We start from the raw sequence: 60,948 nt of genomic DNA, 5'->3' as shown, positions 1-60,948 counted from the left end.
GGTCAAGTTGTCACTGGGCACAACCTGCCACAGATTTGACCTATGACCTCGAGATGTAAGCTCGGGGTTATTTAAGTCACACAGAAATTATGTAGTTTTTGTCTGAGCTCTGTATCCTTGCTGAATGGTGCTGCACATTATGTGTAGTTTCTGACAGACTGCTGAATCCACCAGAGTGGCGGCCTTGGCACTGAGCCCTACCAGCATGCTCAGCAAAAGTCCTGCACCAGTATTAATCCCCTGATAGAGGTGCCCACTATTGTCATAAGGAAAGGAAAAGAGCAGGGATTTGCTCACTGTAATAAACTGTTAATCTGAGTTGCAAATGTGAATGCATGGTTGGGGAGCACTGCAATCTGATCAGATGTCTGTGTAAAAATACAACCTATTGTATTGATGGATTATCTTAAAATTGCATAAATGAAAGATCCCAGTAATGCGGTATGACGTGACCCCCCCTCCCCCTCATGACGACACAACATTGTTAGAGTGCAAATGAAATCTCACTACTAGACAGAATTTCATTATATTTTATGATTTATTAATCTTTTCTATAACAATTTTTGGTGATATTTTAAGTTAAATAGATGTTATTTTCAAAGAAACTTATTATAAATATATTATAATGTGCATTCATGATGCCATGCAGTTACCACAATACACAATATTACAGTATTTATTTATATTTTAACGCTGATTATGGCAGCAGCTGTTCAACAATCATTGTGCATCGTCTTAAGCCCTCGAAATCAAATTTACCAACCAGAGCACAGAGTGTTGAGTAAGCGATGAGAGAATGAACATCTCTCACAGAGATGTTCGCTCCAGAGCCGATTTACAACTTTACACACAGCGGCAACAGGTCAACAGAGCACGCTGTGTGCGTGGAAATATTGATAAAACCCCATCAAAGTAGTTTGATAATAGTGTATATCATAAAGGAGAAAAGAACACCTCTGGACAGAATGTGTCAAAAATCTTAACGGTCTTTGAAGCTGCGAAATCACAGAGGCTTGGATGACATAACTGCCCACATTGCAAACGGACTTGGCCCACATGTGGCCTCAAGGTGGCACTGCTGGCCTCCTGTTGGCAATGCCATGTACCCTTTCAGCCAGAGCTGAGCCATGTCTTTTACTGTCTATGGTGGCAATGACGGCACGGCGGGGATCCGATCAGTCAGGTGATATGTGGCCCAAATCAGGCTAAGATCTGGCGGCATATTATGTGACCCATGATAAACAAGATAAATACAACATTGCATTATAATGGTTAAATGATCACATAGATTTTAATGAAATTAAGTATTGTTAAAATGTAGTCTTTGAAATGGCAAGTCAAAACAGAATGAAACATTATCATTTAAAAATGATCAATTAATATAATTTTATAAAATGTTATATTATTATTCTTGGTACAAATAATCTTAGAATCCTTACATGAAAAGAAAGAGAAAGGGAGAGAGTATTTAACCGTTATCATGTAATATTTATTTGGTTTACTACACACCGATCTATAATAGAGAGTGGGGGCACATAATTTTTATTAGTATGATGTCATGCACAAGCATTAAATAAAATGTTCATGAAAGTATTTTATTTTTTATTTAAATCCTATATCCATGTGACACATATCCAAATTCAAACCGCATTCATTGGCGATATGTATCTCCTTCCTCTGTAGCTGTAATAACTATTTAAAAATGTGCCTAAGTTTGAAGTTTTACAACACATTAAGCTGGATGCCAACCGCCGTTAAAAAAGAAGAAGAAGAAGTTTTACAACAAGTTTTACGGCAGCGATTTCAAACGCTCTCGCCGGTTTTGTCAGAGATTGCGACATGCCGTGTTTCCGGTGATGCGTATTTTGAATGAGAAACGCGCGCCTTGAGGGAGTGGATCGACATAGTATTTTCAGCGTTTAACAACTTAAATTATGCCCTGCTCCTCGCACTACTATTATATTCTGCCAGAGTGGACTGCAACTGCAATGCATCGTCGTTTGGATTACTGTGGTAGGTTACTGCTCTTTGACACATCTGTAATACATTCTTATGATTAAGTTACATGTGCCTATCTGTTACGTTTCTCTGTATACTTTTTACACTCACTCGTTATTGGTTGATATGTACTTTATAAAAATAAATAGAAAAACCAATGCCATACGTTTTTTTATTGCACAGTTACGTGATGTGTGGGTTTTAAGTCTGATTTTCTATTCAGTTTCTATTCAGTTTAATGAACTTTATTGGCATAGTTTGTGTCTACATCAAAGCATGTCACAAAATGAATAATTGCAATATACAAGGTTATAATATGAAATATTATAATTCCCAGACAGCAATATTGTGTTGGCCCAGGATCTGGACCGACACTGCTTGCTATCTGGGTTGGGTCCGGGCTATATAAGGCTCAGGTGTGGCTCAGATTTGGGGATTCTGGTTTACTTAAGGCTGAGAATTGGTACCAATAATAAAACCTGTTTTGGCCCAGTTCAGGGCCAGCTAAGGCTGATTAACTGGTTGAGATTCGGGCCAGTTGTGGCCCGAGTCTTTAATCCAGTTCTGGGCCACTCCAGGTCTGTCATCCTTTGCAGTACCTGGGCCGAGGGAAAAGTGATTGTGTGGCCCGGATCTGGGCCATAAGACATTTGCTATGTGGGTGGAGAGCATAGACAAGATTGCTCAGTGTGAAGGTGTGTTAACTTTGAGTTAATTGGTTAGTGGAGTGATAGAAAAGTTGACAGTCAGAAATCCTGGAAATCTGGCAGACTTCGCTTGATGTTGTACTTCATGAATCCACACATTTGTTGCCTTTAAATATAATTCCTTATATAATAATTCCTAATTCCTTAGACTAATTAAAAAATGTATTCTCATTTTGTACAGAGGCCAAAACCAGCCGGTTGTGAATGTGATGATGGGCCAAACCTTCATCACAGCTCAGAATCATGGGTATGGCACAGACAGGGAACCCCTTCTTCCAGGCTGGAGTCCTCTCTTTATCAATGCAAATGATGGAAACAATGAAGTCTGGATTTCATATTTCATAAGTTAACTGCGCTTATGTCATTCTAAACCTGTATGACTTTCTCTTTTTACATGGAATAGAGGTAAAAATTTAAATCTTTGGATTGGCTTGTCTATATAATGAGAGTAACCAGGTAAACTCGCACTAAAAAACAAAACAAACAAAACATATGATGGCATATTTCATTATTGCGAATTAACTCTTAGGCTGTTTAGAAAAGATTTATATTTGTTAAAATCTTTGTTTTGTTTTTAGTGGAATCTGGGTTAAAGTCTAACATTGTTTTCTCTCTTCTCTTTCAGGGCATTATGCATCGTACCAAGCCAGTGTTCACAGCACAGTTCCACCCCGAGGCCAAGGGAGGACCCACAGACACAGAGGTCCTGCAGCACTGTCAAAGGATTGTGAAGAGTCTGATCTTTTTATTTTTCATGGCTGAATGTTCTCTCTTGATCATGTTGTGTTGAACCCTCTGTAGAGATTCATACTAGGGGTGGTTAATCTGTCTGATTTCCCGATTCGATTCGATTACGATTATTGAAGTCCCGATTCGATTACAGTCGATTTTCGATTATTAACGATTCTCGATTAACGATTATTGATTTTCCATTTCACAACAGTAAGTAGTAAACAAACTGTGTAAATCATTACTAATAAATGGTAGAAACAAACCGAATGCATGTAGCGGTTGGGATTTTCAGTTTACTACATGCAGCAGGCACTCTGATTCCATGTATGGGGCACATATTATACATATGACACACAAAAACAAGTAGACAAGACCTGTTTAGTTCAAAATCTATGCCCCGTGTCACATCGCCTCTGCTTCTGCTATGAGCAGCGCGGCCAGATCTGCCTCGCGCACGCGCCGAGTGTGCACATCTCGGACTACTGTCAGGGTCATTGCGACTCCCCACCTTGTCTCCTCACATACCCAGAGGCATTGGACAAAGTTTCCACTACAATACTGTCACCGCGATTGCGGAGAGGTGCGGTCAGAAGACAAATATACAGGTCTAGCGCGGAAAAAATCTCCCGCTTTGTCCCCGCAACACTAACACGCCTGCTAATTTCGCAATGAACGCTCCGACCCCTGCAAACATTGTTCACACCTCTGACATTTGGCAAAGGACCGTTTACATTGGGCAAAGGATTCACCGTTTGTGCTTGGTGTACTTTCACTTTCAATATCACCGTCATCTTCTGGATACAGATATTCCCCTTCAGAATCAGTGTCCGCGAATAGAAGTCCCAACACTTCATTGCGGGTTTATTGAAGCTTTATTGATGCCATTAGATAATAATAAAAATAATAATGATAATAATAATAATCTAATGCCAATACTCGCTGACGTTGACAACATTGGTCAAATAAAATGGCTCACTCTCACACTAGCTCCGCTTTTTTTTCGCACTGATTCAATGCGCTCTCGAAGATTTTGTTAAGGAGCATTACGTTTTTTTGAGTCAGAGATTAAGTATTACATGTCTGATATCTGGTGCAGGGGAGGTCGCGTGAAATTTGACACCCTATTTGACAAAATCGGCCGTTTTATTCAGTGCCACATCTTGTCGAGTGAACTCGACCATGGCGCCAAGAGGGTTAGAGCTCCTGCCATGAAAACCAAAATAAATCCACACGCTTGCTTTGAGCCCAGATGGAGCTGGGTGGTTCGGTTGGTTGCTCGCTCCTGGTTTTTCCATTTTACACACCTGTTCTGGCTGCTTGCTAACTGGAACTGGGCGCGTTCGTGACGTTCAACTCCCGGTATAATTTTTTTTACAAAATAAAATAATGTAAAAAAAATAAAAAAAATATCGATTTTTGAAAATGTAATAATCGATTCATACTCGTCCATAACATACTCGCGATTAATCAATAATCGATTTTTTTCACCACCCCTAATTCATACATGGCTGCCCTAAACAGAAGGCCGCTGATTATTTAATTAAAAACCAGCCAGCGTACTTGAGCACTTTCTTCAATTATCTTTTATAGTTCCTGTTTGATGCTTTCATCTCTCTGATAAGGAAGAGAAAGGAGGGGAGCATCGCATCTGTGATGCCAAAGAAACCTGTTGTTCCTCAGAGAATCCAGATGGGGGAGACAAACTACATAAGTTGGAAGCCATCTGTTGAGTACAGTTACAGATAGATACTTGTTTGCTGTCTTTTTTTTACCCAGGTGTCTAAAGCGCTGGTGCTGGGATCTGGAGGCATGTCTATCGTCAGGCGGGAGAGTTTGACTACTGCGGATCCCAAGCTGTCAAAGCTATGAAGGTGAGAAGTTTTGTTAAACTTTGCTGGTTGTGCCTCTTTTAAATGCATTAGTTTTATATACATATATATATATATATATATATATATATATATATATATATATATATATATATATATATAGCCATCAGCAGCAAATTGACTCTTTTTGAGCACATCTTGCTGATGAAACAAGCTTAAGCCAGCATATTCACAATGGTCTATTGTAAGCTAGTTTATCCTAGTTTGTTGCTGATGTTATATCCTTAGATGCATTGTTCACCAGCAAAAAAAAATGCTTTTGTGGTGAAGCTGATTAACTAAAGTCTTGCTGGTAAAGCTAGTTAAAGGGTTAGTTCACCCATATAGCAAATTTATGTAATTAATAACTTACCCTCATCTTGTTTCAAACCCGTAAAACCTCAGTTTATCTTCGGAACACAGTTTAAGATATTTTAGATTTAGTCCGAGAGCTCTCGTTTAAAACGATTCAGTTCAATTTGGTGAACTGAATGATTCGTTCGCGAACCGGATATCCAGCTGCTTTGATTTGAACTCTCTCTCACAACAGACACGGAAGAGAAGACGATGCTGAATAAAGTCGTTGTTTTTGTTATTTTTGGACCAAAATGTATTTTCGATGCTTAAAAAAATTCTAAACGACCCTCTGATGTCACATGGACTACTTAATGATGTTTTTCTTACCTTTCTGGACATGGACAGTATACCGTACACACAGCTTCAATGGAGGGACTGAGAGCTCTCGGACTAAATCTAAAATATCTTAAACTGTGTTCCAAAGATAAACGGAGGTTTTACGGGTTTGAAACAACATAAGGGTAAGTTATTAATTACATAAATTTGCTATCTGGGTGAACTAACCCTTTAAGCGAGTTGTGACACTAGCACATAAGCATCCAAAATACAAAAGCGGGGAGCTCTTAAGGGCTGTTAGTAACATGCACACAATGCCATATTTTGATTAAAGTCAATTTAAAAATAAAATAAGTTTTTTGGTCTTTTTTTCAGTGATATTTTATTAGTATTTTTATAATACTATAGCTACTATAGTAATATTTACATCTTTTCTTTATTTTTATTTTTCACACACTGTTGTGTACATAATCCCGCAAAAGACTCAATAACATACTGTATGTATGTTTACATGCTCAAACACTACAAATCATCTTGCACGGTTACCCAGTCAGCTGCTTGACTTTCCCTTTGCACGTATAAAGTATTTATGTGAAGCATTTGTACAGTTAGTACTCTCCAGTTAATGTATAGGTAATTATTTATATATAGTATATTTACAGTCCATTGTTATACAGTATGTCTGCTATTTATGTAGCACAGGTCCTGTGAGGCACGACACCTGGTTTCACTGTATGTCCCCACATTTTGCAGAATGATAATAAAGCTTGAATTGACTATATTTTTCAGTTTTCATTTGAAGTTTTAGTAATTTTTTGTGCTTTTGTCATTTTTATTAGATTTAGCTTTAATTTTTATAACTACGTTATCGTGCTGCGTTAATGCGAGACTCTTATCGGGCGAAAAAAAAAAAATATCGCCGTTAATCTATTCTCAAAGTTGGGTTGGGAGCTGGGTCTATACTAAGCAAGCTATGATGACTTTCACCTTGATATTTTATATAACCGACTGGCTGAGGCCAGCCTAAATTGATGCTCAGGACAGTTGACGGGCCACTGCTGCGCATCGTCACGAAAGCTTATCTTTTTCACATGTTTTTAAGCCTTACCGCATGTCGATTTAAACATTAAAGCATCCAAAAACAAGACGCGGAAAAGCTGAACAGAGTAGCGCGTGCCGTGTTAGGTGCGCACGAGAGAGAGAGAGCTGTGTATCACGGACAGCGACACTGAACCGAGCTCTCTTCTTCGAAGTTATCCTCAAAGTCCCTCCTGCTCCTGAACGAACAAATACAAATCGCAGTTTGAACAAACAAAAAGATGTGAAAGAGCCCAATTTAGCACCGCGGTGTTCTGGTGTTCAGGGCTTACGCAGAGAAAGGCGTCTCAAAACACTTGAACATCAAATTTGATTATTTTTGCTCTTGTGCCGACAAATACATACCAAATATGTCAAAATATTCACCTTGGAAATTATGCTCGAAAAAACTGTCAGTTATTTCTTAGGTGAAAGTAAACAGTTGAGGAAAAAAATGGGATGTGTATTATATTGGATGCGTTCATCCTCTCTTAAATGGACGCGCCTAATTTAGCTACTGGCTGCTGTAATGTTAATCCAAGAAAATGAAAATGAAAATCATAATTTTTGATATATATAGCAAAACTGTAATAATGTGAGAAATGTTGAAGGTGTCTGAATAAATGTAGGTTTGATTGTATATTTCATTTTTACATTGAAGACTATCCAGTGCTATTTTACATTTAATTATTTGGTTTCTGTACCTTGACACCTACAAACTTGAAAAAAACTTAAACAGTGGTGCGAAACAGGTGTCAGATTGTTTGCCACGTGCAATGTGGAATTAGTTTACAGCTTTTTCAAGCACTTTGTGATGCATTCTGGAAACAGGAGATGAGCCCCTTTTCTAATGCACCACCTAGCTTGATAAACCCCTTCTCAAAGACTTACTGTTTGTCAATTTTATTTGGGTAACATATATTCTGAATGCCTCCGGCAGAATTCGAATGAGCCATTTTAATCTAGATTAATTTCAAGATCACAGTGAGATTAATCTAGATTAAAAAAATTAATCTATGCCCACCTCTAATATATATATATATATATATATATATATATATGTGTATGTATGTATGTATGTATGTATATATATATATATATGTTGTGTTTCTGGAAAACGTAAAAATGGTGCTGATTGACCCCAACATTGCCTCGGTACAGACTAACGAAGTTGGAACCAAGCAGGCAGTCTCTGTGTACTTCCTGCCCATCACTCCTGAGTTTGTGATGGAGGTGATCAAAGTAGAGCGACCCAATGACATCCTGCTCACCATGGGACGATAGACGGCTCTCAACTGTGCTGAGCAGCATTCAACATCAAACTTTACCAAAGTCACCAACACTGAAAGGCTTGATTGATGATGGTGGAGCTTTGGAAGTATGGAGTGCAAGTTTTGGGCACACCTGTGGAGTCTATTATGGCCACTGAGGACCGGCAGCTCTTTTCAGATAAACTAATGGAGATCAACGAAAAGATTTCTCCCAGTATCACTGTTAGAACGGTGAGTTGAACATTTGCAAATTCTGGCACTGCTCAAAGATTCCAAAACTTCATTGTAGATGCTACGTTTGGACACTTTATAATAGATATTTGTTAGTTATTATTTACTGATGATCATCTTTGTCTGGAAGGTGGCAGATGCCTTGAAGGATTGGCATCAGATTGGCTACCCTTGGTCATGTTGAGATCAGCTTATGCCCTGGGTGGCCTTGGATCAGGCCTGTGTGCTAATGGAGAGAAGCTAAAGGACACTGCTCGCAAGGTAAGCACTGTAAAACATGACATAACATGATGTTGATTCATCTCATTAATTCTGACGCTCTGAATTTAAAACACTGAATTTTTCTGTACAGATAGATTTTTATTAAAGGTTGTTTAATGTTTGAAATATATGTACCCGAATTTTAGAGACTCAATAGCTTTTTTTCACTGGGTATGAAGTTGTGTTCAGAAAGTTATGGTATGTGGTCATAGCACAGTCTTTGATCTCTAGAAGATCAAAGACAATTTGATTCCTCTTGATATGTCTGCTTTTGAGATGGTTTGGCCTGATGAAAGTGGGTTAAGTCTGTTCACTCTCGCTCTGTTGTGCTACAGGCTCTGGCCATGAGCAGCCAGATCCTGGTGGAAAAGACCCTTCTGGGCTGGAAGGAAATGGAGTATGAGGTGGTTAGAGATGTTGCTGATAACTGTGGCACTGTCTGCAATATGGAGAACTTAGACCCTCTAGGCATCCAATCCATAGAGGTACTACTGTCTATGCAGAACACAATCTTGTTTGTATTGTTATGCTCATTATTTTGTTACATTTTGTTATTCATAAAATAAAGGGTTAAGGTTTAAATAATATTTAATTATAAAAAAATCATATATGTGTATTATTATTTTTTTAATTGCTTTTTAAACTATATAATGTAAAATTTGAAATGCATATAATTATAGGATATTACAAAGTTTAGGCTGTCAAAAGGATTTCAATTTCCATCCAGACAACTCCAGTGATATTCAAAATAAAAAATAAATTTAAATGAAATAATTTAGAAAATATTGAACAGGGCTTGCATGTAGTAAACAGGGTGTAAGGAAAGCATTTTATTACTTTTTACTTCAATGGTTGCAATAATTGACCTGTTTTAATGTATGTAGTCATTCATTCAAAACTGTTGAATTGTTAACTGTTATATTTTTAAGAACATGGTACATGTGTGCTAAAATAGATTTTCAAAGGATTTCTGCTTTTCATTGTCTTTGAAGTCATTTGTCATTAATCCTTGCATACATACATTCATACATGCATGCAAATACTCAACCTACAGTATAAAGCCATGTGAATTTAAATGCCACAGTACATCACGAGGACATGCATTGTAACTTTCTGGTTATCTCAAAGGTGACCCCATCGTGGATGCACCCAGCCAGACTCTTTCTAATGAGGAGTACCACATGCTAAGAGAGACCCATATTAAAGTAGTGCGTCATCTGGGCATTATGGGAGAGTGTAACATCCAGTATGCCCTGCATCCGTCCTCTCTGGAGTACTGTATTATTGAGGTGAATGCCCGTCTCTACAGAAGCTCAGCACTGGCGTCCAAAGCCACAGGGTAAGATCTGCACTACCTTGCAGTGTTATTTAATAATATGTTAGTATTTTGTAAGTATACAGTCATCCAGGCATTATTGTTTTGTCTTTAGGGACCACACTGCATTGCATTTGAGTTCATTTAATGCTGCAAGATACAGATTTAAGAGTGTAATTATTTTGGCTTGGTTCGAGTTTTACCTGCAAAACAGACATTTCTCTGTGATCAGCTGAAACTATCAGTTTCACACAACTATTGGGTTTGGATTTTTTCTTCTTCACCAAAATATTGAGAACTGACTGCAGCCAAAGTTCTGTGTATGTTGACAGCCAGACTCTTAAATAAAAAAATAAATAAAATAAAAACACCCACCCACTACTCTGTCTGTTCAGTGTGAAATGAATCCATATCCTTTGAAAGCAAAGACAAACAAACTGTGTGGAACAAACGGAACAGATTTTGTTGTCTTAAAAAAGATCAGTGTGAAGAGGTAAAAAAAAAAAAAAAAAAAGAAATAGTTGTAATACTTTGTGGGACAAATATTTTTTTTTTTCCCTTTCTAAAAATCATTGCAGAGTTTTTTTTTTTTTTTTTGGAAAGCGTAGTTATTTAAACTGTGCTAAGGGCAGGTTTAGTAGTCATTTCTAAATTGCAAGAGAAAAGGTACTAAATTAATATTTTTTTCATTTTTAAGTTTATTCATTTTTCACTTTTTCAAATGTTTATTAAATAATTTTGGAGAAATACAAAAGTCACAAATGAGATAACTGTTGACATGCAGTATGAGAATATAGGCTATAGATATCATTACTTAGTTTGGTTTTGGAGATCTTTGACATTTTTGGTATCTTGACAATTTGGAACATGGTCGATTCACTTTTGAGCTCTTTCTGAAACTCCAGGAGAGACACGTATGAGATGAAATCATAAAAAGTCACAACTTGCTCTCCCTGAAATTTAATTGCTGTCGAGGAGCAACAGTTGAGATATTCAAAACATTGTTCACCTCTAATGAATATAAACTAATTGTTCTATTATTGTTGAAAACGTTATTCACCATAACCTGGCTACTTTCGGACACTTCCTCATTAGGTATCCGCTAGCATTTGTAGCTGCTAAAGTAGCACTGGTCATCCCACTGCCAGACATAAAGAATGCAGTGTCGGAGCAGATCAAGGCCTGTTTGGATTACATTGTAACCAAAATACCTCGCTGGGATCTGGACAGCTTTCGTGGGATGTCCCGGGAGATCAGCAGTGCCATGAAAAGCGCTGGAGAGGTGCGAGTTGCCATGGTGACAGTGCACTGGTGCTTTCTAACACAGTTTAAAACTAATCCAGGACCAAATTATGATTTTGATTCTTCATTGCCAATTCTACAGTATTTTAGTGTGTATCACAGTAAATTCAGTTCTCTTGATTTACAGAAATAGACAGACGTCTCCATCCTCTTATTTTTTCCCTCTTATTTCCTCACAGGTCATGGCAGTTGGCCGAACCTTCGAGGGGAGCATCCAGAAGGCTTTGTAGATCTGCCACCCCTCAGTGGACGGCTTTGTTCCATGTCTGCCTCTGAAAAGAGCCTGGGCAGAGCAGCAAGACCTTCAACGAGAGCTCTCTCTGCCTATAAGTACTCGTCTCTTCTCCCTCGTCAAGGTGTGTGACCCAGAGCATTAAGAGAAGTGCATTAGAGTCTAGATGATAGTTTCTGATTGTGTTCAAGTCAATGTAACAGCCATGTTTAATTCAGGCTCATGATTTATGAATCAGTCCTAAACCTTTGTGTTCAGTTTAGATTCACAACCATTCAGAAGTTTGGGGTCAGTAAGACTTTTTTTTTTTTTTAAGTAGAAAAATGAAATTTAAATGAAGAAATTGATACTTTCATCCTTAATTCAGCAACAATGCACTAAATTGATAAAAATTGCTGTAAATATATTTGTTACAAAAGATTTCTATGTGAAATAAATGCTGTTCTCATAAACTTAATATTGAAGAATCCTGAAAAAAAAATGTATCATGGTCTCCATAAAAATATTAGGCGGCTTAAATGTTTTCAATATTGGTACTAAGAATAAATATTTCTTGAGCACCTAATAAGGACATTATATACTGAATATATATGAAGAGTTAAGTCATGTGACACTGAAAAATGGATGTTGAAAATTCAGCATTACAGGAATAACTTACATTTTTAAATATGTTGAAATAGAAAACTCTTAATTTAAATTGTAGTGATGTTTAAAAAAAAAAAAGCATAATAATGCAGCCTTGGTGCATTAGCTGTGCATTAGTAGAGTAGTGTACAGTCAGCCAGCCAGCCATTTTGCAAAACAAACTCCTTCAGGGTGATACAAGACCCCTCCATATCTCCTGGGCATTCATTAAAGTTTAAAATGACCTGTCTGCCTAAAGAGAAAACAGCCTACTTTTCATCAGAAAAATGTGTCATGCTGTTAATGCTGGCAGATTTATTAAGGAATAATAGGGAAAATCCTATCAAGACATCAGTAACTCTCAAGGTTAGTCTCTCTTGTAGTACTAGAGTTTGATGTCAGTCTCCAGGCACATCATTTCATTCAGCGCAGGTTATGCCTCCTATTAAGCAGACAGGCTATTAAGTGTGCTGTGTCCTGATTGGCCAGGAGCCCCCCCCCACCCAACAGCACTACAGCAGTAGCCAGTTACAGCTCATTGGCCTCTGCTCTGTATTCAAGGGACACCACAGACTAACAGCCAACAATCAAGAGACATTATTTCTCATTTAACAATGACCCAACAATTTCTTGTAGACCACAATCATTTATTAGAAAAGCCTGTTTATGTTCATGCCATTTATAGTATCGTCTGCTGATTTGAGGCCTTATGAAGGCCCTGCACAGTGGTGTGACCATTGATCAGATCCATGACCTCACTGCCATAGACAGATGGTTTCTGCACAATGGAGCAGCTCCTGGGTCAGCATAACAGGTGAGAGAGGTTAACAATTACATTCGGACACTCATAACTGATATTAACAGACAAAAATAAGGACTCAAAATTTAAGACTGAAGCTTCAGGTTTTCAGTTATTGGAACTCTGATATTTCACCACTAGACTACTTTCAGGTGAGCGCTGACCTTTTTAAGTATAATATGAAGTCTCACATTTGGTGCGTGGGATAGTGAGGACTGGTTGTCTCTGTCCACTGCGACTGACACTCTGCGGTCTCGCACTCCTGCTGCCCCATGCTGGTTTTAATGCTCTTTACCTTATTAATAAACAAAGGCCAGATTTAAACCAGGACCATTACATATACTGAGGGCTTGCTGTATACATAAAAAAAAAAATAATTAAAGAATTTTTAGAGCTCCTATTTTTTTTACATTAATACAGATCAGATGTTTTAAGTTTTGATTTCATTTTTCTGTTTTAGCAAGCTTTGTTCACATTTCTCTTTTATCTTTGTTTAAATTTTGTATTGATTTTAAAATAAGTATTAAGCATCTTTAGCCAGGATTTTTCTTTTTTAGATTTTCTTTCGTTCCATGTACACCGAAGCTTGAACTCTCTGATGATCAAAGGTCCACAGTTTGCTATTTATCTTAAAAACATTTTTCCTCTAATGATTTTGCATGTATTTATAAAAGAAAAAAAGTAACAAAAATCTGCTAACTTTTTGGGTCAGAAAATGTGTGTCTTGATGAGTTTCTTAATGCGGTTTCCACTCTCAGTGCCACAGTGCAGAGAGATCTACTTCTGAAGGCCAAGATGGATGGTTTCTCAGACTGACAGGATGGCCAGGTTCTGGACATCTCAGAGGGAGAAGCTCGGACACTCAGGCTCAACCAGAACATCAGACCTTTGGTTAAACAGGTTTGAACCCACTGGCAGAAATATCTGTTTATGATTGAGATACAGTGGTTATGACATTTGCTTTGTGATAAATGGTTTTGTGCTTGCTGCTGAATACCCTGCAGCCACCAGCTATTTGTATTGTACTTATCACGGTCAGGTAAACCAAATGTATTGTTATTTTGCCATTGTTCTCCGTCTAGACTTTTTCAGAGTAGCACAATTATACAAGACAATTTTAGTACACAAGAAAAACTGAAGGAAAGTTTTGTCAGCATGATTGTTAACATTTACAATATTGACAAACCACATACATTAGAGTACCTAAAAGCACAATACAGAAAATAAAAAAGGGGGATTTAATAAATAAATATGTAAGTTGAAAAGGGAAAAATAAAATTGTATTCCTAAATTCTAAAACGGAATGGAAGAAAGTGAGATAAAATAAAATTCATTGTGGGATTTGGAGTTTGTGGCATACATAATAAAACAAGCTAAAATAAAAAACATCTATAAATTAAGTATAAATACATTTAAATAATATAAAATAAAACAAAACAAAACAATTCATTGGGGAGATTGGAGATTGTTGCTGATGTGTTTGTTTTGTCCTTCTCAACAGGAGCGTGACTTGGATTTTAAGGATCATGCTATCATGAATGTGGTCTGTATCACTTTGGTGAGCTCAAATCTTTTTTACCATAATCATCATCCTATGATTTTCATTTCACACCAACCCATTCATGTAATATCTTCATTAGTTTTAATGAGCAATTAGTGCAAGAGTGGGTCAGGGCAGCGTTTCGCTCTACTTTCCCACAGGCAGTGTGGAGTTTGACTGGTGCGCCGTGTCAAGGCTCTGTGCCTTCAGACAGATGGGCAAGCGTACAGTGGTGGTGAACCATAATCCAGAGACGGTCAGTACGGACTTTGATGAGTGTGACCGTTTGTACTTTGAGGAGTTAACTCAGGAGCGCATCCTGGACATCACACAGCAGGAGGTGTAAGGTCAAAATTCAGCTTATGCACCTGGCACCTTTAAGAAACTGAAAGGTATTATTCATATTTTACAAGGTCATTATGATATGGTCCCATTTTTGAAAATTCCATGAAAAAATTTACTGGCATTTTATACAAAATATCTTCTAGTGGATTTTGATCTAGCCGCCCTATACTTATGTTTTTGTGGAAAGTTTTATGGGAATGAGCAGTCACTGCTGAGCTCCTTTGCCTCAATTTCTGTTTCCATGGTAACAAGCTTCTGTGATTGGTCATTCTTCAGTATAATGTGTAGAGCAAATTCCAAACAGGAATTTGGCACACAAAAAAAGTAAATTATGGTAAAATCACACTGCTACAGAATCATATACCATCACTTAACAACCTCTGAGTGAAAAGATTAACATTTTATTGCTAGAATGTTCTCTATAGAGATAATAAATGGGGATTTTATGCAGCTCCAGTCCTAGAAACCATTATCTCAAGAGACTAACCAGGATATGCCTCTGAGCTTCTGAGCAGTGAGTGGTGAGCTCATTTCTATTGCCTTTATAGAGATGGAGCCACTAAAGTCTTCACTGATGATGCAAAACCTGACCTCTCTAACAGCCATTGACTTCTCCATTCAGAAACATTATAAGCTAGTTAAAGTGGTGATTAAAGTATGGGCTGATCAGGTGTTTGTTGTTTTGCTCAGAGGTTGTAATGAATTCCCAGGTGCTGTGCAGCAGTTTATTACAATCATGTTAGTGTGCTCAGATCCACATGGAGTTCCCACAGAGCTGGTGTATGAACGGTGAAAAGGGCATACATGTAGTTGCTATAGGAATGTTATGAATGGGATCAGAAGGTATATGAGAGCATAAAATAATGCCATGTCATGTCCCAGGGTCAGCTCCTGGGACCACAGCTCAACTCTGAAACAGAAAGAGAGAGAAATAAAGACAGCACCAGTGGATGAAAGTCTAGATTGAGCAATGAACTCTATAAAGAGTGGATTCATGCAATGAATGAGAACTGATTATAGTCATTTCTGTCAAAATAGCACTCTGATGAAAACATTATTTGCTTGAAACAAACTTTTTGTCATGAAGGATGATGAGGATGAAGTATGCTTTAATTCATAAGTAGTAGAATTTTTTTTAGTCTTCGGTCATGGACAGATATAATCAATCATATGTTAAATTGTAGAGTTGAAACTGTAATTATAAAAAGCTTTGTAGATGTATGTTTACTGAAAGGAATAATTAGGTTTTGAAGGAATATTTCATGAATGCCTATTTCCAGTAATTTTGTCAAAAAATGTAGTCACTTAGTTTAAAAAACAGAACAGGAAGTGCATTTACAACACACATAATGAAAGAAAAATGTGAAGATTTTTTGATAAAGTGCATCAATTAGGCAGTAAAGAAAGTTTATCTAAATAGACGTTTTGACTGTTTTTGATGGATGAACACCTATATGTTGTAAAGACTAAGGTGGGTCTTTTTTGCACCATGTAAATAATAACTAACTATGGTTCAAATGTTTGTTGTCAGTAAGGTGTTTTTGTAAACAAATAGTTTAATTCAGTCAGGATGCATTACATTTCCAAAAAGTGACCGTAAAGACATTTACACTGTTAGAAAAAAAAAAAAAACAGTTTGGAATATATACTGTATGTTTGAACTTTTGAACTCTTATCAAAGAATCCTGAAAAAAAGTGAAGCAGCACAACTGTTGCCAATTGCGATAATAATAAGAAATATTTCTTAATCACCAAATCGGCAAATTATATTTATAAAACATTTTGTTACACTAAAGACTGGACTAATACCTGCTGAAAATGTAGCTTTGCTTTAAACAAAAATAATATTAACCTTTTTAAGTTACCCATATTTTGGAAAGGCAGACATCAATGACACAATAGAAGTAATTCTGGATAGACAAATAGCCAACACTTGAAAGTTTACGGTTTAAGAATTACTCTGACTGTTATTGTTATGGAGGTATATTAGCTCAAACATCAAAAAAAAAAAAAAAAAATACAAATATTAATTAAAAAATGGCTTTGTGAATGATCTATTGACATAATGAGGCTGAAGGGACAAGTCTGCTCATGCTTCATTTCAAATCTGAGGATGTTATCTTAAAATATGAATTATATATAACATTTTCTAAGACCGTGTTCTGTATTTTTAAAGAATGTTAATACATTTTTTTATTAATTAGAATATATTAGATATAATAGTTATTTTAAATTGTAGTAATATTATTACAATATTGTTGTTTTTACTGTATTTTTGATCAAATAAATGCAACTTTGGAGTGTGCACAGTACACAGGCCATAAATACTGTATATTTTATGCAGTTTCTCAAAAGAGACCTTAAAACATTTATTTGAATTTTATTTTATTTTTTGCTGCTTCTCCTCGCTATTTGCTGCTCTGTTATTCACTTCATGATCACTTTACATGCCAGTCAGATGTTTTCTTCCATCATGTGTGGGCTGTTTTTGACCAGAATATATTGCAGTGTGGATCAGGATTCATTGTGATAGTCAGAAGTGTTTCATGCAAGACTAAGACTACAGAGAGTTTCCTTCCCTCTACAGGACTGCACCGACTGTATAGTATCTGTGGGTGGGCAGATCCCCAATAACCTGGCCATGACTCTGCATCTGAACGAAGTGAAGATTCTGGGAACCAGTCCTGTTCAAATAGATTGTGCAGAAGAGAGAGATCTGTATTCTCTTCCATACTAGATGATCTGGGTATAGGCCAGGCCACATGGATGGCTCTCAGCTCGCTGGTAAGGCCAGTTTCACTTCAAACACACTTCATCTGTGGTTTATTTCAGGAGAGATGAAAGGGGTGTTGCTACTGGCTCTTAATTTTAAATGCTTTTAATTGAACCACTTAATAATTATTTTGTACGCCGTTATCTTGATGAAGCACATCATGTTCAGGGATAAAAGGGAAAGGATTTGCTGGAGTTTGTTGACTTAGGTCATTTGAGTAATACAGATTTGATTTATATTTTTCAGTAATCGTAAGAACCACCCACTTTACTTATGCATTTTCTTGTTAAATTAATAATTTATTGCTGCCGTCATCCTAGGCTTTTAAGAAATCACCCACTCGTGCAGCTAGCAGACGTTCTCCTAATATAGTTGCATTTCCAGACTTTTCACTTTTACAAATGCTGCATTCACCCCAAATACTCCAGAGGTGTCGGAGTGCTTTCATACACCATACATTAGAAGTGCTGAAACATGTTGACTGGAAGCATGCTCGCTCGTCCGTTAGCTACATCCAGCCTTCTTGCCTCGGGCCTTGGAAGTGAAGAGCTGAAGTTGGTGTGATGAAAAGGGGAGAGAGGGTATTAGCCCCACGGCGCTGCCCACTCACCTCTGCTAGTCTCAGTCTCAATGCTGAGGGTACATCCAGCATTTTAATGGTCTCCCTGTTGTTAAAACAAGCCAGAAAGGCAGTAGAGATCAGCAGAATCTTCAGGGATTCTGTAGTTCACTCAGTGTGCTGTTTCTGGCTAGAAGGGCAGTGCTTAGGAAAGGTGAGGAGAGAGGATATAGTTGCTTCCTTATATCACACAGCATTTCCTGCTTGGTTAAAGGGATAGTTTACCAAAAAATTTAAATTGAATCAGCGTTTGGTCATCGTTGTCATTCCAAACCTGTATAATTTTTCTTCTAATGCAAAAGGAGACATTTTGCAGAATATATGCATGCTTCTTATCCATATTTACAAAAAATAAAAATAAATTGCCAATCTAAAAGGGACAATAAGTAACTTTTTAGGTATTTTATTATCTAAAATCAATATTTTTATTCATAAATATGCCCTCAATGGTGTACAAATACCTATGCCAATGTTTAAACTAATCCTTGTAAATGAAGAATTTATTATCTTTATATACATGGGACGGGTAGGTCGACGGAGGCTTCCATGTAGTTCCGCCATCTTGCAAAACTATAATAGCAGAGAGGGACAAAAAGTACTAAGCCAACGCGTTTCCACAGCGCGTTTTCGGTCAGAGCCAGAAATGCAGGTGCAGAGCAGTGAGAGGCGCTTGAAACTGCACCGGCAAGTTTAAAAGTCTGGATTGCATTCTTATTATGGACCATACATATGCTGCGCCACAGGAGAAGAAAACATCGTCGCCAAAACAGTCAAAAATAGAACGTAAAAGGAAACGTGACCGTAGATTACAGAAAACAAGAGTTAATGTCGGGGAAGCTTTTTCTAGGTGGAAAGAGCTAATGCTTGATAAAGATTTCAAAAGAGACGCTGAAGTGGCCAGTTTTCTTCTCGACAGGTAAGTCAGTGTTACAGTCTATATTATAATATTTTTTTTATATCTAACAATGCATATAATTCAGAAAATATAACGAATAAATTAGACATAACTACTAATTACAATATTTCATGTTTTCCACAGTCAGTAATTCATACTGTAACATTCGTTTGTTAGTTGTCATGTTGCAGTTTGTTTGAAATAACACACCTGTTCACCTGAAGGAAAACTCGACGAAGTGCTATTAGAAGACATCCTGAGTAGTTATTATTCTATACCTTCTGTCATGATGATTTATGACTTTGACCTTTGACCTTTTGACAGGTTGAACTTCCGGTAACCTTATGATGGATGGGCGGAACTTTCCGACTTCAAGGGTTAGCCTATGACCTTTGCAAGCATCGATCATGCGGTTTTGACAGAAAGTTTTACCCTATTGACCTAGTTAGTTCTAAATCAGGGTTTTGACGGCTAGTTTAAACGGAAGATGAAAGACTCCTCAAGCATCGATCATGCGGTTGTGACAGAAAGTTTTACCCTATTGACCTGTTAGTTCAAAATTAAAACGGTATATGAAAGACTCCTCACGCATCGATCATGTGCTTTTGACAGAAAGTTTTACCCTATTGACCATTAGTTTGAAGTGTGTGTCAGTTAGTTTGTTTGAAGTTTGTGTCAGTTAGCTTGTTTGAAGTTTATCACAGTTATAAGGTTATGTGTGTGTGTGTGTGTGTGTGTGTGTGGTTATAAGGCTTCTCCCCCCTCCCATTACATTTATGAGCGGTGTATAAATGGGGTCGGTGTGTTCTACATTTTATATATAAAACATCATATAATTTATTTAATCTCAAACAATTAAAGGTTGAAAACGCATTTTAATTATTTCACATTTATATAATATACATAATCTAAAAACAATTTAACTAAGGTTGAAAAAACATTCCGTTCTTTTAAAAAAAGGTTATAAATTAAACCGTATAAAAAAATATACTGAAACCGACTGTTTCAGATAAAACAAGATCTTTTTTTCTTTTTTTTTTTTTTTTATAGAGCAGGAAAGAGATGTTTTCACACACCTTTGATCCTGACCCTCTGTGTCCCCACTGTCTGCGTTTGCACGCCACAGTGCACACTCGTCGGAATTTACTACAAAATCATAATATCTTCAAAGCCATTTTTTTATTAAAACTAACGTATCTCACGCGGGAGTACCATGTTTTTGACAGTTTTCTGACCGGTGCATCTATGAATTACGGTGGGCGAGCGGCTAGCATCTCTTGTACCCCTCTCTCTCTCCCTCTCTCTCCCTCTAATGCCTGTGTACACACATTCGTCTCCAAGTCTTATTTTCTTCTTTTAATGAATATAAACACATTATACATTCACAAACAATATAAAACAAAACATTTACATTAGTTTTGTTCATCACTAAAAATATACATTTTACCAGGATCGGGGAAAAAATATATAATTGAACAGAATGAAGAATATGGTCTATTGAGGAACCCGGACGTGTCATTGACACAATTCAGTTAAATTAATTTCACATTATTTGTTGCAAGACATTTTCTGTATTATATTTAAAACCTTTTATATTCATCTTTATATCATATCTTTTTCAAAAAGCTGTTTAATTATTTATTTTAACCGTACACCTACAGTACCAGCATACAATAAAATGCTGCATGCACGTACACTTTTAAGCGATCTGAATTATGACTAGCCTATAAATTTCATCATAAGCCACACGTACCTTGTTATATCACTATAATATCCACGGCGCTATACAAATTTGTATTCTGATAAACCATATAAACAAGCGGACATACGCGTGGACATATCAAGTTAAAAAAGAGACTTATCTCTATTTTAAACAATATTAAATTATATATGACGGCATGTTACTAAACCGGAACATACATTTTAAACAAGTATTCATCGTTTTTATAAAACACATCGCAGTAACAGACATGTTACTAAACCAAAACAAATCATTTATCATTCATTTTTTAATCATGTATTCAATCAATACTTATACAACATATACAAACACATTTTAAACATATTTTAAACAAAAACTAATCATAAACGCAGCCTTCTCAAAATTACAGACATGTACAATCATGCTGATCACATATTATGGATATTCAGACTTTTAGCCATTAATACGTTTTAGACTAATGAAAAACACCAACGTCTGAGGGGTGTCAAAATATCTCCAGTCCCCAAAGCCCACTCAGACTCCAGGGGTTAAAGAATATGAAAATAAATAATTATATAATGACATCGGGCTACTAAAGCAATTCATTAAACAAAAAAAGGTATTCAACATTTAAGTTAATCAAACTTATAAAACACACCATACTCTTCTTTTTAAAAAAAGATAACTTATTTTAAATGTGATAGCATAGTATATACAATAAACATTTCTGATGATACATATAAAAAATTATCCCTTACAGTTTTAGACCGGTGAGAGATGTCCAAACATGAATGAAATATCCCCAAAATAAAATAATACGACTTAAAAAATAAAATAAAAAATGATTAAATCATAAACAGAATCTCACAGGTCCTCGTAGTGAAATGTATGTGAGACCCGAGGGGCTGCTTCACACACACCCCGCGCAGGCGAGGGTGGAGTTCCAGACCGCATGATCTAAGTCAATGGTGTACATTATTTCAAAGCTAACATTAATGTAATGTTTTTTAATAATCAGTACCCCCAGTACATCTGATGTCCGTTGATTCTTAATTCAACAAAATGATGATATATATTACCTAAAATATTTTATATTTTTATATAATATTATATAATAAAAAATTATTTATATCATATTATATCATATATCATATATATGATTATATTATATAAGATGCGTCATGCATTAATCACTTTAGATTCTTTAAAGTTCTTATTTTTAGCACCATCTTCAAAGTTTTCATACCATCTCTCTCTCTCTCTCTCCCTCACACCCACACACACACACCCACACACACACACACACACACACACACTCTCCCCCCTCTCTCTCTCTCTATCTCTCTCTCACACACACACACACACACACACACACTCTCTTTCCCTCTCCCTCTCTCTCTCTCTCTCTCTCTCTCTCTCTCTCTCACACACACACACACACACACACACACACACACAATGAAACATGAAACCAAAGTCTTTCTGTATGTTTTTTTTTAAAATAAAACTTAAAATATTGTTTTTGCTTTAAATCTATGCTGAGGAGCTCATTTGTTTGTCACAGTATAGACTGTGAAGTTTAGATGAAGTTGTTTTATCTTTTAGAAGAAAGACCCTCGATCGTATTCAACCATTAAAGATGGTTCAGGAAAGACCCACGCGTCCTAGAGATGTAATTTATGTGCGTTGCTACGGTCGTAAACCTTTCACATATCCACGGTACTTTCAGACACAGAGCAGGAAAGACATTTGCAGGCCCTCTGCTTAGCCGTCCCAAAATACCTCCATTTAAAAGCAAAAATATTAAAATGACCGCCTGTACATCTAACAGGCTGTAGTTCTATTTTATATGTTTTGTATTAAAAGTACTATCCATATTATATTCCTTATTTAAAACAATATATTTAACCGACAGTATCCCCCCAACGTGTGTTTTCCATCAGTTGTTTGCCCTTCAGCCTTATTACGTAGTGCTTTTCATTTAGCCTACTGTAAGATCCCTTTACAATAGTGTAATGAAAGTTAACTTTTCATAAAGTTTATAGTTGTATTTTACTATATCCCCATCCTTCTATCCTGTAGATTGTATGCGTACTGTAAAATAACAAAAATACATCTTGCTTAAAGTCACTAAATAATTACACCCACAATTTGAAATGTGTTTAAACACGTTGTGTGTCACTAAAGCAAGGCACACCGTCTATCGTCTTATTTTTTTTTTTTATAACCCGATGACCGGCATCGTCTCTTCATATAATTTATGCACCCGAGTGCTTTTCTCTCACGAGTAGAAAACTCTTTCTCTTTGGATATGTTTGGCAGAAACATAATTTCTACATCAGAAATTTTTTTAAATGTACAACTGAACTTTTCTCATTCGACAGAAATACTATTTTCAAATTATTTACCCGGCCTATAACACTCGGTGTAAATGTTCTTACCTAGAACAGAAAACATACGCTTTGACTGTTTTGTAGGCATCGTGTAATGTTAAATGGTTTACTAAAAAACACTAATCACCAGCAGCTGTGATTTTTCAAAAGGAAAGAAATGTACGAGCTAAGGATGTTTCAACTATTATCATCATTTCCCTTTGACCCGGATAAAGCAGTAATTAATTTTCTATGCGAGTGAAACAATATACAGTTCTCATACTATTTGTGTAAATAGCTGTGCTAAAACGTTTATGACTATTTTAGCGCAGGCCAGCAGATCATGTCAAGAGTGTTTCACATGTAAGAATCCAGATGTTTTGTAAATTACATTTTTCTTACACCTCGAGATTTAGCCGTATCAAGATTTTGGATGGCCTTTCGTGTATTCGAGCGACCAAATCACTAAGAAAGAGAGTATAGTGAGAAAACTAACGTTTACAACTCATATAGAATTCAGAATACAATTGTTAAAGTATTTTTATTTTTTTGTTAAATGTTGATTTGTAAATGATATTTTTATTACTCCGTTAGATTTAGTCATCGTGTTCGGATAGCCGATGACACAATTCACATTTTTATTTTTAAGACTCCTGTAAGTCCATGCTAACTCTCGCGTGGGAAAGAGAGCGGGGTGAGCGCATTCTATTCATTTAAGAAAAATTATTAAACATTTCCCCCGAACATTTTTATTATTTTGACAAAACACGTCACGACGACATTAAAGAATGTTATCAGTTCCTACGGCCATCTTCTTCGATTCAAATAAAGCAACATCTCTAGTGTACGTGTGTATGTGCTAAACATCTTTGCTTCTCCACTTCTCCATATTTGTTAGATGGGCTACCGTTGTAATACAAACACATTTGAGAACTACGACGTTCTCACTTTTGTAACGGTTATAGAAAAATGCCGTACACACTTTTGCATTTCATAATTCAGTGATTTTAGCTGTAATGGTCACATAAGACAAAAATTGTCAATGTGTGACTCGTAAACATGTATCATTTTATTTATTTATTTATTTTTACCAGAGATAGTCGACCGATCTGTTGACACGTTGTTTTACAGTTTTCTGATGAAGAGTTTTCTCTGACTGCGGTCAAACATACACTGGCTGTTCATAGGAATTTTACAGCATAACAATATCGCCCCCTACATCTAGAGCTCTTGTTCATATAGCCGATGACCGTATTCGAATTGTTTCAGCATTTGCCGCTTGACATTAAAGAGTAGGCCTATGCGTACTCCCCTCTGGTCGTAAGCATTATCATCTACCGTGCGCTGAGATTTTTCTGCTTTGTCCACTGTTGACGGATTTGCTAGAGGGACTATGTTGCCTTGTTGTAACGTGATTACGTTTAAGATCCATAAGATTGCACTACATTCAGCTGAAAAGGTTATACTCTTTTATACAGGAAATGTGTATCAGAATAACAATTACCTAATAGTGAAATCCACTCTTCTAAACTATTGTGAAAACTTTTAATGTTGATCTGGCCCAACAGCCGTGTATCTTTTTCATTGTTTTTTAGATAAAGACTATTCTCAGAGTTTGGCCAACAGACAAAACGTGAACAAAATAGAGTACAAGATGATTAAACGATTGTCAAGAGAGTGTTTAAACTGAGATTGTGATGCACTTTAGAGCTTTTTTCTGGTCTACCTGTGTCACAAAGACACATAATAGCCACTACCTCGACTTTTAAAATGAGCCTTACCATCTTCTGTTATGACTCTTATACTTAATACAAACCCATCTACTACACTAAAGTTAGACATTAAAAGTCATGGATGTCATGGATGTGGTATTTTCATCGTATGCATCTCTTAACAGTACTTCAATAAATAAACCGCTGTTGATAAGTCGTTCATTTTAAGTGAGAGGCGGGATGATTTTGACCGTTTTAGTCATTCATCGTGCTTAAGGTCTGATCCGGGAAACCGCGCTACGACTGGAACGCAGTTTCTGACAGCTATCAATTCACTTCATTTTTTTTTTTACCACCACAAATATTTTGTTTAGCATACATATTAGTTTTAGTCAGTTACATAGGTGTCACGCATGAAGTTTATAGTTATTTTAAATAATTATGATAGAGTTACAGGTTTAGGTTAGTGGGGTGCCTGTAAGCGGTGACAACTTCGAGTATCGGAGACGACGGTGTTACTCAAACAGCCCATATCTTTATCTTTTAACAAAAACTGTCGTATTACGCGTTACTAAGGCAAAATCTGTAACAGCGTTCATTAATATGTTGAAATGAAAATAAACATACAAAACTTTATAATGACCGTGAGTCCAATATAGCCTAACACCGCATTGACAAATGTTTGTTCTAACGCTTTCGCCCAAAATTTGCGAGATTTCTTAACGGACGCTAGAGCGAACTGTAAACCACACACTTCCTCATCGCATTACGCTAAGAAACTGCACATGGTTAAAGCTATTACACCATAAACTGTCTAAAGTTGTTAATGTACAAGCACAGTAAACTATTTCTACAAAAAATATCATTGCACTACTGTTTTTGCATATAATACATCGTTCAACAATACTTTTGCACACTCATTCGACTGTATTTATTACCGCCGTTCTCACGTTCCTGCTGTTCATAATGTATATATAATCCTTCATTGCTCGGTTCATCATGTACATACGATCCCTACATTGCATTCATATTTATATTCTGTATATACTCTGATCAATATCGTATATAGCAACTACACTTTATATTCTGTATAGCTTTACTTACTCTGCACTTTTATGTATATAAAACACTATATTCTTGCACTTCTGGTGAGATGCTAACTGCATTTTATTAGCTCTGTACTTGTACTCTGCATAATGACAATAAAGTTGAATCTAATCTAATCTAAACAAGTACAATCGTACGCTTCCAGGACTTTGCAAATTCTTTCTGTTTAAATTAGTTTAAACTGACTTTCGCATTCTTATCTTATTTTCACCAACTAAGCGTTATTCCTAGGCCTCGCGGATTGTTTTCTAGTTTTGCCGTCAACCTCTTTGTTCATACGTCGCGATATCTCTGTGAATTTGCTTGATTTCATAAAATATCTTTTACGTTATATCATTATACTATCCTAGTTTATATCAGATACAAGTGTGTTTCTTCATATTTCTCGAAAGTCAAACCCCTAACCAGGGCCCTTCACCCTCCTCCGCTTTTTGAGCGCAACACCCACAAACTATTTTTTGGTAGAATGTACAGAAGATCCACCGCTACTTCCTCGTGACTACGGCTAGTCTTTATCCCCTGTGAGCGCTGACCTCATAAACTCTGCAGTTATCGCAGGTTTTCTTATGATCCGCGAACAAGGGTTCAATCAAAATATTATCTACATGGACTGACAGAATCGGCTTCAACGATCAAATTTGTCTGAAACTGACGCACTCTCAAATTTTCAAATAATAAGGCTTCGACGGATCTGAACCATTTAAAAAAAAAAAAAAAAAAACACTGGATCGTTGTGGATTTAAAAAAAAACACTGGATCGTAGTGGATTTTAAAGCGCTCGGTTTACGTCTTGGAACAAATTCTGAAAAGGATGTCCGCCACTACCAGCGCTGCTGCGGATGGTCGAGTGGAGTGCGGCTGTGCCGAAGGAAAGATGTGTCCTGTAAAAGCCAACATAGACTCTATGTTTAAACAATGTTACAGAGAGCGAATGATTGATCTGATGCGTAAAATCATAGACGATGCGTCTGATCCGAATCTTGATTGTACGACGGATTCCAAGCGCGTAACAAATCTCAAGAAAGAAATGGACGTTGTAAGAAGACTGAAAAATAATCCGTGGCCCGATTTGACGAGCTTGTATACGACCAGCAAGACGCCGATTTGTGTAACGACCAGAAAAATTCTGTATGTGACGGCCGAATGTAGCGGCGAGATGTACATTAACGAGACTCTCTGTCTGTGTACGTGCATAACGGATTTGTGTGTGATGTTAGTCGCTAAACATTATGGTTTCGCCATACCTGAAATTATTGAAACCGTCGTTGATTTCATAGTAGAACAAAACTTGAGGGCCTGCCGTGATTTTCTTTTCTGGCTAGATAACTTGTGATGTCATGTCATCCCTATTGTTTGTAATAACAATTTAATCACTTTCTTCATTACTTCATTGTAAATTCAACACTGTTTTGTTGAAATAAAAGTTTGAATCCTCTCATCGGATATTCTTTCTCAGAGTTCATTTTTTGGATTTTAATGATTTAGCACATTACAATGAGTATACAGTCGCGGATACTCTAACGGGGGTAGATGTAAGAGAAATATGAAGAAACACACTTGTATCTGATATAAACTAGGATAGTATAATGATATAACGTAAAAGATATTTTATGAAATCAAGCAAATTCACAGAGATATCGCGACGTATGAACAAAGAGGTTGACGGCAAAACTAGAAAACAATCCGCGAGGCCTAGGAATAACGCTTAGTTGGTGAAAATAAGATAAGAATGCGAAAGTCAGTTTAAACTAATTTAAACAGAAAGAATTTGCAAAGTCCTGGAAGCGTACGATTGTACTTGTTTAGATTAGATTAGATTCAACTTTATTGTCATTATGCAGAGTACAAGTACAGAGCTAATAAAATGCAGTTAGCATCTCACCAGAAGTGCAAGAATATAGTGTTTTATATACATAAAAGTGCAGAGTAAGTAAAGCTATACAGAATATAAAGTGTAGTTGCTATATACGATATTGATCAGAGTATATACAGAATATAAATATGAATGCAATGTAGGGATCGTATGTACATGATGAACCGAGCAATGAAGGATTATATATACATTATGAACAGCAGGAACGTGAGAACGGCGGTAATAAATACAGTCGAATGAGTGTGCAAAAGTATTGTTGAACGATGTATTATATGCAAAAACAGTAGTGCAATGATATTTTTTGTAGAAATAGTTTACTGTGCTTGTACATTAACAACTTTAGACAGTTTATGGTGTAATAGCTTTAACCATGTGCAGTTTCTTAGCGTAATGCGATGAGGAAGTGTGTGGTTTACAGTTCGCTCTAGCGTCCGTTAAGAAATCTCGCAAATTTTGGGCGAAAGCGTTAGAACAAACATTTGTCAATGCGGTGTTAGGCTATATTGGACTCACGGTCATTATAAAGTTTTGTATGTTTATTTTCATTTCAACATATTAATGAACGCTGTTACAGATTTTGCCTTAGTAACGCGTAATACGACAGTTTTTGTTAAAAGATAAAGATATGGGCTGTTTGAGTAACACCGTCGTCTCCGATACTCGAAGTTGTCACCGCTTACAGGCACCCCACTAACCTAAACCTGTAACTCTATCATAATTATTTAAAATAACTATAAACTTCATGCGTGACACCTATGTAACTGACTAAAACTAATATGTATGCTAAACAAAATATTTGTGGTGGTAAAAAAAAAAATGAAGTGAATTGATAGCTGTCAGAAACTGCGTTCCAGTCGTAGCGCGGTTTCCCGGATCAGACCTTAAGCACGATGAATGACTAAAACGGTCAAAATCATCCCGCCTCTCACTTAAAATGAACGACTTATCAACAGCGGTTTATTTATTGAAGTACTGTTAAGAGATGCATACGATGAAAATACCACATCCATGACATCCATGACTTTTAATGTCTAACTTTAGTGTAGTAGATGGGTTTGTATTAAGTATAAGAGTCATAACAGAAGATGGTAAGGCTCATTTTAAAAGTCGAGGTAGTGGCTATTATGTGTCTTTGTGACACAGGTAGACCAGAAAAAAGCTCTAAAGTGCATCACAATCTCAGTTTAAACACTCTCTTGACAATCGTTTAATCATCTTGTACTCTATTTTGTTCACGTTTTGTCTGTTGGCCAAACTCTGAGAATAGTCTTTATCTAAAAAACAATGAAAAAGATACACGGCTGTTGGGCCAGATCAACATTAAAAGTTTTCACAATAGTTTAGAAGAGTGGATTTCACTATTAGGTAATTGTTATTCTGATACACATTTCCTGTATAAAAGAGTATAACCTTTTCAGCTGAATGTAGTGCAATCTTATGGATCTTAAACGTAATCACGTTACAACAAGGCAACATAGTCCCTCTAGCAAATCCGTCAACAGTGGACAAAGCAGAAAAATCTCAGCGCACGGTAGATGATAATGCTTACGACCAGAGGGGAGTACGCATAGGCCTACTCTTTAATGTCAAGCGGCAAATGCTGAAACAATTCGAATACGGTCATCGGCTATATGAACAAGAGCTCTAGATGTAGGGGGCGATATTGTTATGCTGTAAAATTCCTATGAACAGCCAGTGTATGTTTGACCGCAGTCAGAGAAAACTCTTCATCAGAAAACTGTAAAACAACGTGTCAACAGATCGGTCGACTATCTCTGGTAAAAATAAATAAATAAATAAAATGATACATGTTTACGAGTCACACATTGACAATTTTTGTCTTATGTGACCATTACAGCTAAAATCACTGAATTATGAAATGCAAAAGTGTGTACGGCATTTTTCTATAACCGTTACAAAAGTGAGAACGTCGTAGTTCTCAAATGTGTTTGTATTACAACGGTAGCCCATCTAACAAATATGGAGAAGTGGAGAAGCAAAGATGTTTAGCACATACACACGTACACTAGAGATGTTGCTTTATTTGAATCGAAGAAGATGGCCGTAGGAACTGATAACATTCTTTAATGTCGTCGTGACGTGTTTTGTCAAAATAATAAAAATGTTCGGGGGAAATGTTTAATAATTTTTCTTAAATGAATAGAATGCGCTCACCCCGCTCTCTTTCCCACGCGAGAGTTAGCATGGACTTACAGGAGTCTTAAAAATAAAAATGTGAATTGTGTCATCGGCTATCCGAACACGATGACTAAATCTAACGGAGTAATAAAAATATCATTTACAAATCAACATTTAACAAAAAAATAAAAATACTTTAACAATTGTATTCTGAATTCTATATGAGTTGTAAACGTTAGTTTTCTCACTATACTCTCTTTCTTAGTGATTTGGTCGCTCGAATACACGAAAGGCCATCCAAAATCTTGATACGGCTAAATCTCGAGGTGTAAGAAAAATGTAATTTACAAAACATCTGGATTCTTACATGTGAAACACTCTTGACATGATCTGCTGGCCTGCGCTAAAATAGTCATAAACGTTTTAGCACAGCTATTTACACAAATAGTATGAGAACTGTATATTGTTTCACTCGCATAGAAAATTAATTACTGCTTTATCCGGGTCAAAGGGAAATGATGATAATAGTTGAAACATCCTTAGCTCGTACATTTCTTTCCTTTTGAAAAATCACAGCTGCTGGTGATTAGTGTTTTTTAGTAAACCATTTAACATTACACGATGCCTACAAAACAGTCAAAGCGTATGTTTTCTGTTCTAGGTAAGAACATTTACACCGAGTGTTATAGGCCGGGTAAATAATTTGAAAATAGTATTTCTGTCGAATGAGAAAAGTTCAGTTGTACATTTAAAAAAATTTCTGATGTAGAAATTATGTTTCTGCCAAACATATCCAAAGAGAAAGAGTTTTCTACTCGTGAGAGAAAAGCACTCGGGTGCATAAATTATATGAAGAGACGATGCCGGTCATCGGGTTATAAAAAAAAAAATAAGACGATAGACGGTGTGCCTTGCTTTAGTGACACACAACGTGTTTAAACACATTTCAAATTGTGGGTGTAATTATTTAGTGACTTTAAGCAAGATGTATTTTTGTTATTTTACAGTACGCATACAATCTACAGGATAGAAGGATGGGGATATAGTAAAATACAACTATAAACTTTATGAAAAGTTAACTTTCATTACACTATTGTAAAGGGATCTTACAGTAGGCTAAATGAAAAGCACTACGTAATAAGGCTGAAGGGCAAACAACTGATGGAAAACACACGTTGGGGGGATACTGTCGGTTAAATATATTGTTTTAAATAAGGAATATAATATGGATAGTACTTTTAATACAAAACATATAAAATAGAACTACAGCCTGTTAGATGTACAGGCGGTCATTTTAATATTTTTGCTTTTAAATGGAGGTATTTTGGGACGGCTAAGCAGAGGGCCTGCAAATGTCTTTCCTGCTCTGTGTCTGAAAGTACCGTGGATATGTGAAAGGTTTACGACCGTAGCAACGCACATAAATTACATCTCTAGGACGCGTGGGTCTTTCCTGAACCATCTTTAATGGTTGAATACGATCGAGGGTCTTTCTTCTAAAAGATAAAACAACTTCATCTAAACTTCACAGTCTATACTGTGACAAACAAATGAGCTCCTCAGCATAGATTTAAAGCAAAAACAATATTTTAAGTTTTATTTTAAAAAAAAACATACAGAAAGACTTTGGTTTCATGTTTCATTGTGTGTGTGTGTGTGTGTGTGTGTGTGTGTGAGAGAGAGAGAGAGAGAGAGAGAGAGAGAGAGAGGGAGAGGGAAAGAGAGTGTGTGTGTGTGTGTGTGTGTGTGTGAGAGAGAGATAGAGAGAGAGAGAGGGGGGAGAGTGTGTGTGTGTGTGTGTGTGTGTGTGTGTGGGTGTGTGTGTGTGGGTGTGAGGGAGAGAGAGAGAGAGAGATGGTATGAAAACTTTGAAGATGGTGCTAAAAATAAGAACTTTAAAGAATCTAAAGTGATTAATGCATGACGCATCTTATATAATATAATCATATATATGATATATGATATAATATGATATAAATAATTTTTTATTATATAATATTATATAAAAATATAAAATATTTTAGGTAATATATATCATCATTTTGTTGAATTAAGAATCAACGGACATCAGATGTACTGGGGGTACTGATTATTAAAAAACATTACATTAATGTTAGCTTTGAAATAATGTACACCATTGACTTAGATCATGCGGTCTGGAACTCCACCCTCGCCTGCGCGGGGTGTGTGTGAAGCAGCCCCTCGGGTCTCACATACATTTCACTACGAGGACCTGTGAGATTCTGTTTATGATTTAATCATTTTTTATTTTATTTTTTAAGTCGTATTATTTTATTTTGGGGATATTTCATTCATGTTTGGACATCTCTCACCGGTCTAAAACTGTAAGGGATAATTTTTTATATGTATCATCAGAAATGTTTATTGTATATACTATGCTATCACATTTAAAATAAGTTATCTTTTTTTAAAAAGAAGAGTATGGTGTGTTTTATAAGTTTGATTAACTTAAATGTTGAATACCTTTTTTTGTTTAATGAATTGCTTTAGTAGCCCGATGTCATTATATAATTATTTATTTTCATATTCTTTAACCCCTGGAGTCTGAGTGGGCTTTGGGGACTGGAGATATTTTGACACCCCTCAGACGTTGGTGTTTTTCATTAGTCTAAAACGTATTAATGGCTAAAAGTCTGAATATCCATAATATGTGATCAGCATGATTGTACATGTCTGTAATTTTGAGAAGGCTGCGTTTATGATTAGTTTTTGTTTAAAATATGTTTAAAATGTGTTTGTATATGTTGTATAAGTATTGATTGAATACATGATTAAAAAATGAATGATAAATGATTTGTTTTGGTTTAGTAACATGTCTGTTACTGCGATGTGTTTTATAAAAACGATGAATACTTGTTTAAAATGTATGTTCCGGTTTAGTAACATGCCGTCATATATAATTTAATATTGTTTAAAATAGAGATAAGTCTCTTTTTTAACTTGATATGTCCACGCGTATGTCCGCTTGTTTATATGGTTTATCAGAATACAAATTTGTATAGCGCCGTGGATATTATAGTGATATAACAAGGTACGTGTGGCTTATGATGAAATTTATAGGCTAGTCATAATTCAGATCGCTTAAAAGTGTACGTGCATGCAGCATTTTATTGTATGCTGGTACTGTAGGTGTACGGTTAAAATAAATAATTAAACAGCTTTTTGAAAAAGATATGATATAAAGATGAATATAAAAGGTTTTAAATATAATACAGAAAATGTCTTGCAACAAATAATGTGAAATTAATTTAACTGAATTGTGTCAATGACACGTCCGGGTTCCTCAATAGACCATATTCTTCATTCTGTTCAATTATATATTTTTTCCCCGATCCTGGTAAAATGTATATTTTTAGTGATGAACAAAACTAATGTAAATGTTTTGTTTTATATTGTTTGTGAATGTATAATGTGTTTATATTCATTAAAAGAAGAAAATAAGACTTGGAGACGAATGTGTGTACACAGGCATTAGAGGGAGAGAGAGGGAGAGAGAGAGGGGTACAAGAGATGCTAGCCGCTCGCCCACCGTAATTCATAGATGCACCGGTCAGAAAACTGTCAAAAACATGGTACTCCCGCGTGAGATACGTTAGTTTTAATAAAAAAATGGCTTTGAAGATATTATGATTTTGTAGTAAATTCCGACGAGTGTGCACTGTGGCGTGCAAACGCAGACAGTGGGGACACAGAGGGTCAGGATCAAAGGTGTGTGAAAACATCTCTTTCCTGCTCTATAAAAAAAAAAAAAAAAGAAAAAAAGATCTTGTTTTATCTGAAACAGTCGGTTTCAGTATATTTTTTTATACGGTTTAATTTATAACCTTTTTTTAAAAGAACGGAATGTTTTTTCAACCTTAGTTAAATTGTTTTTAGATTATGTATATTATATAAATGTGAAATAATTAAAATGCGTTTTCAACCTTTAATTGTTTGAGATTAAATAAATTATATGATGTTTTATATATAAAATGTAGAACACACCGACCCCATTTATACACCGCTCATAAATGTAATGGGAGGGGGGAGAAGCCTTATAACCACACACACACACACACACACACACACACACATAACCTTATAACTGTGATAAACTTCAAACAAGCTAACTGACACAAACTTCAAACAAACTAACTGACACACACTTCAAACTAATGGTCAATAGGGTAAAACTTTCTGTCAAAAGCACATGATCGATGCGTGAGGAGTCTTTCATATACCGTTTTAATTTTGAACTAACAGGTCAATAGGGTAAAACTTTCTGTCACAACCGCATGATCGATGCTTGAGGAGTCTTTCATCTTCCGTTTAAACTAGCCGTCAAAACCCTGATTTAGAACTAACTAGGTCAATAGGGTAAAACTTTCTGTCAAAACCGCATGATCGATGCTTGCAAAGGTCATAGGCTAACCCTTGAAGTCGGAAAGTTCCGCCCATCCATCATAAGGTTACCGGAAGTTCAACCTGTCAAAAGGTCAAAGGTCAAAGTCATAAATCATCATGACAGAAGGTATAGAATAATAACTACTATCCTGTTAAAGCTTTTTGGTACATATCGCCTACCGTAGATGCAACGCGCATTTGAAAAAGCGAGGCGCTGGAGAGCAAAATTAGTTTGAATGCAAAATACAATTTCACCACTAGATGGGAGTAATTCCTACTCAGTGTCCCTTAAACACTAAATGCACTGAATTCCAAATTTTTTAAAACTTAACAATAGAGTACTGGAGAAGTAAGTTCTAAAAACCAGAAAGGCTTTACCTGTTTTTTGCAAGTTTGGTCCCATTGTCCCAAAGTCAATGGGTTTTCCTTCAACTGAATTTTATTAGAGAATTAGTATTAAAAAAAAAAAGGATGAGCTTAGCACAATAAAATATTTTAGAATTCTATTAATGGTATTAACGGAACTTTTAGAATTCTCTGAAAGTTACTTGGTTTTTGGAATGGGTTTTGGTTAAATACTTGAAATAAGGTCTCTGGATTACACAAGCTCAAAATATTTTCATATTGAGTCGGACTTGCAATCGAAGGGTTGTGAGTTTGTGTCTCGGGCCGGCAGGAATTGTGGGTGGGGGAAGTGCATGTACAGTTCTCTCTCCACCTTCAATACCACGACTTAGGTGCCCTTGAGCAAGGCATCGAACCCCCAACTGCTCCCCGGGCGCCGCAGCATAAATGGCTTCCCACTGCTCCGGGTGTGTGTTCACAGTGTGTGTGTGTGTTCATTGCTCTGTCTGTGTGCACTTCGGATGCGTTAAATGCAGAGCACGAATTCTGAGTATGGGTCACCATACTTGGCTGAATGTCACGTCACTTTTATTATACAACAAAAATGCATCAGTAATACTTTTTTTAGTAAGCTTTTATGTGCTTTTAAAAAGTTACTAACCAGTGGTTATCTGGGGCTACAGAGGTTGTCCATCACGCTGAACAGGAAACCCTATCTCCTCCTTGTGTTTCTACTCACCTTGTTGCAAACTATTCTAATTCCAATTTTTTTAACTAGTAGATTAGATTAGAAGGAAACTAGATTAGGAGGGTGATGCTCCTGGGTTGATTTACAAAAACATGCCTCCTTGCAGCACTCCTTAGCTTTATGTGAGGTACAGACAAAATGTAAGTCTTTTTTTTGTTTTGTTTTTTAACCCCTCATCTGTAGCTCTCAAATTGAATCAGAATATTTTGTATGAATCAGAAGAGAGCTTTTATGGTTGCGTTTTAGCTGTAGTAAGGCAGTATTGTATCCAATATGATTTTGAATTCCACTTGCTAATAACGGTTTGCTCCAATAGACAGTTGGTCAGTCTTAATTTTTTTTCCTGACAAAGTAGCCAGTTTACAATGCATTAAAAATAAGGTGAATAGATGTGGTCAGCAGTAATTGCCTGGCCCTTTTTGCCCACAGTCTGGTATATAAATGGAGAAAACACCAATAGCCTGACCTCATCTGAAACACAGACTAGGTGATGTCATGCAGCTGATTGCAAAGAGATATCTAACTCTTGTCTTTTTCAGGAAGATGCTGTTTCTTTTGCCAGTAATGTGGGCTACCCTTGCTTCCCGAGGCCATCCTATGTTCTGAGGTGAGTTAAAGTCAGTGAAGTCAGGACACAAACACAGTATAGGAGATCAGTTTTGGAACTGACTTCCCATGTGATTGTGTCTCTTTGGCAGAGGCTTTTGTGTAATGAAAGGGCCAAAAATGTAATCACATTTATCTAACAATCTTTCCCTCCAGTGATTGAAAACTACTGCAGTCAGATCAGTGAGTTAGTGAACAAATCGATTTGATTGGTGAATGAATTATTCAAACGGTGTATTTCAAAAGAATCAGCTCAAAAGAGGGATTTACTGATCCAGTTCTCAAGTTCAGCTTAACAAATCAGTTAACAGCTCCACAGGGCATTATCTTCCATGAATTAATGACTTGAATTAATAATAATAATAACAACAACAACAGTAAGAATAATAATAATGATAAATAAAATTTTCCTCACATAAATATGGTTCCTTTTTGCTACCATGAATTGTCATTGTATGGAAAAGACCTAAGTGAATATTCTCCAAAATTCCTTAGATGACCAAAAAAAAAACATAAAAATTAATAATAATATCACAGCATACTTGTTTGGAACAACAACATAAATGTTTTCTTTTTTATTCAACTAATAGCTTTCCCATGTTCATAAGTACTGTAGACTGCCCTGAACCAAATGAAAGTTGACATCAGTCAGTGTAAAGCGGATTTGACAGGAGGAGCAGAGAAATGTCACTCCAAACTTCTCAGTGAAGGCCTGTAGAAATCCTGGGTAGGATGCAATTTCACCCACATTATAAGAATCTCAGATTGGCAGGACTCGAACAGCTAATTTGTACATAATCAGACAGCAGGCATCTATTTTGAGTGCTAAGATGAGAAAATTAGGTTACTTTTAAACCAGGCGCCGGTCCGCTGTGCATCAAGAGGTCACACAGAAATAGCTGAAAATACTGCTTTTAACCATTACCCATTACACATCTCAATCATAAAAGCACTTTTATCCGTGGAGCACTTTTCTATTTGTTCTCATTTGGTGTTGCCTCAAAGGTTACTCTCTGTTTTGAGAGAAGATTAGAGTTTTTTCCTTTGGAACTGCAGCAGTCAAAATACAGAGACTCATATTGTGCTAAGTGTGAAACTAATAGTTATCAGTGGAACCAGATTGAAAACATATGAAACTAAAGCTAAAAGAAAGTAAAGTGGTATACTTTTATTTTAACATTTATAAATCAACATCCACATATAATAGCCTCTTGTAGAGACAGATTTGTTTTTAGTTTTCAAGAAAACCCAACTGCCAAAACCAAGACTTTTTAACTTCTTTCTTTCGTTTGAATATTAACTGCCCTGTGTGACCATTTAGCTGCTCAACTGAGAGCCGTGTTTTGAGTCTTGCTTTGTGTTTCTGAGGGTGTTTGGTGCCAGCTGTGGTTTGGCATCATTATATTGACTAAATCTATGCCTGAGGCTCAGACTCTCAGGGACTGCAGCCCAGACACAGAACCTGACAGAAACACTGCCAGTTCATCTGGACCGTGGAAGGGTTCATAGTGAAGAGACGCTTAGGGCTGTCTTGGTATATTTCCCACTCGTCTCTCTGTGTTCACTGTATTTTGATGTGTTAGTGAAACATATTGCTGACTGTCAATTAAAGTGTAAAGGTAAGCAGTGGTGTTTTATTATGGGATACAACCAGAGTTCAAAATTAACTTTTTGCCATACCTGCCAATAGTGAATGGGTGCTTTATCATTCTAGTATATATATATATATATATATATATATATATATATATATATATTAGGGGTGTAACGATACCCGTATTCGTATTGAACCGTTCGGTACGACGCTTTCGGTTCGGTACGCGGTACGCATTATGTATACCGAACGGTTCGTTGGAGTAATTAATTATATTTGAAAAAAAAAAAAAAAGAGAGAGAGAGAAATATAATGATATGCGTTCAACAAGGTAGCCCAATAACCCAAACAACGTAACAGGCAACGCCCCTGACACTCCCGAAGAAGAAAAAAAACACCATCTTATATGTTTATCTTAGGCTACTCAGCAGGCGCTCGCTCACTCAGTACGCGCTGAAGGCTCGTTGCAAAATAGCCAATGCGTTTAACAGACTAGAAATGAGAAGATCCTCCAATAACCAACAGGTCTGGTGTTTGGGTGCACTTTGGATTCCCTTTATAAGCTATAATGGTGATGGCAAGAGAGTGGTGGATAAAAAAACAACGGTATGTCGCATCTGCAACATGACAGGGTACACCAGCGGGAATAAAAAAAAAAAAAAAAAAAAACACCAGCGGGAATATCTGGGATATATGCGTCAGTACTATCTGGGAAAAGACGAAAAAAAGGAGAAACATGCACGCAGCAAACTATCCCTGCAGCATTTAGAAACTATAGCTTACAGGGAATCCAACCCAAACACCAGACCTGTTGGTTATTTTAGGATCTTATATTTCTGGTCTGTTAAAGGCATTCGACATTTTGCAACGAGCCTTCAGCGCGTGCTGAGTGAGCGAGCGCCTTAGGGGCCGTTCACATATCGTGCCTAAAAACGCATGGAAAACGCTAAGCGCGTCTTTCTCCTCCTTTCCAAAGCGCTTGGGCAGAAGCGCTCATGAGGCGTCTGTCTTTGCTAAGCAACAATGACGTGCTCTCTCCATGAGACGCGGAAATTTCAGCGAAGGATAAATGGATTTGCAGCTCTAAAAATCGCTTGCAGTAGCTCTGCTACTAAATTTATTTCAAAATTGCAATCCATATACAACTATGATCAGCTGATCCTTCATCTTGGCTGAGCTCTCAACGTTGTTACGGGAAAGGATGAAGCTGATTGGTTAGTTCTTGTCACATGACCCGCGGTGCGCTTGCGGCATTCTGAAAAGTTGAGATGTTTTTACATTTTGCTGTATCTAAAACGTATCGAACCGAACCGAACCGAACCGTGACATCAGTGTATCGTATCGAACCGAACCGTGAATTTTGTGAACCGTTACACCCCTAATATATATATATATATATATATATATATATATATATATATATATATATATATATATATATATATATATATAAATATATAAATAAATAAATAAATAAATACACTGCCCTCCATAAGTATTGGAACAGTAAAGAAAATTGTTCTGTTTGCTGTGGAGTCAAGAAATCTGTAAATATGATTAAAAGGTGAATATGAGACAAAACTACAGAATGTCACATTTTATTTTGGGGTGATTTAACAAAGATGTTTTACCAGCTAAGAAGATCAGCACTTTTAGAGTCTCATCTTCTTACCTTATGTGAACATAAGTATTGGAACAGTTGCCTCACAGGTCTTACTAAGCATTTAGCTGTTAATTCTTCATATATTAAAACCAAGAAATGTGTCTAATCAGTAATATCCATTGATTCTGCATTCTAAGTCTTGCATTCGACAATGACACACACAAACCAGGATGAAGATGAGGAAGCCGACTCTGAAAGAAAAGCAGGCAATTTGGATGCTAAAAGAAAAGAGGAAGTCAATTAGAACTATAGGAAAAACAAAGAGCATGGAGAAATCAAGAGTTTGGAAACTAACGGTGACATCAGCAACCAACGATGACCTGATCGCCTGAGAAAAACAACATTAGCTGATGACAGATAAATCATAAAAGCTGTGAAAATGAACCCTAAAATACATATCTATAAAATCACTAACAACCTCCAGAAAGCTCTGTCAATCTACGGTCTACAGGAGAATTTGAAACAGAATTACAGAAGCTAGAAAGCAGGATGCAAACCTCTGATCAGCACCAAAAATAAAAAAGGCAAGATTCTTCACAAATGTGAACCAGTAGAGTTTTGGAACTGAGTTGATGGATCGATGAGACAAAGATAAACCTTTATCTAAGTGATTGGAAAGCAAAAGTGTGGAGAAAAAAGGGAACTGCAAATGATCTTAAGGATGCAACCTCATCTGTAAAGCTTGGTGGAGCAGGTGTCATGGCATGGGTATGCATGTCTGTGTCTAGAACAAGAGATCTTCGTTTTAATGATAACTTAATGTATGATGGAAGTAGCAGAATGAATTTGGAAGGGTACAACATCATCTTGGCTACCAATATTCAAGAAAATGCCACCAAACTTATTAGAAAGCACCTAATAATGGATCAGGACAATGACCCAAAACACTTTGCCAGTTCAATCAAGGACTTTATCAGGGCAACGAAATGTGAAGTCTTAGATTGCCCAAATCAGTCTCCAGATTTAAATCTGAACATTAATTTCACCAGCTGAAGAAGAGACTAAAGACAGAAACTCCCCAAAACCATTGGAAATGGATGCATTAAAGGCTGGAGAAAAGCATTTCAAAGCATAAGACCAAGAGTCTGGTGATGTCTCTGGGTTGCAGACTCACTGCCCTGATTGCATGCAAGGGATCTGCAACTAAATATTAGCTTTTAATCTTTTATATCTGCCTTAAATTCAACTGTTCCAAAACGCTCACATCAAATAGTGGGATGAAATCTAAAAGTGCTATCCTTTGTATTTGCTAAAACATGTATGTGTGGAAAGACCTAATAATACAAATTTACATTCTGTAGTTTTGTAGCATATATATATATATATATATCTTTTAATCATATTTGCAAATTTCTTGACTCCGCAGCAGAGAAAGCAATTTTGTCTTTACTGTTCCAATACTTATGGATACACACACACACACACACACACACACACAGTCACTTTGTTAGGTACAACTGTTCAAATCAGCCAATCACATGGCAGCAACTCAATGCATTTAGGCATCTAGATGTGGTGAAGACAACTTGCTGAAGTTCAAACCGAGCATCAGAATGGGGAAGAAAAGGGATTTAAGTGACTTTGAACGTGGAATGGTTGTTGGTGCCAGACGGGCTGTATTTCCAAAACTGCTGATCTACTGGATTTTCACGCACAAACACCTCTAGGGTTTACAGACAATAGTCCAAAAAAGAAAATATCCAGTGAGCAGCAGTTGTGTGAATGAAAATGCCTTGTTGATGTCAGAGGTCAGAGGAGAATGGACAGACTGGTTAGAGATGATAGAAAGGCAACAGTAACTCACATAACCACTCATTACAACCAAGGTATGCAGAATACAATCTCTGAATGCACAACATGTTGAACCCTGAAGCAGATGGGCTACAGCAGCAGAAGACCACACCGAGTGCCACTCCTGTCAGCTAAGAACAGGAAAAGGAGACTACAATTCACACTGGCTCACAAAAATTGGACAACAAAAAATGGAAAATAAGGTGATATCATGCTAGTTGAGTTGATAAGTATATGAAAAAAAAAGGCTGTGAAACATGTTTGGGGATGGGATTTAATCAAAATACAGTAAATACAGTAATATTGTGAAATTTGACAGTTTAATATTTAGTTTTCAATGTTATTGTATTTTAAAATAAGCTAATTTAAAATGGTTGGTCTGCTTAATATTTATTTTTAGAAAGACCTGAAGAACAGCATTTATTTGAAATAGATATTTTGTAACAATATAAGTCTTACTGTCACTTTGGATTAATTTAATGCATCCTTGCTGAATAAAGGTATTGATTTCATAACAAACAAACAAACAAACAAAAAGTTAGCCCCAAACTTTTAAACTGTTTATGTATATATGGATGATCACTTGATCAGGTGTGATTTCGGTACCTTTCTACAACTGCATCTGGCTACGCCACAAATGTTAGCTCCAGGGATGATGCCATTAAATGACAAAAAAAATTCTGTCTTTTTTTTTTTTTCTCAATATGAAACATATTCAGTGTCGATTGCCTCGAGGAGCAGCTGACCCAAATATATTTCTCTAGTTTGCTTTTTCTCTCCCTATTCTTTTACATAACTCTACATATCTTCCATTTTGATAGGTTTAACTCTACAACCCTCGACTAATGCTTTCGTCTCCTGATGGGCTCATTTAAATGTCAGAGTGATGAATGATGATAATCTTTCTGTTTCCAGTGGTTCAGCCATGAATGTTGTGTATGGAGAAGATAAGATGAAACATTTCCTGGAGGAAGCCACACAGGTGTCACAGGTGAGGTCTGCACATTTAACCATTTGGCCTGGTTAACATAAATAACTTAATGTGAAGCGTGTTGGTTTTGCCATATTAATCATGCAACAGCTCCGTCATGAATAATGTAACATGCAGCCTTTTTTACCCATTATCACAAATGAATGATGTTCTTGAAATTACATCTAAACCTACCCTTTAGGAAAATATGCCCTAAAGAGCTTTTTTATTTTTTAAAGGCAGACAAAGCACATTTCCAGCAGCTCCAGTACCTCAGAGCCAGTATTGATTTTCATCTCCTGTTCTTGCTAAACCCTAAAAGTTGTTTAATTTAAGAGTGCAATAGTTTTCCTGAATCCAGCAAAACCGCTACAATCAATGTTTTTTTTCTACTTCAAACCAAATCAAGATGAATTTCTGAACAACAACTGTTAACTGTTGTAAAGCATAGCAGGTTCTACCACTTCTCTTAAAGTGCCTCATCAATGGTTGAATGCATTTTAGCATTGCTGCTAATTCATTCAATGTTATAATCCATTTTGCCAAAAGTGAAAGATTGTCAATTTGTAAATTTGTGAGCCAAAAGTAAAATTTGTTAACTTTGACTTTGGCATATAGACAGCCTCCAAGCTAAAAGATGTGGACTAACAACCACAGAACTCCATTGATCTTTTACTTCACAGTCTTATAAAGGTGCAGATTAATGATACGTTTGTATATATACAGTATATAAAGAGTTGTGAACCCTTTTATGGCTCTGGTAAAATAAAAAGGCTGGATTGAGCTGAACACAACAATGTTCTTGAGCACTCAATTAGCCTTATTTAATCTTTCATCATGTTGAGATATATTCACAATTTATTCTCTCTCTCTCTCTCTCTCTGTTTCTCTCTCTCTCTCTCACACACACACATATATATATACTGCACAAAATTATAAATGTAACATTTGTTTTTGCCCCCATTTTTCATGAGCTGAGCTAAAAGATCTAAGACTTTTTCGATTTACACAGAAGGCCTATTTCTCAAATATTGTTCACAAATCTGTCTAAATCTGTGTCAGTGAGCACTTCTCTTCATCCACCTCACAGGTGTGGCATATCAGGATGCTAATTAGACAGCATGATTATTGCATAGCTGTGCTTTAGGCTGGCCGTAATAAAAGGCCACTCTAAAATGTGCAGTTTTACTGTATTGGGTGGGTCCAAAAACCAGTCAGTATCTGGTGTGACCACCATTTGCTTCACGCAGTGCAACACATCTCCTTCACATAGAGCTGATCAGGTTGTTGATTGTGGCCTGTGGAATGTTGGTCCACTCCACTTCAATGGCTGTGCAGAGTTTCTGGATATTGGCAGAAACTTGAACAGGCTGTCGTATACGCCGATCCAGAGCATCCTAAACATGCTCAATGGGTGACATGTCCGGTGAGTATGCTGGCTATGCAAGAACTGGGATGTTTTCAGCTTCCACGATCTTGAAGGTGAAGATGCAGGATGTGGAGGTCCTGGGCTGGTGTGGTTACACTTGGTCTGCGGTTGTAAGGCCAGTTGGATGTACTGCCAAATTCTCTTCAAACACCTTTGAAGATGGCTTATGGTAGAGAAATGAACATTCAATTCATGGACAACAGCTCTGGTGGACATTCCTGCAGTCAGCATGCCAATTGCATGCTCCCTCAAAACTTGCGACATCTGTGGCATTGTGCTGTGTGATAAAACTGCACATTTTAGACTGGCCTTTTTTTGCGACCAGCCTAAGGCTGTGCAATTATCATTCTGTCTAATCAGCATCCTGATATGCCACACCTGTGAGGTGGATGATGAAGCACTCACTAACACAGATTTAGACAGATTTGTGAACAATATTTGACAGAAATAGGCCTTTTGTGTACCTAGAAAAAGCCTCAGATCTTTGAGTATACCTCATGAAAAATGGGGGCTAAAAACGAAAGTGTTGCGTTTATAATTTTGTTCAGACAAATTTTTTTTCACATTTTCTTTTTATATATATTTGGCAGTATATAATATATATTACTGTTTTCTATTTAAATATAAAATAAAATTGTAATTTAGTTCTATGTTATAGTCACCAAAGCTTTACCAACCACCACACAGGTTAACTAACTGAAGAAAGGATGAAATAATCAGCATCTGCTCAGTGCCCCATTTAATGAAAATCCTAAAGCTTCATTTCCCCACCTAAATTATTATTCTCAAAGTGTCTGTCAGGTTGTCTCATAAAGCCAGATAAATGACTAATAATGGTTGTTATAAGATAGCAAGGAATAGAGACAGGTCTTTCAGACAGGTGCTGGATGGAAGGGTTTAGTTGTGCTTTTATTCACTTACTGTAAGTTAAAGAATGACCCTGAGCTGCATGAGGCTCATGTTGTGGCTTTAAGAGAAAGTTTACAATTCTGGGAAGCACTTCATGAACACTCAGTCCTTGTTAATGTACAGCTATAGCCTTGAAAGACCCTTTGAATCAGCTTTTTTAAAATACAGTGTTTTTGATGCCCTTTGCAGTATTCTTAAAATATCTTTTTCTTTTTCTTTTTTTAGCAATAGTGCTATTTACAGCATTTTTATGGGGAACAGGATCATCCTGTGGTTATCACCAAATTCGTACAAGGTGCCAGAGAAGTGGAGGTGGATGCAGTGGCCAGGATGGGTAAGGTGAGAGATGGTGGAATAATTTTCCAGTAGAAATGGGTAAGAATTTGTAAAATTACTTATCAGGCATTAAATAGAAATCTGAACACACAATCCTTGTTGCTGTGGTTTGTGTAGAAGATACAACTGGTTGTGTAAGACATTTGAGAACATTGTTATCCCACACACCCACATATAACAAAACAAGAAAAAAAAAGCTCTTAAGTATATTCCTTTTCTTTTTGTTGCTTTATCATATAACTACAGCTAAAATAAACTATAGCTAAACAGCTGTTATAAGCACTGGTTGTGGTTACAGGTGCTGGCTCATGCTATCACAGAGCATGTGGAGGATGCAGGAGTGCACTCAGGAGACGCCACACTCATTCTACCCACCCAGACCATCAGCCAGGGAGCTCTGGAGAAGGTCCCGGGCTCATTTCCATTCAACAAAGCTTGCTGTGTGAAGCTGGTTTGCACAGACAGACATTTTCTTTTCTTTTTTACATTGAGTTTTAATGTCAGGTGTTTTCTTTAAAATATTTAGCCTTTTCCCTCTTTGACTGGCGATTCTGTCCTCGTGAAGAACATAATGCTGAAGCATCCATTACTAAAGTTTGTGTTGTTACTATTACGTCCAATTTGTGGCAGCTTTAGTCTGAACAGGAATAATCAAATCTAGCTACAAATAACTTGCAGTTGATTAAAAAAAAAAAAAAATACTGGTGTCACTTTTAATATAAAGTTTCTTTCCCTTTAGAATGGTGTTATCTTGATTGTCTTTTTCATGAACCACAGATGTGACGTTTCATTCTCCTTCCAGCTGAATCAAAGCCAGCTGTCAAAAATATTTTGCGTGTTTGTGAAATGCTCAACCTTAAACACATATGACAAGAACAGTCTCCCAGAGGGCCAGCAGTCCGTCAAAGTCTTCTCTTTTCAGCTGCCTCAGTTTATCAGAATTAATATTACGTTTTCTGCACTTCCTAAAATGTTGTACATTAGATTGGTGTATATTTGAGACGACATGCATAACCCAGACTGTGATTGATGTTTTCAGCCTGTGCATATGTAAAGACTTTGAGTTATTCTTGTAGTTTATATACACATATATATACACACATTTTTTTTTTTTTTTTTTTTTTTTAGGTGAAGACCTAAAAGAAAATTGCAAAGGCGTTTGAGAGTTCAGGGCCATTTTACACTCAATTTTTAGTGAAAGGCAATGATGTAATGGTAAGTTAATGGTTCTTCATGAAAAGTTTGTCTGTGACATCAAAAGATATGAATTTAAACATTACTTTTCATGACCAGTGAACCGACAACATTTAGAAGCATTTTTGATCCGGAATCATAATTTTAGAACTATTTGCAATTTTTCTTCTTTATTTACTCTGTAAATTATGCTTTCCATCAAACAACATTTGGTCAGAGTAAGAAAGAAATGAATCCTGCTAAGCTGTTGAGTTTTTATTCAGCTTTATTTTTGTAATTTATAAAATATGTCTGCTGGTTACTCAAGACCATGTGTTTCTGTCTCAGGTGATTGAGTGTAACCTGCGTGCCTCTCGATCTTTCCCTTTCGTCTCTAAATCTTTTGGGGTGGACTTCATTGATGTGGCCACCAGGGTCATGGGTGAGCCACTGGACGAGTCTCGTCTGCCCTCCCTAGAAAACCCAATCATTCCAGTCGACTATGTTTGCATTAAGGTATGTATGTGTGTTAAGTTAAGTAAATGTATGTTAGAGCTATGAACTAGCAGTTCTAAACTAGCACTAAATAAAAGTACTAGTTTCTTAAACACACACACACACACACACACACACAAACTAATAAATAAATCTTACTGACCCCACACTTTGGAACAGTAATAGATATTTCTAGTGTAATATTACATACCACATACTGTTTTATACATTTGTCTTTTATTTCTCTAGTTACTACTTACTGAGCAAGCCAGTTAATCTGTTTTAAAAGTGATTGATTGAACAATGAAATTGCTGGAGTGTTAGTGCTGGTCTGTATCACAGGTTCAGGAGTTGAGCCTGAGTGGTGTCTCTATTCTCCTAAAGTCATTTCCTGTGAAATGATCAAGGAGCTTCAGTGCAATAGCCGCAAAGAGGAGCCAATCACAAGGGAATAATCCCCGTCTTCTGCCAATCTCAAAGTTTTAAATACCTCATTTAGTGCTGACAGGAATTTTAAGCAGCTAACTGGATGTTTTCTTTTGGAGAGAGACATTTACGGGATTTAAACTCACTCGCAAGATTAAAGATTCATTCTCTCTTTCTATCTTTTTCAAATGCATCTCTCATGATATTTTTCTCCATTTCCCATAAGAGAAAAATGTCATGAATGAAATATCACTTATAAGTCGGTTATTTCTTCTCCTGGTCAGCAACAAGAGCAAATGTATGATATGATAAGATATAATATAATAAAATATAATAAATATAATATAATATATAAAAAATAAAAAAATACTTATCTAACATTCACGTTAATCATTGACATTAATCATTAATCAAAAGTGACAGTAAAGATGTCTATAATAAAAAAATATTTTAAAATATAAATGCTGTTATTTTGAATTTATTATTAAAAGAATCTTGGGGAAAAAAAAATATATGACTGTTACCAAAAAAAATATTAAGCAGCACCAGTTTTTAACATTGACAATAGTAAGAAATGTTTCTTGTGCACCAAATCTTGAGCATATTTCTAAAGGATCATGTGACACTTAAGACTGGAGTAATGGCTGCTGAAAAGTCAGCTTTGCCATTAAAGGAATAAATTACATTTTAAAATACATTCAAATAGAACATTTCACAACGTGACTGTTTTAACTGTATTTATAAAATGTAGGCTCTGTGAGCATAAGTAACTTTTAAAATCTTACAGACCAAGACTTGTAAGCAGTATTGTATCCATATTTATTATCATATTTTCTTTATCTGTGGCACCTAAGAAAAAGTGTAAAGGTAAAGATGGTTAAGGTAAAAGGACCATAAAGTATTTCAACATTTTGTTCCATTCTGTCATAGTCAGGTGCGAGATAATATAAATATATATGACACATCCACATCAGTATATTGCCATGTTTCATGTTTCCGCTGCTTTTGTCAAGCTGGGAAACATCTCGGAAACAGTGCTCTTCCAGGCTAACAAGTCCCTAATGTGAAGTCTTTACCACTTTCCACAGCTTCGCAGATGGCTGTTGGAGGAAGTTCGGCATGTAAGAGTTTTTCAAAGTGCATGGACACACTCCTTTAGGTTTCATGAAAGTGCTTGTTTTCCTTGTTCGGAAATCTCTGCTCTACACAACCAGAGAACAATGGGTTTTTCGGCATATAGGTCTGCCAAGATGATTCTGATATCTCTCTAAGATCCAATATAAATTAGCTTTTCTTTCTGTCATTATGCGATACAATTGTTGGTGTAATATATTTGCAGTTTTCCACTTGTAATGTATGCCGTGATCCGTTGGGACCAGGAAGGCCTGGTTTCCATGCCGACCACCAGCCTTTAAAGCAAGGTCTATAAATTGGTAATAGGAAAGACCACTTTTTGCTACTTCACCCAAGAAGTTCTGGGACTCTCCTCACAGGCCGTCGTGAATTCTCAAGGGGTTCAGTAGTTAAAAGTCTATCTGCTATTATGAATGGATCTGGAACGGTGCCAGGTTTGTAATAATAGTAGAAGTAGTAGTGTCCTTCACCTCCACAGTTCTGCCTGGTGGAGTTGCCCACCGGGATTCCTGCCACATTAACAGCCAACAATGCATTAATACCAGAATGAATCAAAGCTGCTTGTGTTTATTCACACTGGTGCGACCTTTTCTCTCATTTGTATGCGTAAGTAGGCTGGCTTATCCAGGGTTGATTAGATGGCTTCAAGAATGAGTTCCCCCTGGTGGTGCACTGCAGTGGAGGCCAGGGTGGAGTGTTAATCTGTGCCCCACATCCCCTGTGCAGGTAATGGGAGCTGTCTGCTTTTATTTGGAGCGATAAGGGCGTCACTTGAATAGAAGTCAAACTGCTGTTGGTCTAGTCCAAAATATTCAGACTTCAACAGTCTCGCCATATAGCACCCACTTTAACAGTCTCTCAGTAGCACCCAATTATCAAAATTCAGCATCTTTTTTTTTCAGTGAAATGTGTGTTCTGCTTATTAACAGATAGATCATTTGTGATATCTCTTTAAGTCTTTTCATTGTGTCCTTTGAGCTTGTGTCTCTTCCACAAACTGATGTTTTTGAATGTCCCTGGTGTGGATTCAGGTCTGCAAATGTTTTGGCCTGTGGGTGGCAGTGGTGTAGCAGGTTTACTGTTTTCTCATTCACTTTCATATGAGGAGTTCTCTTATAATATCATTTGACTGGATGTGAATCACCGTAACTTGTCAAGTGCTCTTGAGACCATTAACCCTCTATTAAAAATAGTCACATTAGACTTGCATTAGGCTTTTATACATTTTCTTGCTTTCTTGTTCCCAGGATTCGTGATAAGCACTGAGCAGTAATGTTTCACAGATAAGTGTCAGGAAGTAAACAGCATTTGTATCAGATGGCTTTTCTAAATAAATGGAAGCCTATATCTCCTGAGTTGCATATATATATGACAAACTGTTTCTTTTGTAGTCCCACATGCTTGCCAAAGTCATTCTAGGCGTTTAGATGATAGAACAGTATCTAAATCATTGTATATTTCATTTAACATAAATCATGGTCACACATCTATCTATCTATCTGATCATTAAAGTACTGGAGTAATGGCTGTTGAACATACAGCTTTTCCATCATAGGAATAAATCAAATTTTAAAACAGAGTAAACAGAAAAGTTATTTTAAACTCTTAATAATATTTCAAACTAACACTGTTTTACTGTATTTTTCATCAAATAAATGCAGCATTGATGAGAAGAGACTTCTTTAAAAAAAAAAATTAAACTTTTGAATGGTAATGTAAACGCATCAACCTTTAAAAAAAACTTTAAAAAAAACAAAAAAACACTGAAAGACCACTTCTAGAACATTGATTACCATTACATCCGTCATAAAATCTGAAGTGTCCCCAGCTCGTGTTTTCATCACAGGCTGCTGGGAAGCAGACCAGCATCAGGGATAAATGTTTACATATTGTGTACCAGTTGTAGTCTTATTTGTTCAGTGGAACTCATGGGCACACACATCTAGTTTTTCCCGTCCTCTGTCCAAATCCATCAAATAATATTTTTATGTTTCCACACGGCCGGTTTACCTGCTCTGTCTGCTCTTCCTGGCAATGGGAAAATCATAGAAACCAGCCTGGAGGACAATGAAGCAGAAGGAGCATTTTAATCGTGCGGCACTGATTTCCAGCTTTAGAACAGGAAGTACAATATCTCCTCCCCAGATTTTATGATGCCCCCATTCTGTCCGTTTTTTTCACAATTGTAATATCACACTAGTCTTCCTTCATTCAGCAACATCTTTAATATATTTGATTTATTTCACCTTGGCTTTCAATATTGTACTTATGGAGACAAATGAATAATTTATCCAAGAGATTCTGTATGCTGTGATGAATATTTGCAGATTTGTTTCTGATCTTAAAGATTAAGATATTTCTTTCTCTTGTTTTTTTAGTGATCTGTTTTGATCACTGCAGGTGGCTTGCTTTGGACCAAACATCTATTCAGCCTTCCTAAAGGCCATGCTCTCTACAGGATTCAAGCTTCCCCAGAAGTGGATTCTCATTGGGATAAAAGTGAAGAAGAACTTTTTTATCCCTTCCTTAATGGTTGAATCTCAAAGGACTCAGATTTACTCAGTGGAACATAAGTGGCTTGTTTTGATCAGAACAGGTTGCTATATCTACTTGCAGGTTATTTTCCACATAAATTACAAAATCCATAGGAGGTTTTCAAGTAGGAAAACAATTCCTGAATATACAGGTGCATCTCAATTAATTAGAATATCGTGGAAAAGTTCATTTCAGTAATTCAACTGAAATTGTGAAACTCGTGTATTAAATAAATTTAATGCACACAGACTGCAGTAGTATAAGTCTTCGGTTCTTTTAATTGTGATGATTGTGGCTTCCATTTAACAAAAACCCATCTTAACAAATTACAAGACCAAAATAAAAAAAAAATTGTGGACTGTGAATTGTTAGCCTTCTGGAAAATATGTTCATTTACAGTAAATGTACTCAATACTTGGTAGGAGCTTCTTTTGCTTTAATTACTGCCTCAATTTGGCGTGGCATGGAGGTGATCAGTTTGTGGCACTGCAGGTGGTATGGAGGCTTAGGTTTCTTTGACAATGGTCTTCAGCTCATTTGCATTTTTTGCGATTTTGCTTGATAATCCTCATAAGGCTGCAGTTCTCTTTGTTGGTTGTGCATCTTTTTCTTCCACACTTTTTCCTTCCACTCAACTTTCTGTTAACATGCTTGGATACAGCACTCTGTGAACAGCCAGCTTCTTTGGCAATGGCTTACCCTTCTTGTGAAGGGGTGACAATGATTGCCTTCTGGACAACTGTCAGATCAGCAGTTTTCCCCATAATTGTGTAGGCTAGTGAGTCTGTATGCATTTAACTTTTTTAATACACTAGTTTCACAATTTGAGTTGAATTACTGAAATAAATGAACTTTTCCATGCCATTTTAATTGTTTTAGATACACCTCTATTTAGTACATATTTATGAGTTTAAGAATTGGCATGTAAAAATTCTGTTAGATTCTCATCCTTGAATTCCTGCAAAACTGTGAAACAAAAGATTTTGCAGAATGTTTTGGATTCTCTTTTCTAAACAATGCAAGTGAATGGCAAGTAGGTTTTTCTAGCAAAAATAATAATAATACAAAAAGCACCATAATGGCATTATGAAAACGGTAAATCTTTGCACTATATTCTAAGTCTTCTGAAGATATACAGGCGATTTGTTTAAGGAACATACTGTAAGTTAGGGGCCTGTCGAGTTCATGAATGTTGTGCTGATGAAAAATTGTCTTGCAAGTAATTGCAATTAGCTATTTTATATTAACTATTCATTTAACTTACTCTCATAGGTTATTTTTAGGTTTTACTTCTAATATATGTATAAAATATAATAAAGTATAATAAAATAGACTCAAATGTTTTACTTTAATGCTGTGAAAATGAATATTTATATAATATAACACAATACTACAAAGCAGTTTGATTAAACTCACAAGCATTTTTATGAATTGATATTTTGATATCGACAAACTGCACACTTATTTTGGTTATCTTAAATAACTGAGCTTAGATCAAATAAACATGATCGGACAATTATGTATTATGTATGTAAAAACTGATTGTTATCCATAAATAACTACTAAAATAGAGCAGGTGCAGAACAGTTGAAGTTTATTTCATGTAAATCTCCCTGAACGTTCACAAATATATAACTGTCCCAAAGAGGCGAATACACAACCACATATATTCACTGGGTAAAGTTTCTCCTTGAAATGCATTCTAAATCACTCTTACGGTGTTTTATGCTCTTGCGATACTCCTATTTTCATTTCAGAGGGTTTCAGATGACAGATAATCACAGTGAAATGTCTCACTAAATTCAGGTAGTGCAACAACCTCACGCTGCAGGCACAAGATGTACTGTATAAAACAGGCTTTATAAGGAAATTCTTAAATGATTCAGATGAAATAAACTAGTTATGGTCTGATCTGTTTCCTCAAATGGTTTTCTATAGGCAAAATGTTTTTTTGTTGTTCATCTCCCTTTGGTGTAACTGTGTGATGTTCACACATCATTTTAAACCTAGACTATAACACAGGAATTAGAAGCTTAGTTTTATGTTTTTATGTAATATCTGAGAGAGCACAGGAGGAAATGAAAAAGGGCATGCCGATGATGATGTTTATTATTCATGCCCACTCTTAGCGTGAAAATCAAATTACTTGTCAGGGCCAATGACAATGCTCAGACAGCACTGTGTTCTAATAGAGTCTCGGGTATGAATGAGAGCATGAAATTCCCATTTGAAACAAACCCTCCCGGTTTCTGTAGATGCTACCTGCCTGATGGCTGTACCTGGGGACTGCAGATCTGACATGCTTTTTAAAGCCTGATTATCAGTCCATGAATCTGCGCTATTGATCTGGGAGTGCTTAGACCTTTTGGCTTTAAATATTTTTATTTTTTTTCTGTCCGGCTCTCTTTTTCTTTTTGCTTTCTAAGCTTTTGTTTTTTTGCTCCAAAATTCATTCAGGCTTAACTTCCTGTCTACTGCTCATCGGCTTCATGAAGTGGGCTTTCAAGGTGAGTTTAAGTCGTAAACCAACAAAACAGCTGCAGACAACACTCAGTAGTAGTTTTTTCTTAGCTGAATTCCATCTTGCATGGATAAAGAACAAATCTGTTTCTGTTCTGTCTTTAGCTCTGCACCACAGAGAGTACATCAGCTTGGCTCAATCCCTGTTGCTTGGTCGAGCCAGGAAAGCAAAAATACAACTTTACCCAGCATCAGCAGGTGTGTACTTTGACTTTCTGTGTAATCTTTTAACAAATTTATTACTGCTCTCAATTTATATATTAATATTATTTGACAGAGTGACCTGTCCCTGTTGGTTAGCGCAGCACTCTCACCCCCCCCCCCCCATCATACCTCATCCTTCGTTATCCGCTGAGGCGATGTGGGTGCCCACGCGCCATTAGCACACTGGTCTTCATACACGCAAACATTTCCACATCCACTCCAGAATCGATGCTGCTCATAACAACACGCATACATACATACATACATACATACCCGAGTTGTTGATAATCACATTTTTTGGACAAACCCGGTTTCGCCTGACAGCGGGCCTGCGAAGACCCGTTGTCTCTCATATTAAATTAAACAAACAATTTATTTTAATTGTTATATAAATAAAATTGAGATTTAAAAAAATATATATATAATTTATTGTTAGTGTAAAAAATTTATATTGGGAAATGGTATTACAATTTATACTTTTAATATATTTTTTAAATGGTATTTTTTTTCAACAGCCATTACTTCTTTGGAAATCATGCTAATATGCCGAATTGGTGCTGAAGAAATACTTCTAATTATTATAATGTTGAAAACATTGTGGGTCCTTAATATTTTTGTGGAAACAGATACATTTTTAAGGACTATTTGATGAATCTAATGTTAAGAAGGACATCATTTACTTAAAATAGAAATCTTTTGAAATAATATACATTTCTTTGCTGTCACTTTTAAACATTTAATGTGTCCTTAATTCACTTTTTAAAGGGGTCCAAACATCAGAATAGCATTCATTTGATTCAATTGTATAAAAGCCACTGTCATGCTACAAAAAATGAATAGCATCGCTACTGAGCGTTACAGTAGTACTCCATAGTCCTACACAATGGTATTATTTAGTATTACTTTTATGCCCTGATTGTTGGCTTTGTTTACCAAATAAAACATTCAGCTGTGATAGTCACCGATCAGCTGTCATGAGAGCCCAGAAGTCAAGCCTGTCAACAGAAGATCCAGTCACCTTTGAGGCATTCAAGCTTCTTTGTGTCACTTATGTTAGCATTCTGCTTTGGTGCATGGCTCTGGTAGCAAAATGCTTTCACTGAAAGCGTACTCTAGAAACTGCATGCTGAGATACTTCAAGTATTTCTGCCACCGTCGAACCTCAAGGCTTGCAGTAAAATTACACTATTTTGCTGTAATAAGAGATGTTTACTAAAGTGAGAGCACAGATTCAGTTGATTGCAATTATAACTAATCAAAGGGCGCTTTTAACACAGCTTCACATACATTATTTGAGACTTGTGTTTACAGTTTAAAGTTTGGTGTCTGGTTTGAGTAGATGATTAACATTTTTGATACTTTTATAAAGGCGTATACTCTAAATAATTTATAGCATTTTTGAAAAATGTTTAAAAAACATGCACACTCACAAGAGAATCTACTTATCGCAGTAACCTAATAAAATCTGGTTTATTTTTATATTGGAAGGGTTGCCTCATGGGGAGCAAAAACTTTGTGTACTGTTTGAAATGTGTTAAAGGTTTTTAACGGATCACTTTTTGCATTATGGTCTGAATAGACCTAGTGGTCAACTTACCCAATAACACCAAGTTCTTCAAGGACAACTTTCAGATCCGCAGAAGGGCGGTGGATTATGGAGTACCACTTACACAAACTTCCAGGTCAGCCTTCTCGTTTAATTGTATTCTAATTCATTTTTGTTCTAGTATTAAACACCTGTTTCCCTTTTCTGCAGGTAGTAAAGCTGTTTGCAGAAGCCATTAGATATTCCAGTGATTTAAATGCCACCAGCCTGTTCCACCACCAACAAAGTGATCCCAGACTGTCGGAGAGCTCTGCTGCAAGGTTAACTTCTAATCTCTAAAACAGAGGACTCAGCTATCCATCTCAGTTATCTGTCGGGGCCAGTTAAAGTTACAATTATTTTCACAATTATAAATCTGACTAGACCGGGCTCAAGGCATAGCTAAGGCAACACTAAGCAAGATAACTGATGATTATTTTAGCTTTATACCAACGCATGGTAACATTGTGTTTATTATAAGCTCTATTTAAGTTATAGTTGTGGTATGTATTCATATAATATTTCTAAAATTTTTACAATTTACATTATATCCATGACAGCTGTAAATGTATTTTAACACTGGTAAACAATACTGATCTATTTTTATTGTTGAGCCCTGCAAGAGTTATCGGCACAGTTGCAGGATTGGAGGATCTGTCTTGACTTTTCTCAAAGAATATTAACAAATATCACAAGTTATTTTACGCTAGAGCAGATCTTCAAGAACAGGTCATTTATAATTAACATGTTTAGTGAGATGGAGTTTCTATTAAAAGACCCAAAATATTTATGCACCATTTCATAGCCTTTTATTTCATGCTTTAATTTGAAATGCTTCGTCTTACTGGAAAAACACAAACAGAAGATATCTGGTTCATATCACCAGGATAAATTAAAAGATTTTAAAGTAGTACATTTATAGCAGCTTCTTAATTAGTGCAATGTTATTTATCCATTTACTCTAACCTCAAACTGTCATTCATGAGTGAAACATTTTAAGCTTCTTGGGAGATTCCTCATTTAGCTTTATTAGCCTGCCAGTAATATACATATCAACCACCTATTAGCAATACTCTCACAAACATTATGTTTATCACTTTAACATCAGTTAAACACTGTGCTAATTGGAAAAAGCTAATATTATGACCAAACAGCCCACTAGAGTGTTGCACATTATCTACTGGTCTAGATATTTATGCCATAATTAAATCCCAACTCATTTGTGTTTGTGTGGGAGAGCTAAGTACGCTACATGTCACATCTCATAACAAAAAGATTGCAGAAAGGGAGAAACTAAACCGAAAGGGGGGGGGAAATATTCTCTGAGTGTGAGAAGTCCTTTCATTGTACTATAGACAAATAGAAACTGCAGTAATCTGTATTTGTAGAATGTTTGCATACCTCACACATTCACTTAAAGGGACCTCGCCTCAAAAAGAAAACTGTCAAGATTTCACCTTTTGTTTTTCACAGGAAAAAAAAAAACATCTAACGGTGATAGTGAATTCCTTATTCTTTAAATGCAAATTCCTATGGTATAAGGGTTTCAGTTTTAGCAGTTTCAGATCGAATCTTTGAGTTCATTAGATAAGTGGGAATCACTGAACTGGCACACAGGCATTTGAAACGGCAGCAGGCAGATGGCACCTTATGCCAGCCAGATGAGGGGGCAGCCATGTGGCAGTGAGAGAGTTCATATTTAAGCCATTTTGTTATTGCTAATGGCCGTTCATTTACAGAAGGGCATGTTAAGGCATTATTCTGAATGTGCCTATTTTGACCCTGAAGCTATTTTGCAGCTGATGGATCAAAACAGCTCCATGCAGAACCTCTGCTCAAATGGATAACAAATGGATGAAAACCTGGAGTTATTTTTCTGTGTTGTAGAATAGATTGATGAAACAAACAGCCTAATGCAGGTTATGTGCAGTCTAAACACACAGCAGTGCCAACAGGTGTTATGTGTTTGTTCATTATCAGACCTGTATGGAATTTCTCTCTCTAGCTCTCTCCTCATTTTCTGTACTGATTTTGTGGGAAAATCTGTAGAATTGTAATGTGGTGTGTAGTTATTCATGACAAAATTAAATAAACTTTTAATGTGAATAATCCCTTTATGTAAAAAAAAAAAACAGGGGTGGTGTTGGCACAGTGGATAAGTCACATGCCTTTGGTGTGAGAGACCTGGGTTCGAATCCACTGACATCAATGTGTCCCTGAGTGAGACACTTAACCCCTAGTTGCTCCAGAGGCGTGCGACCTCTGACATTATATAGCAGTTGTAAGTCGCTTTGGATAAAAGCGTCAGCTAAATGTAAATGAGAACATTTAGTGAGGGAGCAGGCAGTGCATCTCCTGTTCAATCATTAGTGCAGGTTTAGACTTGCTCAAGATCTGCTTCAGGCTTTTTTTCTTATGAGCTCTGGGTTAGAGAAGAGAGCAGCCACACACCAACCGAAGAATCAAATGATCCAAAAATGCAAAGTGCTCAGTTTACCTTGTAAAGGGTTTGAAGGGGATTTGCGGCGTTCTTTAAGCAAATGGAGGTTAATTTGTTTTAGTCAGGGGCTCTGATTAAGTTCTCTACAGACGCAGGACAGCACCGATAGCATCCTTTTTCACAGAACTGTCTACATCCATTAAGACTAGGGATGGAACAATGCATCTGGTCATTAAGAGCCCATGAGGAATAGTCTATTAAAAAAAAAGTTGAACTAAAACTCTCTCAGCCTGCATCTAACAGGCCTGTCCAATTTCAGTACATCCTAAAGAAAACTCTATGGCAAGAGCCCACGAGAGGATAATATGCTAATAACCATCTCTCACGTTGCCAGACTCGGGGCGAAGCTATTACTTATATTAGTTTAAAAAATATGCTATAGTCCAGCTGTGTAAAACCCTAAATACTGTGTACTTATATTTTCTGGTGAATAAGGAGAACCAGAGGCCATATGTGACAAATAAGTCGTGGTTTTGCTCACATAAATGTTATATCGCCTCTGGCTGTTGTTCAGCAGCTTAACCGTCGCAGAATGGGTGTATGGAGTAATGACTTGTGCACTCTGAGGGGCACTTGGTACATCGTTGCTGACAACAGTGTCAAAATGGATCCTTAACCCTCTTCATATTATTACCACTCGAAAATGAAAAGCGATAGAGGGAGAACAGAGGAGAGAAAAGCTGCCGAGCATAATTACCACAACACATTACAGAGCGCGTGATATTTTCCCCACTATGTGAAACCTCTCTGAGGATTCCGACATTCCTTCATATTCCGTTTGCGGTGAGAACTTTTAATTATACATGAATGAGTTTTAGTGCTGCCTCTTGGTGAGGACCTTTGAGATTAGAGCGCTGTATGCCAAGCTTCCAGGGGTCATGATCAGCTAGTCACACAAGGCTGAGCGTTTGATTGAATTTAGCTGGGAAAATGAAATGTTAAAATTTGATACGGTAGAAATTACTCTATAAGAAACTTAAACAAGGCCATCAGGAGAGTGGAGTTGTTCCTAAGCCTCTGAGGGTCGGCACTGTATTATATTATAAAAAGCAGAGTAACACTGATTAGAATATTAGATTGATGTCGATCCCACTGTACTGTTGTACATGTAACCTAAAAGCTCTGTAATGAGATTAGGGCTGCACGATTCTGGATAAATTGAGAATCACGATTTTTTGATCTCATATAGAGATCACGATTCTCCTACGATTCTTTATTATTATTATTACTATTAACATTATCATTATCACAAGTATATAAATTATTTTATTTTGCAAGGATTCTTTAAATTGATCAAGTGTGACAAAGACATTTATAACAAAATATTTCTATTAAACACAATTATTGTTCTTCTGAACTTTCTATCAAAGAAACCTGAAAAAAATCTACTCATCTGTTTTCAACATAATAATAATAATAATAATAATAATAATAATAATAATAATAATGTTTTTTTTGAATGGCAAAACAGCATATTAGAATGATTTCTGAAGATCATGTGACACTGAAGACTGGAGTAATGATGCTGAAAATACAGCTGCACACCACAGAAATAAATTACATTTTAAAATACATTAAAGTGAAAGCAGTTATTTTAAATGGTAAAAAAAAAATATTTCAAAACTTTACTGTTTTTTCTGTACTTTGGATCAGATAAATATAGTTTGGTGAGCAGAAGAGACTTTAAAAAAACATTACACATCTTATGGTTCAAAAACTTTTGACTGGTAGTGTATATATAATATATTTAAAACCCCAGTTTTTTTAATATTAGAATGATGAAAAAGTTTTTTAGATCACTGATTCAACGACTCACTCATAAACCTACTACACTTGTTTCATTTCTGGATGAATCAGCGTTTTTGAACGATTCTCTTGAATGAAAAATTAATTCATTGACAAATAAATTAAGACACTTGTCGCCACCTATTGGTGAAACAATGCAATCGACACAAACGTTATTTAAAGCGCAGTACTTTCAAAAGGGGATTTGTTATATTTTGATCGCTGCCATATAGACATCAATGTTTATATTTAAACTATAAACTTTATCCCAGTATTTCTGTGATAATATAAATGACTGTAAGACAGATATAATACTGTGTAGTTGAAAAGACTGTTTGTGAAGATGTTTCCTAACCAAACATGGTAAGAGCTCTCTCTGTGTCAGCGGCAGTGCGCGCACGGATTTGAATGATCCGGTAAGACTTTGTCAAAGGTTTAACAGACTCGGGGAATCGTTGTCTTTTAGAAATGAGATCGAGAGGGTGTCTGAATCGAGATCGCGATCTTTTAACGATTAATCGTGCAGCTCTAAATGAGATAGAGAGTGCATTTCTTCTTACCCGTAGATCTCTGGCTTCAGAGGGAATGAAAGACATCATGTACAGTCGTGGCCAAAAGTTTTGAGAATTACATAAATATTAGTTTTCGAAAAAATTGCTGCTAAACTGCTTTTAGATCTTTGTTTCAGTTGTTTCTGTGATGTACTGAAATTACAAGCACTTCATACGTTTCAAAGGCTTTTATCGACAATTACATGACATTTATGCAAAGAGTCAGTATTTGCAGTGTTGGCCCTTCTTTTTCAGGACCTCTGCAAGTGGGCATGCGCTCGATCAACTTCTGGGCCAAATCCTGACTGATAGCAACCCATTCTTTCATAATCACATTTGGAGTTTGTCAGAATTAGTGGGTTTTTGTTTGTCCACCCGCTTCTTGAGGATTGACCACAAGTTCTCAATGGGATTAAGATCTGGGGAGTTTCCAGGCCATGCACTCAAAATTTCAACATTCTGGTCCCCGAGCCACTTAGTTATCACTTTTGCCTTATGGCACGGTGCTCCATCGTGCTGGAAAATGCATTGTTCTTCACCAAACTGTTGTTGGATTGTTGGAAGAAGTTGCTGTTGGAGGGTGTTTTGGTACCATTCTTTATTCATGGCTGTGTTTTTGGGCAGAATTGTGAGTGAGCCCACTCCCTTGGATGAGAAGAAACCCTACACATGAATGGTGTCAGGATGCTTTACTGTTGGCATGACACAGGACTGATGGTATCGCTCACCTTTTCTTCTCCGGACAAGCCTTTTAACAGATGCCCCAAACAATCGGAAAGGGGCTTCATCGGAGAATATGACTTTGCCCCAGTCCTCAGCAGTCCATTCACTATACTTTCTGCAGAAGATCAATCTGTCCCTGATGTTTTTTTTTTTTTGAGAGAAGTGGCTTCTTTGCTGCCCTTCTTGACACCAGGCCATCTTCCAAAAAGTCTTCGCCTCACTGTGCGTGCAGATGTGCTCACACCTGCCTGCTGCCATTACTGAGCAAGCTCTGCACTGGTGGCACTCCGATCCCGTAGCTGAATCCTCTTTAGGAGACGATCCTGGCGCTTGCTGGACTTTCTTGGGCGCCCTGAAGCCTTCTTTACAAGAATTTAACCTCTTTCCTTGAAGTT

General features: G+C 36.5%; 3 long non-coding RNA genes and 1 pseudogene across 3 annotated transcripts; all 4 read left to right on the top strand.

Annotated features, from left to right (window-relative positions):
* The first annotated feature begins 1,844 nt into the window (after positions 1 to 1,844).
* LOC113053031 (uncharacterized) lies at positions 1,845 to 3,510 on the top strand. Its single transcript, XR_003277146.1, has 3 exons — positions 1,845 to 2,013; positions 2,887 to 2,952; positions 3,331 to 3,510. It is a non-coding gene; the product is annotated as an uncharacterized LOC113053031 (long non-coding RNA).
* A 4,866-nt stretch (positions 3,511 to 8,376) lies between these two features.
* Positions 8,377 to 12,899, top strand: LOC113053808 (carbamoyl-phosphate synthase [ammonia], mitochondrial-like; annotated as a pseudogene).
* A 23,197-nt stretch (positions 12,900 to 36,096) lies between these two features.
* On the top strand, positions 36,097 to 50,857 carry LOC113053032 (uncharacterized). Its single transcript, XR_003277147.1, has 7 exons — positions 36,097 to 36,231; positions 42,194 to 42,269; positions 44,812 to 44,925; positions 45,221 to 45,328; positions 46,051 to 46,137; positions 46,444 to 46,611; positions 50,529 to 50,857. It is a non-coding gene; the product is annotated as an uncharacterized LOC113053032 (long non-coding RNA).
* A 2,487-nt stretch (positions 50,858 to 53,344) lies between these two features.
* On the top strand, positions 53,345 to 55,325 carry LOC113053033 (uncharacterized). Its single transcript, XR_003277148.1, has 3 exons — positions 53,345 to 53,403; positions 54,989 to 55,091; positions 55,166 to 55,325. It is a non-coding gene; the product is annotated as an uncharacterized LOC113053033 (long non-coding RNA).
* Positions 55,326 to 60,948: the final 5,623 nt, after the last annotated feature.

Source organism: Carassius auratus, chromosome 34 (genome assembly GCF_003368295.1).
Source record: "Carassius auratus strain Wakin chromosome 34, ASM336829v1, whole genome shotgun sequence".
Lineage (NCBI taxonomy): Eukaryota > Metazoa > Chordata > Actinopteri > Cypriniformes > Cyprinidae > Carassius > Carassius auratus.
Note: the sequence above shows the minus strand (reverse complement) of the source record. Positions and strands in the feature narration are given on the sequence as shown.